General features: G+C 38.8%; 4 protein-coding genes across 4 annotated transcripts; all 4 read left to right on the top strand.

Moving 5' to 3' along the window:
• Positions 1-11,366: 11,366 nt before the first annotated feature.
• LOC140889201 (uncharacterized) lies at positions 11,367-12,771 on the top strand. The gene is made up of 2 exons (XM_073296908.1): positions 11,367-11,441; positions 11,734-12,771. Exons 1-2 carry the CDS (start codon positions 11,367-11,369, stop codon positions 12,769-12,771), a joined length of 1,113 nt encoding a protein of 370 aa, XP_073153009.1.
• A 57-nt stretch (positions 12,772-12,828) lies between these two features.
• On the top strand, positions 12,829-14,486 carry LOC140889200 (uncharacterized). Its single transcript, XM_073296907.1, has 3 exons — positions 12,829-13,853; positions 13,904-14,052; positions 14,191-14,486. Exons 1-3 carry the CDS (start codon positions 12,829-12,831, stop codon positions 14,484-14,486), a joined length of 1,470 nt encoding a protein of 489 aa, XP_073153008.1.
• A 27-nt stretch (positions 14,487-14,513) lies between these two features.
• On the top strand, positions 14,514-16,037 carry LOC140889199 (uncharacterized). Its single transcript, XM_073296905.1, has one exon. The coding sequence runs from the start codon at positions 14,514-14,516 to the stop codon at positions 16,035-16,037; it is 1,524 nt and encodes a 507-aa protein (XP_073153006.1).
• A 384-nt stretch (positions 16,038-16,421) lies between these two features.
• On the top strand, positions 16,422-16,796 carry LOC140889198 (uncharacterized). Its single transcript, XM_073296904.1, has one exon. It carries the CDS (start codon positions 16,422-16,424, stop codon positions 16,794-16,796), a length of 375 nt encoding a protein of 124 aa, XP_073153005.1.
• Positions 16,797-61,368: the final 44,572 nt, after the last annotated feature.

Raw genomic sequence — 61,368 nt, 5'->3', positions numbered from 1 at the left:
ACATCTTTTTGAACCTAGTCCACGCCGCATGTAGAGATTCTCCCTCCTTTTGCTTGAAAGATATAATATCAGAGAATAACTTAGCCATCTTCGTAGGAGGGAAATATTTCTTTAAGAATTCTTGGACAAGTCCCGTCCAAGTAGTAATAGAACCAGTCGGCAGGTCATCAAGCCACTCCAAGGCTTCGCACTGTAATGAGAAGGGGAATAACCGCAGTCTCACTGCATCAGAGGTTACCCCATTGACTTTGAAGGTGTCGCAGATCGACAGGAATCGCTCCAGATGAGCGTAAGGATCTTCAGTAGAAGTGCCTCCAAACCGTGCTTGAAGTTGGATCATCTGAATAGTGGAGGGTTTAAGCTCAAAGCTGTTCGCCTCAACAGCGGGGCAAACAATGCTGGATCCATAACCTTCAACCGGAGGCCTAATAAGATCCCAAACAGTGCGGTTGTCAACTTCGTCAGCCATCTCTTCCTCAGACTCAGAATCAAGCTCCAAATTAAGATATTTCCTAGCTCTCCGAATCCTGCTAAGTGTGCGTTCTATCTCCAAATCGAGTGGTAGAAGATTTTTGAATAGTCTAGATCGACGCATGCACTAGAAGATGAGTACCTGACAACACAAAAAGAAAATAAAAATTCAGAATTTTAAATAAAATAAAAAAAACAGTCTAATCTCAAGCGAAATAAAAATTCTGATATCAAAACAGTCCCCGGCAACGGCGCCAAAAACTTGACCGCGTTAATCGGTGTGAATAAATTCAACTGGCAAGCGTACCAGGTCAAGTAATAATATAGTGGACAAAGGTCCAAGTGTCGAACCCACAGTGACTGTATAAAAATGATTACCAAAATATATTTATTTCTACTTAATCTAGACTAATTAAAAAGGATGATTTCATATTTTATAAAAATTAATAAAATTGCAATAAAGATCAAATTAATTAAAACGCAGCTGGAAACTTTGGATTAACTTAAATTTGGAAAAGTTCGATCAAGGACACACGTAGGTACCAGACAATTCATGCAACAAGCAATCAATCTAAGACATCAGACTTAATCTTAATTCACGGGAATTTTCCTAATTTGTTTGAAGGACTATTTCTAGAACAGTCAAACCTATTCAAATCTTGATGAACTAATCTTTCGTAATTCTAATCAAAATTTAAATACATAATCACTGTGAAAATTCAGTTAAACCCTAAACCGCATAATGAAACCGAATTCTATTTCTAGTCAGTTTTACACTATGTTGAAAATCAAAGTGATAGAATTCGAATCTTCCTCTGTCGATTTGGAATCGATTAACAAGTAAACAAATAACTGGCCAAGAAATTTGTAAGACAAAGATAAATTTGATAATCAATAAAAATCAAATAAGTCTGAAGATCTCAAATAAATAAACCAAGTTTTTTACATAAACTGTCTGACCCAATCACGTGGCCTTGATCGAGAAAAGAAAAACTACTCACAATTCATAATTCAAAACCAAATTTTAATCATGAATTGACAAATAAAATAAAATAAAAGAGAGGAGAAAAATCTCCCAAGCCTGTGCCGTAGCCGCCTCTCGAAATCTCCTCTAAAATTCTGCCACCCTTGTAAAATAATCAAAACTCCTATTTATAGTGTTTGGAAAGCCTTAAAAATTAATTTCCTAGTTGAAATATAATTTTCGGAATTTTCTGGCCTGTCGACACGCGCGCGTGCGCCTTTGAGTCCTCGCGCGCGCGCACCTATAAACAACAGTGATTCCTTAACGCCTCGCGCGCGCGCGAGAAAGAAGCTTGCACGCGCGCGCCTTCCTTGCAACTCTCTGGATAAATATTCTGCGCACGCGCGAGGAGTGGTTCTCGCTCGCGCGCGTGCCTCATTTCTTCATGCGCGATAGCGCAGCTTTCAGCGCTGAATTTCCTTTCCTTGATGCGCGATTGCGCCTCCTTGTGCACTGATTTGATGCGCTATTCATCATTCTTTGCTCTTGCGCGTTAGCACTCTCTCATGCGCCAATCACCTTGTTTTAAGCGCGTTAGCACTCTTTCTAGCGCCAAAATCAAGAGCTAACGCGCTACAACATTCACCGTCAGCGCAACATTCCAACTGCTCCGAGCGACGATTTTGAAAAATTCATATCTTAAGATCTAGCCGTCGGATTGACCTAAAATTTGGAATGCAGCTTCAAAACATCATGAAATTTATTCTGACCGGTGGAGATCAGATTTGGATCTCTCAAAAATTAAATATGATTTTTAGATCAAGGCTGCTCCGTTATTCGCTCTTCAAAAATCTAATTTCCTACAAAATTAACCGGAGAAGTGAAATACACACACATGCACTAAAACACATAAAAATACATAAAAATAATATGAATGCACACAAAATAGACATAAAAATAACATGAAATAATGCATACAAAATGCACTTATCAGATGTCATATGGTATTGTGGAGATTTACAGTCCTGCAACAGGTGCATTAAAAGTTAATGGGCAGAGGATAAAGATTTATCGAGGTGGTAATGTGGATCAAACATAGACCACTGTCGACTTGCAGGACCCGAATAATTGAAAGGAAAGTATAGTCGGGCTATAGACTATAAATTTAGCGCTGGCTGGGAGGCAACCCAGTGTTCTTTTCCTTTTTTTTGCATTTTTAAATTTTGTTTTGAGTTGGTTATTTTTCAATTTTCTTAAATTTAGAATTTTTTTCAAAAATAAAGGATCTCGCTCGAGCGGAAGCTATATGCGCTCGAGCGAGCATCCATCTGTTTTAATTTTTTTTTGGAAAATTTCTCTCGCTCGAGCGGCCACTATGTGCGTTCGAGCGAGAGGCACTCTGACTTTGAGAAACTTTTGGGCTTGCTCGAGCGAGCCTCCAGTTTGCTCGAGCGAGCATATTTTGGATCGCGTTATATCTGATTTCCCCTTTTTCTCCTCCATATTTTGAACCCTAAACCCCCAAATCTCAAAATTTTTCTCACAATTATATTTTCTCACAAATTTGCAAGCTTACATCTCGCCGATTCATTTCCGCCACGACACCACAGCACCATCGTTTCTTCCCCTGTTGCTGCCTCACTCCAGCTGCCATGCATCACCATCTCGAAGTCGCCGCCAAAACCCCCTCTATTTTTTTCACTCTTATCCACCTTCGTACACCACCATACTCCGCCGTGCATCTCAGCCGCACCACCTCAGACAGCCCTCCATCGCCGCTAGCTATTTCCGCACCGTCCCTTCACTTCACCTACTCTATTTCGAGCGAGCCATTTCTGAGTCCAAACCGCCTCCTGCCAATCCCTCCTGCCAGCTTGTACATTCTCATATCAATGGGGTCTAAACGTGCATGCTTGGATGGTGCGTCTTCTTCACAACAAGCTCCGACATCTTCATCGTCATCGGTCCTCACCGGCAAATTCGTCAACGCCGAGACCAAAGAAAGGTATGATCGGGCTAAACTTAATCGTACTCCTATTCCTGAGAGGGGTGTGGAATTAACTCATCGATATAGTGGGGTGGCGATCGATATTGGGAATATAAATTGGAACTATTATTGTCAACAACCTAAGGCGGCCGTTGTGCCTTTAGTGCGAGAATTCTATGCTAATGCCGCCGAGCGAGAGGACGGAAAAGCATATGTACGGGAAAAAATTGTATCTTTTGATGAAAATGCATTGAATGCCTTGCTTCAAACTCCTGCTATTGATGATGTTCTGTATCAGAGTTTGAAGTTTTACCCAGATTATAATGAAATTCTTGAGCAATTGTGTTTTGATGGGGCGACATGGCATGACCCGTACTTATCTACATTTACCGAAAATATTTTTGTTGGTGGAGGCGTCGACTTGGTTTGTGTTTACTGCGAAGAGCTTGATTCCTATACCTCATACGAGCAGTGTGAACACGGTGAGTGCCATTCTTCTGTATGCCTTAAGTTTGGGGTGGCCGATCAATGTCGGTCGGATTATTCACAGTGAGATTTGACTCTCCATCTACACGTCTTCCTTGGGCCTTTTCTTTCCCAGCATCATATCAGAGCTATGTATTCAAGCTGGCATCCAAGTTCGAACAGACGAAGAGTGGCTGCATCCGAGACAACCCGTTGATCCGGCACTAGTGCAGAAGAAGAAGGAGAAGCGGAAGAAAGACTTTCCTCAGGGAGGACTAGCAAGTATGAGTACCGCCGCTGCACCGCCACCACCACCACCACAACCCCGTCATAGGCCATTTCCTGAGGCAATCCATGAGCTTACTGCTTTTGCTCATGTCCAAAATGAGTTTATGACTGCTGCCACCGCCAATTTTCAAGCCATGGATGCTCTAATCCGTGGAATTACCACTCATTTGGGGCTCGACACCTCATCTATTCTTGCTGCTATTCCGTATCTGCCTCCATTCCAATTTCAGTATGCTGCTCCGGCTCCTTCCTTCCAGGTTCCACCTTTCCAGTTTCCATATGCCGAACAAGAAATGCCGCCTTCGGAGCACCAAGAGGAAGATCCTGCCGATCCTGCACCGTATTAGACCAGGAGAGTTCTGTTTCTCTTTTGCGTTTTGTTTTGTTGCATTCGTTACTAATCATTTTTGTTGGTTATGTTGTGTTTTTGTTTGTGTCTCTGAAGCATTGAAGGCAATGCTTTGGATAAGTAGGGGGGGTGATGTTATTTAGTTTTGTGTTGTTTTTTTCATCATTCTGTTCTGCATTCATTTGGTTTCGTTCATTACATATAGTTCGTAATCATGCATGTCATTATGTTGTTGTGTTGTTTAAATAAGTAGAATGATGAATGTTGGCCAATGATGATAGAGTTGAGAGAAAAAAAATTATAGTTTTTGTGAAATGTTGCTTTTGATTGAACATGAGAAACTGTTGGTTGAATCGTGAATCATTTTAAGCACGCATGTTAGACTAGTGTAGTGTAGCAACGTAATTGATGAAGTTCGTGTTTTCTTGACCATTACACGATAATAGGTGTTTGTTGATCATGATAGTGTCTTTGGATTCTCGATGATTGTCTGACATTGCATGTATTATCTTGAGCGTACCTATAAAATTTTCTGAAAACTTTTGGTTGTAATTTAAGTTAACTCCATTCGGGTTATGAGTAAGGGATTGAAATCCTAATCCCTTGTTCTTGACTAATTATGCGGATTTCATGGGGTTAAAATTTTGAAATTTTTAAATAACAATTTCATCCGGGCTTGGAAAATGATTGAAATCCTAATCACTTTGCTATAGCTAATGTTGTGGGTTAAACATGATTGTTGCTCCATCCGTGCTATAGATGAGGGGATTGAAATTCTAATCCTATCTTAGTTATAACTAAGTTTGCAGGTAATTATTGGGGCTTAGGAAAACCGGATGCAAAATCCGAAGGTACGCAATTAATCTCAAAAAAGTGTATGTTTTTATTTTGGATTGTTGGGATGAAGGAGTGCTGGAGTGTGACGCTTGCATTGAATTGTCATAGTTCACTAAGCATGTTTTAGGATAGATTCTTTTGAAGTTGCACGAAACTAAAATAACATGACACACACACACGTTTACGTTAAACCGACAGTGTATTATGAACAATCAGGAGGTTGTTGTGGTTTTTAGTTGTTGAAGTGGACTTATCTGAGGCTATGCTATACATGAATCATTCTTACTTATTCGTTATTGCATTTTGTTTTGTTTGTCTTGCTCGAGGGCGAGCAAAGTTTAAGTATGGGGCAGTTGTTAACTGTGTTTCATATGCATATTTTTGTGATTGTTTTTCATGCATTCATATGTTATTGTTGTTGTTTTATTTAGTTTTATCATATTTCATGCATTTGTCTGCATAATACTTTTCCTGGTTCATTTTGTAGGAAACTTCAGAAAAAGAAAGATTTTGGACAGCTTTATACTCGCTCGAGCGGATGGTTATGCTCGCTCGAGTGAGGCCGAGAAGACAGGAAAGTTTTCAGAGAGTTGCTCGCTTGAGCGCATCTTCTGTTCGCTCGAGCGAGAGAGAAAGAATCATCGAGACGGAGATGTTCTCGCTCGAGCGCATCTTGTGCTCGCTCGAGCGAGAAATACGGCCCAGAAATTTTCGGAGCAGGAAGTTGCTCGCTCGAGCGCACCTTATGCTCGCTCGAGAGAGCTACGCGTATAGAGTTTTTATTTTTGGAAATTCTTGCTCGGGTTGGATGCTATCTTTTGAGGATCTTTGGGCACATAAATACGAACTCAATCATCAGATTAAGGGTTACGCAACACTTTTGAAGGCAAGAGGCGATCAACATCATCCTCTCAATCTACTCTTCTTCCTTTCTTTTATTTTTGATTTTTGGTTGATGTTTTGGATTAAAAAACTTTTGCTATAGAATCATGTTGAACTTTGAGTAGTTTTTTTCTTTTTGATCAAGGCCACATGATTGGGCCAGACAAATTTATGTAGAAACTTGGATGTTTATTTGGGATTTTTCAAACTTGATTTTATTTTATTGATTGTCAAATTTATATTTGTCTTGTGAATGATCTGGCCAATTGTTTGCTTGCATGTTAATCGATTCCAAGTCGACAGAGGAGGAATTGATTTCGATCACTTTGATAATCAACACATGGTAAAACCGACTAGAAATAAAATTCGATTTCAGTGTGCGGTTTAGGTGAAAACTGAATTCTCATAGTTCTTCATGCGTTTGAATTTGATTAGAATTAGGAAAAATTAATCCGTTAATATTTAAATAGGTTTGATTGTTTTAGAAATAGACCTTAGAATAAGTTAGAAGAATATTTGTAATCTAAAATTAAAATATGAGTCTTTAATCGACTACTTGTTACATAATTTGTCTGGTACCTACGTGTGTCCTTGATCGAGATTTTCCCATATTGAATTTAATCTAAAATTTCTGCTGCGTTTTTAATTGAAATTTATTTACAATTTAAATTCTTTTAGTAAAAAATCTGAACTTTCATCGTTCTTATTGATTAGTTTAGTTTAAGTATGAATAATCATATTTTGATACTCATACTGATACAGTCCCTGTGGATTCGACATCTGAACATTTGTCCACTTCACTATTACTTGACCTAGTGCACTTGCTAGTAGACACCGATTTAAGCGGTCAGAATCTAAGTCTATAAATAGAATAAATATCAGTGTAGCAACCCTCTCGCATCTCTGCAATCTATAAGCAAAAATTAAAGCATTCAAAGTACTTGTGAGCTAAACTGAAATCAGTCAAGCACACTTCACCTATAATTTTTTATCTGATCATTGAGGATCAATCGTGCTAAGAGTTTACAGTACAAATTCACTATATTTGTAACAATTTGTATACTCTTTGAGTTGTAAAGAGTGTGCACATACTAGGAGTTTTATTTAGGCACTGTTAAGTCCTAGACTGAAGTGAGATTTTTTAACGTGTTTGTAACTTCCAAACTTTTCTAGTTGAAATCCTTCCCAAAAAGAAGAAGGGAGTGACAATGACGTATGAGTTTTTCAAGTCTCCAAACACCCAGAAATAAATTATATGTTCTTTATATTTCAGTCTGCCCATCATTTTCAGTTATCAGTTAGCATTGCTTATTTGTTCTACATGTCAATTAGGCTTTATTCGGCACAAATTCTTGTCAGCCAACTGACATTGACTCACGAGAATCATAGAATTCCAGTTGGTAACCTTATTGATTTCGATAAGAATTAAAATTATTGAAAGTGTTTATTCAAAACCCTTTTAAAACACTTTCCCCGTTCCTAAGTATTCCTAACAGTATCTATCTTTTAAGCTTAATCAACTGTACAATATCTTATATATACACTATTGGAATCCTTCTCATTTCAATGTGAGATCAGTTCATTTATTTTCACTACGTGCCTTTTTATCAGCCCCGTACATCACAATTTACTAGAAATAACTTTGGATTCCAAAACAGTACTTATGTGCACATTGAGTCGGAGTTGTTGAGACCGGGATGGCCGGTGGTCATAAATATGAATTAATTGCTTTTGGTGGAGGCGACCAGCAACAAAAAAGAAGCATCCATTATAAAGTTTTGTAATTATGGGGTACAAGATCAACTAGCTAGTTGAGCTTGACTTGTCCGTTTTAGTGCAAGACTACAGATCTTCAATAGCAACATATTTTTTTATTTAAGAATAAAAAATAATAATCTAAGTACTTTCTTAAAATTATACAACTTTCAAATATTGTACAACTTTCAAACACAAACGATAAATATTTAAAATTTTTTTATATAAAAGAACATAAAATTCTAATATAATACTACCCCGTCCTAAATATAAATATCACATTTTTTCATCCATCTCAAAATTAATATTCAGTCTGATTTTCATATTTACTATTATTTTATTTAATCTTTTACCAACCTATCATCATTAATATTAATAGAGTAACTACGTACTATGAACAATTTTTTTATCCTCTTAAAACTTTCATTTCTTTCCTGAACTTAATTTCAATTGCTTTATTAATTTGTGTGAAAATACATTATTTACACGCCAAATATATACTAGACAAAGGAATAGTTGCTAATTTATTAGTTTATAAATATTTATGGTGCTCGCATCTTAGGATGATATTGGGCACTAGTTTTTAATATAAGTATAGTAGTCGTTTATAAAGCCTTGATGAATGTATGTAATACTAGTTGATAAATCCTTGTTATATAGTTATATATAAACATAACAAACAATTTTTTTAAAGAATATAATTTTTGTCATAAAATTGTTCATAATGTATGATGAATAATTTTTTAATAAAAATTTCGTCCTAAAATTAATTATTTACTTTATTATTATATGTGTGACTACGTGTATCATAATATATGGTCAATGTCAGAAAGATTTTATATATTTTTATATATTATTGTTTTTTACATGATAATTTATTTATCTAAGCAATAGGGACACATTTAACAATTTTTTATTCCCTGATTATATTTTTTATGCTAATGCGACAAATTAGGGGTTCAAGTCATAATAATTTAGTCATAGTGGTTAGTTTATTTTAACCATGTTTGAGAAATAATTGCTCAATACTGATTAAATAAGGATCTTTCACGTGACTCAAATTAATCAAATCAAATTAATTATAAGATTTATTTGATATGAATATTATATAATATCAACAACATATCATTTGATAGTAACATATAAGAACTAAAAAATATATATTAAGTTAAATTATTGTTGAAACATGTATCTATATATGGAAATTTAGACCCTCAAGTTATAAAGTCATACTGAGCTTAAAATTGTATGAAGTATGATAGGGTACGTTGCTCCTTCATGGGAGAGAAGCTCTCGTAAAGTCTATTTAATTTCTTCCTTCAAAATATTCAAAATCAAAACTTTATTTAGACATTTTTTTGAGGCTATTTAGACATTTTTTTATATATAATTATAATTATGATGGAGGTTGGGATTTTTGCTTTAACGTAAGATCATCGATCGGACTCATTTCTCTATCCTACTATTACGAGAGGTTTAATATATATGTCTTTCGTTGCTGAAACCATTAGTAATAATAAATATTTTTACGGAACGAAGTCGTCACTAAATCATCTTTATAGAAATTTTTTGGTGAAATATCAATGGCGGAAATGGATCTTCTTGGGCCAAGATCTGACGGATTATTCTATGCTACACTTAGAGTACTTCTCCCCCCATGATGTGATCAAATATCAACCATTGGATCATCAAGACATATGTCAATTTCCATAAAAATATATGAGTCTCACGTGATCTAATGGTATTGAAATAGGGGGAGAAACACTCCCGGTGTAGCATAGACTAACCCAGACCTGACATGGGTCTACTTTGTTACCTGTCAGAAAATTTTTAAAATGATATAATTTTACCATAAATTATTTACATTAATTTTGCAATAAAAAATTATAAAATTAACCGCAATATTATATTTTGACCACAAAAATTATCATTTAAGTTTTTGTCCACCAGATATTGATATTAGTTACACAACTAGATATGCTTTTGTGTGTGATTTCTGACAAGTTTGATGTATATAATTTTTAGTGAAAAAATAAAAAAATTATTGATTGAATCAGATTTATTGAATAAGTCTGTTGTGTGATGGTCTCATGGATCTATAGTCATAAGATGAGTCGATCGATCTATACATCATATATGCAAGAAAAGTAATATTTTCATGTGTCGGAATGGCCTCTCGGGTGGTAAATCTATATTACACAATTGACATGTGAGATGATATCACACGAGTTTTAATGTTTTATTTATTGGTTTTTTTTTTTGATCAAAAGTTTATTTATTGGTTTAGTTGTACCAATATACTTATTTCACACAGACAAAATATATTTTTGGATCAAATTGTCAGATCAATGAGATTACGAATCAAATATTGGAATAAAGATCTACGAAGTTAAATTTGCGAAAGTGCCAAGAATTTAGATTTTTAATTAGTCAAATCCACGTTTAAGTTACTTAAGATTTTTTTTTCTTTTTCTTAAGTAAAAATTTTGTCTTAATGTGAGCAAGATTGGTGCTTAATTAACAATTAATACAAATATTCACCGACCACTTTTTTATTATTAGGATTATAAATATAAAAATGAATAAACTATAAAGTATATGTTCATGATATATGTGGGTCCGTAATAATTTTATTTTGATTAAATTGTTCAAGACCTTGTCACCTTTGGATGTATAAGAAGTTATGAATATGTTTCATTATAAAAGTGATAAAACAACCAACAAGTAAAATTAATTCAAAACTATGTTTTTATATTATGGATTTAAGTTAATTTTTTCATTATATAAGAAGTTATAAATATGTTTTGATAACCGGAGGAGAAAATCACCTCAACTCATCGATGACCCTAAGATGAAAGATCGTCCCTAATCAACTAGGACCAGCTCAGGAGCCTCGGGAGCTTGGGAGTTCGGGAGCTCGGCCGAGCTCCCCCGCTATAATTACCAGCTCGGGTCGGGAGCTCGGCCTCGGGAGTTCGGGATATCGCTCGAGCTCCCCCACTATAATTACCAGCTCGGGTCGGGAGCTCGGCCAAGCTCCCCCATTATAATTACCAGCTCGGGTCAGGAGCTCGGCCTCGGGAGTTCGGGAGATCGAAAGCTCGGTCAAGCTCCCCCACTTTAATTACCAGCTCGGGTCGGAAGCTCAGATCGGCCTTGATGGCAGTAAGGAGTTAGCTTGGTAGATTGGTTCGGCAACCTTGGCGAGCTAACTAGGATGTTAGGATCAGTGTTTAAAGTGAGTTTAAAGATTCAGCAATAACTCATTTACCTCTTTCCATATGACTCCAAGGAGAGCAGCAATATAAAGTCTTAGTGATTACAGTTCAGCTCAGATAAGATGTACAGATCAATAGTTCCTTTATCAAATGAGATTCAGACGAGATCTCCGCCTATATATTCGGGATCGTGATCCCGGGATTCTCGGGTTCTTGATTAGGAAGGTAAGCGTAATGTCCGGAGCTCTCTCCTATAAATATCAGGTTTATTTTCATTGTTTGGACTCCAATTTTTTCACTCGTGTGCACACACCACTCTCTATATTTCGCTATCCTAGCATCTGACTTTAGCGTCGAAGGGGATATGGCGGAACACCTTCCGGCCCCCCCTTAACACTCTTGTTCGTGGTTTCAGGCCAGCAGCAGTTCATCTTTTGTTGGAGGAGTTTCTTCAGCTCATCCAAGGAGATCACTTTATTGAGGTATAACAATTGACGCCGTCCGTGTGAAATTTAAGCTAAAGCGTGGATATGGCGGGAAGAGGAAGAGGAAGAGGGAGGGGAGAAGGGAATGTGGCGGACATGACTGTAGATCAGCTCAGCCAGTTCATCACTCAAACGGTGCAAACAGCCATGGGTCAGAATCCACCACCTTCCCCCCTCCACCTGGAGGTCAGCCAAACCAAATGGATGCAGTGTGGGAAGAGATCAAGAGATTGGGTCGGCAAGTCGGAGGTCGGCCTGGGCCTATACAGAGGGAAAGCCCTTTTGCTCGGGCTATTCTAGATGAAGAACTCCCTGCGAATTTTAAGCAGCCCAATTTATGGGAATATGATGGGAGTTCAGATCCAGAGGAACATTTGGGAAGGTTTGAAAATGCAGCCCTGTTGCATAGATATTTGGATGCAATTAAATGCCGGGTCTTTCTCACTACTTTGGTGAGGTCAGCTCAGCAATGGTTCAACATCTTACAGCCTGGTAGCATCCGAAGTTTCAATGACTTCAGCTCAGTCTTTTTACACAAATTTTCGAGTAGCAAAAAGTATTTGAAGACTTCTCTCAATTTGTTTAATCTGAAGCAATCTGAGGTGGAACCCTTGAGGGAGTATGTTCAGCGCTTCAATACAGCAGCTCTGGAAGTACCTGCTGCCACTGCCGATACCTTGGTAAACTCCTTTACTCAAGCGTTGAGGGGAGGAGAGTTTTTCAAGTCCTTAGTGAAGAAGCCTCCTTTGACTTATGATGAGCTCCTTAGTCGAGCTGAGAAGTATGTGAATTTTGAGGATGCACAAAGGCAAAGGAGACAAGAAGGAACATCTGGGAGTAAGCCAAATAGCAAGTTAGGAGCAAAGGTAGAGGGGAAGGAAGAAGTAGGAAGAAAGAGGGTTGCAAAAGAGATGAACAGGGCTAAGGGACCCTACCCTTACGTACCACTCTCGGTAAGCCTGAAAAAGGCAATGCAAGTATGTGAGGATAAGAGAGCACTTGTGAGGCCCCGGAATGCTGAGAAAGGCTCGCGGTTACCGCCATCCGACAAGTTTTGCGACTTTCATTAGGAGTATGAGCATATCACTAATGATTGCCAAAGGCTAGGTGAGGAAGTTCAGAGGATCATGTATGATGATCCTCGGATCAGGGCTGAGCTAACTCGAAGAGCATACCCTCCTCGCCAAGGCCGAGCTCCACAATGGAGAAATCAGAGGAATGAAGGCGGGGAAAATCAAGGCGATCATCAAGTAAGAGCTCCTCAAAATGGTCAAGGAGAGAGGGTTCAACAAATTGAGAATCACCCTCATAGGGGTATGATCCATATGATTTTAGGGGGCACTACGGATGGAGATTCAGGAAGGGCTCGTAAAGCTCACGGGCGTAGGTTGGAAAATTTCGAGGTAAATTCTCAGCTCAGCTGTCCTAATGATCCGAACATCAATTTTGGAAGGGAAGATTTAAAGGATGTGGTGGTACCTCATAATGATCCTTTATTGGTTACTTTGATCATAGCAAATTATGATGTGGCTCGCATCTTTGTGGATACTGGGAGCTCAGTGAACATTATCTTCAAAGAAACCCTTGATCAAATGAGATTGGAAGGATTTGAGTTGGACCCAATCACCACGGAGTTGTATGGGTTCACGGGCCATGCTTTGCAACCCTTGGGACAAATAGTGCTCCCATTATCTCTTGGGAATGGGGAGCAGAGAGTAACCAAAATGGCTTGCTTCACGGTGGTGGATGCACCATCCTCTTACAATGGAATCTTGAGACGCCCTGCCCCGAGTGATTTCCGAGCCGTGACATCCACCTATCATCAGAAGTTGAAGTTCCCAAGTGGAAGAGAAGTGGGGGTCGTTCGGGGTGATCAAAAGGCAGCTCGGTTGTGCTATGTGAATGAAGTAAAGATTGATGCAAAGAGGGGTAGGAGGGAGGTAAGAATGGTTTCAGTAGGCCGGGCACCGAGGATGTTTGGTCAGAAGGTGCTTCTGATGGCTGAAGAAGACCATGAGAAGGTGGAGTTAAGCCCGGGAGCTCAGATTGTTAAATTAGGTGCTGATCTCAGCCCGTCGGTGAAGCAAAGTTTGGTTGGTTGCTTGAAGAAGAACAAGGATTTTTTTGCTTGGTCTGTATCAGAGCTCACAGGGTCAGCGCAGAAATTATGGTTCATCGACTCAATATTCTTGCGGGTGTAAGGCCGATAAAACAGAATAAGAGACACTTTGGACCAGAAAAGGATAAGGTCATTAAGAAAGAGGTAGATGATCTTCTTAAGGCAGGACACATTAGGGAAGTGCAATTCCCTACCTGGTTATCCAATGTGGTCCTCGTTCTTAAGAGTTCAGGCAAGTGGAGGATGTGTGTTGATTTCAGGGACTTGAATAAGGCGTGCCCAAAATATTGTTATCCACTGCCTTGAATTGATCAGTTGGTCGACTCTACAAAAGTTCATCAGTATTTATGCTTCATGGATGCATATCAAGGGTACCACCAAATTCCTTTGGCGGAGGAAGATCAGGACAGAGTAAGTTTCACTACCTCTCATGGAACTTTTTGTTACAAAGTGATGCCTTTTGGGTTGAAGAATGCAGGGGCCACTTATCAGAGGCTCATGGACAAAGTGTTCGACTCTCAAATTGGTAGAAATATGGAAGTTTATGTGGATGATATCCTGGTAAAATCTCAGGATGATGTGGGATTGTTGACCGACCTTGAGGAGACCTTCTCAACTTTGAGGACTTACTGTGTGAAACTCAATCCAGAGAAGTGTGTATTTTGAGTTAGGGGAGGTAAGTTTTTGGGGTACATGGTTACTGAGAGGGGCATAGAGGCCAATCTTGTGAAGGTGCAGGCTATCCGATCAATGTCTGCTCCTCGTAATCTGCAAGAAGTTCAAAGGTTGGCAGGAAGGATAGCTGCCTTATCTCGATTTATATCAAGATCAGCTCATAGAAGTTTACCTTTCTTTAAGGTGTTGCGCAAAGCCAAGAAGTTCGAGTGGGATGATGAATGTGGGAAGGCATTTGATGACTTAAAAAATTATTTAGCTGAAATTCCTGTGTTGGCTAAAGCAGTTCCGGGTGAACCATTATACATCTACTTATCAGCTTTGGAAGGGGCAGTCAGTTCAGTACTTCTTAGGCAGGAGGGAACAACTCAACACCCTATCTATTTCTTCTCGCATGCCCTTAAGGGTGCTGAACTCCGGTATTCAGAGGTGGAAAAGCTAGCATTGGCTTTAGTTATGATAGCCAGGAAGCTCAGACCTTACTTTCTATCACATCTTGTGGTAGTACTGACCAATAGTCCTATTGGGATGATACTGACTCGAGCTGATATTTCTGAAAGATTGGTGAAATGGACTACAGAGCTCAGTGAGTATGATATTCAGTATGAGCCAAGGTCAACTATTAAAGCTCAGGCATTGGCCGACTTCCTAGCCGAAACCAAACATATGGAAGGGGATGACTTGTGGAAGATATATGTAGATGGTGCTTCTAGCAATGAAGGATGTGGAGCGGGGGTGCTTTTGGTTTCCCCCTGCGGAGATGAGATCAGATTGGCAGTTCGGTTGGATTTTCGAGCTTCTAACAATGAGACAGAATATGAGGCTATGTTAATCGGCCTCCGGGCAGCTAAGCAAGTTGGGGAAGCTCGAGTAAATCTTTATTCCGACTCCCAGTTGGTAGCTCAGAAAGTGAATGGATCATATGAGGTTAAAAGTGAAAAGTTGAAAGAATATATGAAGGTGATAGAGGAAGCTCGGGACCTTTTTGACAAAATGATATTTGAGCAAATCCCTATGGAAAGCAATGAGAAGGCAGATTCTCTTGCCAAGATGGCTAGCTCACTTCATAACTGGAAAAATAGGGAGGTAGTTGTGCAAGTGGAATTGACACCCTCTACTGAGCTCACACCATTAGTTCAGGAGGAGAGTGACTGGAGAAAAGAACTCTTGGAATACATGGAGAAGGGCGAGTTACCAAGGGATCCGAAGAAGGCATATCGGTTGAAGCAGAGGAGTCTCCGCTTTGTGATGGTGGAGGGAGTTCTTTATAAGAGATCATTTTTTGGACCTCTCCTTAAATGTTTAGGCCCCAAGGAAGCTCATTATGTCCTAAAGGAAATACACGAGGGGTGTTGCGGCAATCACTTGGGTTCTTATTCTCTAGCCCGTAAGGTCCTCCTAGCGGGATATTTCTGTCCTACTATTCTGAAAGATTCCATAGCTTTGGTGACTTCCTGTGATAGTTGTCAGCGACATAGCAGACTTCAGCACCAGCCAGCAGCGTTAATGAAAGGAATAGTGGCAGCATGTCCTTTCGATTAATGGGGAATTGATATTGTGGGTCCCTTCCCTCCAGCCCCTGCTCAGAAAAAATTCTTATTGGTCGCTATTGATTACTTTTATAAGTGGGTGGAGGCGGAAGCCCTGGCTCAAATTACTGAAGGGAAAGTTCTGAAATTTCTATGGAAGAATATAGTGTGCAGATTTGGAGTACCTCGGAATCATTTCTGATAATGGGAGACAATTTCAAGGAGCTCGGGTGCAAGCATGGTATAAAGAGATGAAGATCCAGCAGCACTTTACTTCTGTCCATTATCCCCAAAGCGATGGTCAGGTGAAAGTGACTAACAGATCTTTAGTGCAAAGCTTGAAGACACGCTTGGGAAAAGCCCAAGGGAATTGGGTGGAAGAGCTCCCTAGTGTATTATGGTCATATCGTACCCAAAAATTGGGACCGGAGAGACTCCATTTAGCCTGGTGTATGAAAACGAGGCAGTCCTGCCAGCAGAAATTGAAGAAGAGTCAGCTCGGATCATTTTCTATGATGAGAAAAATAAAGAAAGGAGAATGGAAGACTTATACTTTTTGGATGAAAAGAGAGAAGCTGCTGCCATCAGAATGGAGGCATACAAGAACATGATAGCTCGATCTTATAATCATCGGGTGTGCAGGAAGGGCTTTCAGGTGGGAGATTTGGTGCTCAGAAGAGTTCAAGAGGTGGCTGTAGGGAAGCTCGACCCTAAATGGGAAGGACCATACAAGGTGGTGATGAGGCTTGATAAGTGTATTTTGTTCACTTAATTTATATATGATTTTAATTGTTAATTATTTGTTTCGAGCAGATTTATGTGGGTATTTTGTTATATTTGTGTTTACAGTGAATTATGGAATTTTGTGGAGAAAAGAAGAATTATTGAATTTATTTGGAAAATGGAAGAAAATAATAAAAGGAAGGAAAAGAAAAAAAGAGGAAAGAAACGTACAGAGTTAAAGAGAAGAAAAGAAGTAAGGAATAGTGACGGGCTTTAAAATTGGGCCAAATTTTAGCGCTTCTTTTTAGCGCTCAATTAAGCGCTATCGCGCTGCTGCTGTGTGTGAAGAATTGGAATTGCGAATTGAAGGCGCGCCCGCCCCGTTGCTGTTTGGAATGTTTTTATTATTTCGGGAAATTATTCTAATGGGCTTTTGAGTGGGCTTTTTCATGCGATATAAAAGGATTTCTAGATCTTAGGAAGAGCCGCCACAATCACACATACATATCAGAGAAGAGAGTTTGATCGTGAACTTTGGAAGATTTCTAGATCTTAATTGAAGAACGAAGACGGAGATCGATAGACCGAACACGGCGTCGACGACGGATTTGATTTCTTACTTTTATTTTATTCTGAATATGTTTGGATTTATGAATTATTGTTTTATTCAAAATTTTATTATGAACTAATTTTTAGAGTCTAGAGGTCGGATGGAACCTGTTGTAGACACTTTCATGAATTTTGATTTTATTGAATTGAGTTTCTTCTAGATTAATTGTTTTTTCTAGAATTGATTGTCTTTTCAATTATATGATCAATAATTGATTTGTTATATTTATTTGAAATCATTGCTCGGGAGAGGGGATTTTGAATAGGACCATTGAAAAATACACAGTTAATTATTTATACAGCTCGAGAGAGTGTATAATTTTAACAGAGCTTTTAAAAAGAACATTGTTTTGTGATAGATCACTGCGATAAATTCTTAATAGGGATATTGGAATTGAATTATAGTTAATAAACATTATTTGTTGCTCGGGAGAGGGAAATAATACAAGTAAGTGTTCTTGGCTATTAATTGATTGGAATTCATGAAGATTAATTAATTAGGATTGATTGTTGATTGAAACCAGGTGAAATCTATACCTCTAGATCATTTTTCTCTGATTGATATTATCTGAAAGTTGTGTGCGTGCTTATCAAAAATATCTTGATTATTTTATTTTTCTGCAAAATTCTGAGATTTTGATTTTCTAGATAAAGTTTGGACTATTTTAATTACAAGCACTAAATATTTTCATTTTACTCCCTGTGGGATCGATATCTGATTTAAATCACTATATTAAAACTTGACACTCGTACGCTTGCGAGAATTTTCACAACAAGTTTTTGGCGCCGTTGCCGGGGAGTAAATTTTGATTATTTTTTAGTCTTGTTACCAATTAGTCTAGATTTTAATTTAGAGTTTTTATTTTATTTTATTTTATTTTAAGTTACTAATTAATTTCTTCTTATTTTTTATTTGAAGTCTATGCGGCAATCTCAAAGTGTGAATTCTCTACTCTTTGATCCGGAGATCGAGCGCACTGTGTGAGACCTCGATTCTAATTGGCTAATAATGAATAAACAATAATTAAACATCAATAAACAAAAGCCAAAAGAAAAGAAAGAAAGAAAAAAAAATTTCGGATGAATAGTGCTGCGCTCGATCCTATAAAATTCCAGGATCGAGCGCACCATTTCCCTGAACTCTTTGCCGAGAAATAATAAGTGCCGCGCTCGATCCTATAAAATACCAAGATCGAGCGCACCATCTGATCAAAGTTACTGCCTCCAAATAAACATGGGCCGCGCTCGATCTCAGAAAAACGTAGGATCGAGCGCACCCTGGGATCAGAAAAAAATCAGAAACAAGATGCTTTCCAACTTCCAACAACAATTCAATCTTCAATCTAAAACATGCATCAACACATCCAAACATGCATAATACATTACAAGGTAGTTCTAGAGTTATACAATCTCAAACTAATAGAACATGCATCAATCTAAGTTCCATAACTGATACAAAATGAGTTCGAATAAAATCTACGTTCGATTACATATTCGACTTCTAAAACAACAAGGACTCACGTCTATTATCTCAACTACCTAGTCATGCTGCCTCTGACTCGGTCCTGCCCCACCTGTTGCCAAGTACACATACAAACAAAGACAACAGCCGGATAATCCGGTGAGAATACAATTCCCAGTAAAAGAGACAAACATACATATCAATTAATATATCAACACATGATATATATACAAGACAATCAATTCCAAATTCATATCTAAACTCAATTCAAATGCATACAATGCAATGCATGTCTTTAAAATCTGGGATTATCAAGTCGGATAATCAAAAGAGTTGCTGCTTTTGCTTTTGGGATCCCGAGGATGAGATCACGTAAACAACTCACCGACTCTCCCGATCGAGGTGGTGCTACGTATCTCCATCCTCTAGACTTTGGTGCGACTATAAGCAGTATGCTAGCACTAGGTGAAACGGCTACACCCAGGCCACTCACAATATAATCCCCAAAACGTCTATCATAAAAGGGCCGTCCTGCCCGCTGCTCAAATCAAGGATTCTTAGCTCAATATGAATGCAATGCAAAACATAACTCAAATAACTCAAATAATCAAATAACATGCAAGTGTGTGATTTTTCTGGAACACTCGAATCAAGTCGGATTCGAGTCACACGTTCCATTCCAGTCAAAGTCATCTTATACCTCTTTTTCAAAACGTCGATGCTCCAAACCTAGAAACAACAACGATTCCTCAATCAGGATTCAATCAAACTTTCTCAATCGATAAAAAGAAACCGATACTATACCGACTACAATCTTCAAGGCTACACAAAGCTGAAATCTTGCAACTCCAATGGCTTCAAATCAATCTATCAAAAGAAGCCATCAAGATCAAAATTGGCATTCAATCTCTCAATCAAACATAACTCAATCAACACTACGAAACGATATCCAAACTTCAAACTGACGGCATAAAGGCTATATTCTGATAAACCGGAAACGCAGAAAGCATAATATCAATCCAAACAACTCATATCAATCATCATTCAAACATTCAAACTCAAATCCAACACATCTCCAAACTCACATTTTCGAATAATCCTTTCAAAAATCATAACAAATCCGAACGTCGCTCTATTTCAAAACCGACAGATAATAAAAGACCAGAACTCCGCCAAGAACAACATACTCAAATCTCAATCGATTCTAACAACATCCAAAAACTAGAATGTATCTGATCGTAGAAAAACTTATGATAGAACGAAGCTCTCGCGGCAGCGATCGCTAATCTGCCTTTAGAATTAAATTCCAACGGACGGATCGACAAAATCGGAGAATTCCAAAGCTTGAAGAAACGTTTCTTGCTTCAATGGAGGAGAGAAAACGTTTGGGGAAGATGATGGAGTGAAAAGGATGAGTCAAATCCCTATAAATATCTAATAAAATCGATATTTGCGTTCTTGTCCCTGAAAAATCCAAATTCTGCAAAAAGGACCCTGATCAAAATCAAGTCGGCTCTTGAACTCTGCAATCTCCGATTATCTCAAATAAAGACAATTAAGATAAAATCGGGGCGTTACACACTGCACGTGCGTTAAGAAGAATTGGAAGAGAAGAAATTTAGAGAATGGCTGAACAAGAAGCACAACAAGCTCCCCTAGTGCCAATTAGAGATCACTTTAGGCCGACGATCTAGGCTCACTATTCTGGAATTGCTCGAGGAACTATCAACGCCAACAATTTTGAGCTGAAACCTACTTTGATCAACATGGTTCAACAAAACCAATTTAATGGGGGCGCCACTGCTGATCCTCACCTACAGCTACGCACCTTCTTGGAGATAACTGATACGGTAAAAATTAATGGTGTGTTTGAGGATAATATTTGCTTACGCTTGTTTCCTTTTTCTCTCAGGGATCAAGCCAGAATTTGGTTGCAGTCACTGCCTTTAGGGAGCATCACTACTTGGGAGGGGATGGCAGAAAAATTTCTTGCGAAATATTTTCCACCTACCAAAACCACCCAACTGAATATCGAGATCAGCACATTCAGGCAGATGGATTCTGAACTGCTCTACGAGGCGTGGGAAAGGTATAAAGAATTATTAAGACGTTGTCCTAACCACAATTTTGCAGATTGGGAACAGATCGTGTGGTTTCACAATGGACTGAATGCGCCTACGAGAATGAATGTGGACTCTGCGGCTGGAGGTACCATTTTTGCTAAGGACCATGTGCAGGCCTATGATATGCTGGAGCAGATGATGGTCAATAGTTTCCAATGGCCATCTGAGCGTATGGGGGTAAAGAAGCCAGCTGGAGTGTATGCAGTGGATCCTCTGACATCCATCACTGCTCAATTATCTGCACTGACTACACAGGTAGCTACGTTGAATAAAGTGAGTGTTGCAGAACCAGCAGGTGTGTTGGGTGCTATGGATGAATCTCACTATCATGAACAAGTCCAGTACATCAATCAAAGAGGTTATGGAGGCTATCGAGGTAACCCTGTCCCTAATACTTACCATCCTAGCTTGCGAAATCATGAAAATTTTTCTTATGCTAACAATCATAATGTGTTGAATCCTTCGGGGTTCATGACAAATAAGAGTGAGGGTAAGCCATCTTTGGAGGATGTGGTTAGTACTTTTGTGCAGGAATCAGGTTAGAGGATGGCCAGAACTGAGTCTCGCCTTGACAGCTTGGAGACGCACATGGCCAACATGGGCGCGGTATTGCAATCCATGGAGACTAGCATTGGGCAGTTGGAAAACTCACTGAAAGACAACAACCGCGGGCAGTTTCTTAGCAATACTGAGGTGAATCCTAAGGAACAGTGCAATTCCATAGAGTTGAGAAGTGGAAAAGAAGTTGGAGTCCAAGAAACTGCTGTTGAAGAGGAGAAATCTGAGGAAAAAGTCAAAGAGAAGGAGTCTAAACCTGAGCCAAAACCGATGTACAAGCCTCCACTTTCCTACTCGCAGAGGTTCAAGAAGAAAGCATTGGATGAGCAGTTCTCCAAATTTTTGGAGATTTTCAAGAAAATTCACATCAACATCCCCTTTGCTGATGCTTTGGAGCAAATGCCAAATTATGCAAAATTCATCAAGGAGATGATGTCCAAGAAAAGGAGACTGCTAGAGAACGAGGTGGTGAATCTAACTGAAGAGTGCAGTGCGGTGTTACAAAAGAAAATGCCACAAAAGCTGAAAGATCCAGGGAGTTTTATTATTCCTTGTTCTATTGGTGGTTCTCATTTTACTACTGCACTATGTGATTTAGGGGCTAGTATTAATGTAATGCCGTTGTCTATTTACAGGGCCTTGAAGTTGGGAGAGATGAAATCGACTATGATTTCAATGCAATTAGCGGATAGAAGCATCATATATCCATTGGGTATTGTTGAAGATGTTCTAGTCAAAGTGGATAAATTCATATTCCCAGCAGATTTTGTAATTTTGGACATTGACGCGGATCATGGCGCTCCACTTATCTTTGGGAGACCATTCTTGGCCACAGCGGATGCAAAAATTGAAGTGAAGAAGGGGGAATTGTCGATGGGTGTGGAGTGCGAACGAGTTATTTTTAAATTCTTCACGAAGACACCTAGCCCACCAATTGAATAATTGTGCTTAATTGAACTTGTTGTGAAGTTGGAGAGCTGTCCAAGAGCCGATATTGAGGTTGAATCTAAGAGTAAAGCGCCAAATTTATCGACAAAGAAAACCGCAAAGAAGAAGAAAGCAAAATTTAAAAGGCGGTTCTTGGAATTGATTTGGAGAGTTAAAGAGAAAGGGAAGATCTAACACCGGTGAAAGTCGGGCTGACGACTCTAAACCAAGCGCTACTTGGGAGGCAACCCGAGCATTTTATTTTCTTTGATTTTATTTGCTTTTATTTTTAGTTTAATTTATTTTTTTAGACGTTTTTAAGTATTTTTATTTTCAATTTTTTGAGCTTAATTTGTCTTAATTTTAAAAAATTTGCAGGCTCCAGAAATATCAAATTCGAGCAAGCGGCACGCCCGCCCCATTATCGGAGCGCCCGCGCCTTACCTGGACGAAATTGGAGTTCTTTTGTGACTTAAAGGCGCGCCCGCGCCACTCCATTTGAGCGCCCGCGCCTCCAATTCGTTGCACTGATTTACGAAGAGCGCAACAACAAGCGCTATCACGCATCACATCCGCGCAACAAACAGCACTATCGCGCAAGCCCAAGAGCTGCTCACCCTAGCGCGATAGTGCCTCCATCTCACCATCTGCGCCTCCATCTGCGCTAATGCGCGTCTGTGCTCCTCCATCAGCGCTCCTCAAAGCGCTAACGCGCGTCTCTAGCCCTCTCCATTAGCACCTCCTCCATGCGCAGCATATAGCTCTATCGCGCCACCCCACATCACCATCAGCGTAGCTTCTCCTCAGCCCCTTCAATTTGCGCACACAGCTCACCATCAGCGCAGCAGTCAGTGCAAACGTTCAGCCAGCTGCTTAACCATGCGCAGATTTCAAGCGCAAACAATCCTAATCTGAAGTTTTCCATGCGCTAACAACCATCCAAGCTGCACTCTACATTATGCGCGATCGAGTCATCAGCAGTCTTCTCTACACCATGTGCCAACTTATTCGTCAATGGAACCATTTCTATGCACCATCAAAGCTCCGGAACAGCGCATGATGCCTCGCACTCTTCCTTATTTTCCCATACATTAATCGATATATATTGTATTGCATGGTTTGGGTTCCAATTTTTGTGTTTTAATCGAGTGCATGTAGTTTTTTCAGGTTAAATTGGATGCTAAATCGCTCTCTAATGGTCTTGCATTTGCGAATTATTTTGATGTAGTTGATATTAGTAACATCGAGTACTGATGCTCGATGCTAAGGTACGAGTCCCTTGCTATTTTTATTTATTTTTAATCATTAGGTACAATGATTTTATTAAGTTTGGGGGGTGAATTAGTGTATGATATTGTTGATTGGCTGAGTGTTGTTTGGTTGAATATTATGTGTGCTTCATAGATAAAATTTTTTGTTGAGTTTAGTAGTGTTAGTTGAGTTGAGTTGAAAAGAAGTCAAAAAAAATATGGATGCATGGCTGATGAAAAATTTTTGTGCTATAACTGAAATCCATGATTGTCTACCTATCTGACAAATATTTTTGAAAAAAAATGGAACCAAGTGAATGAATAATTTTCTATATACTCTGTGATTAATACTTGAATCTGAGTTTTGAGACATACAGACATAGAGATGATTGAGGCATTCTTTGAGATTTTGGGCCTGATTTTCATTGAATTAATTTATCCTTAGTTGCCATTTGAGCTTACACGTATATATTGGTACATTGAGGTACGAAAATCTGAATTTGTTGAAAAATCATCGTTTACTGCTGATGATTAATCTTTTCTGCACTGATTAAATTTGTATGATTTGATTGTGGATTGAGACTTGTCTAGAACTAGTTCAGACACTCTTCGAGGCGAAATACGGGCAATACTGTGATTAGGAATGATTTATGCGATTTTTCTGAATTCGTTTGAGCCTTTCAAGCTACCTAATTATTTGTTATCCCTAGTACCTTATTTGAGCTTATTGAAAATCGAATGGCATGCGTGTAAACATGTGATTAAACCCCCATTCTTCATTTTTTCAAGGTCCTACATTGACTACCTAATTAGCCTAAACACTAATTCCTACCTTTAAGGGAGTAATTTGAGTGCTAAAATGTTATATTCTTCTGATGTTATTTGTGAAAAATGGAATTGTGTAGTGGATGATTTGAAAAAATGAAAAGAGATAGTAGAAAAAAGAGTTGAAAAATGTGGTTGAAAAAGTTGTGAAAGAAAGAAAAAAAAATTGTGAAAGAAGTTGTGAAGAAGTTGAAAAATCATTGAAGTGAAGAAATAAGTGTGAAATTGTCAAAGAAAAGGAGTCGTAATTAGAGTTTAAGAAATAAATTACTTCTTATTTTGAAATCTTAATCCTTCATTTGTAGCCGTGAGCCAGGCCTTACATTATAAACTGATTAAGTCCTATTGACTGAGTCTCAGTTGCCCAATATACTAGTGGAGAAGAGTTGCGAGAATTTAGCCTATGGATTGTTGATTGATGCTTTTAATGATTATGAATTTTGATCGAAACACGCACACACGCTTATTCTTTGCATTTACCTATTTGTGAGTGTTTTTGATTAATATCCTATATTTGATCCTATGCTACCTTGAAAAGTCCTCATGATCTATGAATGTTTGAATTGAACTTGGATAAGGGTGTTTTGAACTTGAGTTGCGGAGATTGTAAGTTTATGCGGTTATTTTGTTATGACTGAAATTTTCAAGTGTTAGTTGGGTGTGATATGAATGGATTTGAAAATTCTTTGAAATCATTGCTGAGGTCATTGCTCCATAATATTTCTTGGCTATTCGTATGGGTTTGTTGATTTGAGTTTTTAGAATTTATTGTTTTGAATAGTTTTGCTCGGGACTAGCAAAAGTCTATGTTTGGGGGTATTTGATAAGTGTATTTTGTACACTTAATTTATATATGATTTTAATTTTTAATTATTTGTTTCGAGCAGATTTATGTGGGTATTTTGTTGTATTTGTGTTTACAGTAAATTATGTAATTTTGTGGAGAAAAGAAGAATTATTGAATTTATTTGGAAAATGGAAGAAAATAATAAAAGGAAGGAAAAGAAGAAAAGAGGAAAGAAACGTACAGAGTTAAAGAGAACAAAAGAAGTAAGGAATAGTGATGGGCTTTCAAATTGGGCCAAATTTTAGCGCTTCTTTTTAGCTCTCAATTAAGCGCTATCGCGCTGCTGCTGTGTGTGAAGAATTGGAATTGCGAATTGAAGGCACGCCCGCGCCACTTCTAGCACGCCCGCCCCGTTGCTGTTTGGAATGTTTTATTATTTCGGGCAATTATTCTATTGGGCTTTTGAGTGGGCTTTTTCATGCGATATAAAAGGATTTCTTATCAGACCAATTTAGGAAGAGCCGCCACAATCACACACACATATCATAGAAGAGAGTTTGATCGTGAACTTTGGAAGATTTCTAGAGCTTAATTGAAGAACGAAGACGCAGTTCGATAGACCGGACATGGCGTCGACGACGGATTTGATTTCTTACTTTTATTTTATTCTGAATATGTTTGGATTTATGAATTATTGTTTTATTCATAATTTTATTATGAACTAATTTTTAGAGTCTAGAGGTTGGATGGAACCTGGTGTAGAAACTTTCATGAATTTTTGATTTTATTGAATTGAGTTTCTTCTAGATTAATTGTTTTTTTCTAGAATTGATTGTCTTTTCAATTATATGATCAATAATTGATTTGTTATATTTATTTGAAATCATTGCTCGGGAGAGGGGATTTTGATAGGACCATTGGAAAATACACTGTTAATTATTTATATAGCTCGGGAGAGTGTATAATTTTAACAGAGTTTTTAAAAAGAACATTGTTTTGTGATAGATCACTGCGATAAATTTTTAATAGGGATATTGGAATTGAATTGTAGTTGATAAAAATTATTTGTTGCTCAGGAGAGGGAAATAATACAAGTAAGTGTTCTTGGCTATTAATTGATTGGAATTCATGAAGATTAATTAATTAGGATTGATTGTTAATTGAAACCAGGTGAAATCTATACCTCTAGACCATTTTTCTCTGATTGATATTATCTGAAATTTGTGTGCGTGCTTATCAAAAATATCTTGATTATTTTATTTTTCTGCAAAATTCTGAGATTTTGATTTTTTAGATAAAGTTTTGACTATTTTAATTACAAGCACTAAATATTTTCATTTTACTCCTTGTGGGATCGATATCTGATTTAAATCACTATATTAAAACTTGACACTCGTACGCTTGCGAGAATTTTCACAACAAGGCTCAGTTCCGATGCTTACTACCTAGAAGAGGAAAGATGCTGAAGAGACATTGGAGCGCTTACAATTTACTCAAATATTATTCTTAATATTGCAAGTACAATTTTCCTTTAAGTTGTAATTCATGCAAGCTACATTTTACTTTTATCTATAAGCAGTTACTTTTTTAAGAAATACTGATGTAAACGTGCCTCAGCTCATCACCTTAGTCACGCCTCTTAGGCCCCTAACTTTGGTTCAGCTCATCACCTTAGTCATGCGTCTTAGGCCCCTGACTTTGGTTTAGCTCATCACCTTAGTCACGCCTTTTAGGCCCCCTGACTTAGGTTCAGCTCATCACCTTAGTCACGCCTCTTAGGCCCGTGACTTTGGTTCAGCTCATCACCTTAGTCACGGCTCTTTGGCCCCTGACTTTGGTTCAGCTCATCACCTTAGTCACGCCTCTTAGGCCCCTGACTTTGGTTCAGCTCATTACCTTAGTCAAGACTCTTAGGCCCCTGGCTTTGGTTCAGCTCATCACCTTAGTCACATCTTTTAGGCCCCTGACTTTGGTTTAGCTCATCAGCTTAGTCACGCCTCTAAGGCCCCTGACTTTGGTTCAGCTCATCCACTTAGTCACGCCTCTTAGGCCCCTGACTTTGGTTCAGCTCATCACCTTAGTCACGCCTCTTAGGCCCCTGACTTTGGTTCAGCTCATCACCTTAGTCAAGCCTCTTAGGCCCCTGACTTTGGTTCAGCTCATCACCTTAGTCACGCCTCTTAGGCCCCTGACTTTGGTTCAGCTCATCACCTTAGTCAAGCCTCTTAGGCCCCTGAATTTGGTTCAGCTCATCACCTTAGTCACGCCTCTTAAGCCCCTGACTTTGGTTCAGCTCATCACCTTAGTCACGCCTCTTAGGCCCCTGACTTTGGTTCAGCTCAACACCTTAGTCACGCCTCTTAGGCCCCTGACTTTGGTTCAGCTCATCACCTTAGTCACGCCTCTTAGGACCCTGACTTGGGTTCAGCTCATCACCTTAATCACACCTCTTAGGCCCCTTACTTTGGTTCAGCTCATCACCTTAGTCAAGCCTCTTAGGCCCCTGACTTTGGTTCATCTCATCACCTTAGTCACGCCTCTTAGGCCCCTGACTTTGGTTCAACTCATCACCTTAGTCAAGCCTCTTAGGCCCCTGACTTTGGTTCAGCTCATCACCTTAGTCAAGCCTCTTAGGCCCATGACTTTGGTTCAACTCATCACCTTAGTCACGTCTCTTAGGCTCCTGACTTTGGTTCAGCTCATCATCTTAGTCACGCCTCTTAGGCCCCTGACTTTGGTTCAGCTCATCACCTTAGTCCAGCCTCTTAGGCCCCTGACTTTGGTTCAGCTCATCACCTTAGTCACGCCTCTTAGGCCCGTGACTTTGGTTCAGCTCATCACTTTAGTCACGCCTCTTAGGCCCCTGACTTTGGTTCAGCTCATCACCTTAGTCACACCTCTTAGGCCCCTGACTTTGGTTCAGCTCATCACCTTAGTCACGCCTCTTAGGCCCCTGAATTTGGTTCAGCTAGGCCCCTGACTTTGGTTCAACTCATCACCTTAGTCAAGCCTCTTAGGCCCCTTACTTTGGTTCACCTCATCACCTTAGTCACGCCTCTTAGGCCCCTGACTTTGGTTCAGCTCATCACCTTAGTCATGCCTCTTAGGCCCCTGATTTTGGTTCAGCTCATCACCTTAGTCACGCCTCTTAGGCCCCTTACTTTGGTTCAGCTCATCACCTTAGTCACGCCTCTTAGGCCCCTGACTTGGGTTCAGCTCATCACCTTAGTCACGCCTCTTAGGCCCCTGACTTTGGTTCAGCTCATCACCTTAGTCAAGCCTCTTAGGCCCTGACTTTGGTTCAGCTCATCACCTTAGTCACGCTTCTTAGGCCCCTGACGTTGGTTCAGCTCATCACCTTAGTCAAGCCTCTTAGGCCCCTGACTTTGGTTCAGCTCATCACCTTAGTCAAGCCTCTTAGGCCCCTGAATTTGGTTTAACTCACCACATTAGTCACGCCCCTTAACTTGAGCACATCTAGTACTGGCAACTCAATTCATTATATACTTAAACAAGAATCGTAAACTTCATAGTGATCCCATTGAGCACACTTAACAAATAAGAGAGACTATTTCACGCCAGGCTCATCAAGGTAAACTTGGATCAGGGGAAAGCCAGGTCAGGTCGAGTACTCATTCAAGCTCTTGGGTGACATAATCCAGGTCAGGTCGAGAACTCATTCAAGCTCTCGGGTGACATAAGCCAGGTCAGGTCGAAACTCATTCAAGCCCTCGGGTGACATAATCCAGGTCAGTTCGGGAACTCATTCAAGCTCTCGGGTGACATAAGCCAGGTCAGGTTGGGAACTCATTCAAGTTCTCGGGTGACATAATCCAGTTCTGGTTGGGAACTCATTCAAGCTCTCGGGTGACATAATCCAGGTCACGTCGGGAACCCATTAAAGCTCTCGGGTCACATAAACCAGGTCAGGTCGGGAGCTCGGACGTGGGAGCTCGGGAGCTCGGCTAAGGTTCCCTGGAATATTTGACAGCTCGGCTCTGGAGCTCAGCTCGAGAGTTTGGGAGCTCTGCTCGGCCATCTAAAGCTCAGCTCAGTTCACCTTTGGGTGTTGGTTTATTTTTAAGAGTTAATTTTGCCTCCCTTCGGGGAGCTCAGCTCAGCTCACCTTTGAGTGTTAGTTTATTTTTAAGTGTAAATTTTGCCTCCCTTCAGGGAACTCAGCTCAGCTCACCTTTGAGTGTTAGTTTATTTTGAAGTGTTAATTTTAGTTCCCTTTAGGGAGCTCAGCTCACCTTTGGGTGAGTTTATTTTTAAGTGTTAATTTTGCCTCCCTTCAGGGAGCTCGGCTCAGCTCATTTAAGGGTGTTAGTAATCGCAACTCAAATTATGATAACATAAAAAAAATAATAATAATAACTGAACTGAGCTTGCATAATATGACATAAATCTAAGTGTTTACACCAGCAATTACAAAAATTAATTTTCATTCTCCCCTTCACCCTCGGCCTCGCCCTCGCCCTCCTTGGCTGCCTCTCCTGAGGTGAGGGAGAGGGCAAACCCGTCAAAGTCTAGAAAATCTACGAGGATCCCTTTAGGAGGATAACTTGCTGCCCTGAACTGCTGGGTGCAGCCCTCGAACCCTTTGGATAGATAGCCATAGGCTTGGACAGCAACCTCATCCATAAACTCGTCCAACTTTAGGAAGCCTCTTAAAAACCCTCAGTTCCCTTAGCCAGCTCGGTTCGGGACAACTCCAGCTCTTGGAGGGCTTGAGCAAGCTGATCCTGGGAGCCTTTAAGTTCACCCTGCAGGGTTTCCTTCTGCACCTCGGAAACTCGAAGGTCGTTCTGCTGCTTCAGCCGATCAGCTTGGAAGCCCATCCGCATCTCCTCCATCTGAGCTCGGAGGTTTGCCAACTCCTTGCTATGAGCCAGCTTTAGAGCCTCAAGCTCTTGGTTGAGCTCAACAAGATGAGTATTAAAACTCTGGTATCCTTGATGAGTTGCTTCGGAGCAATGGAAGCTCGGAGGGACACCTCGGCGTTCAATGCGGCGGCCTGGCATAGGAAAGAGATCGTTGAGCTGAGTATAAAGTGCTGAGCATAAATTAAATAGAGTAGAAAGGAGGTCAGTAAAAAAAAAAAGGGGGAAAGCAAGGGCGAGGAAGGGCCATACCTAAGTTTCCTCGGACCGAGACATCGGTCGAGCTGAGCCCATGGTGGCAGAGCAGATCTTCTGCCAGAAGGGCAGAAGTATCGAAGCACCTTCCCCCTATAGCCCTTATGGCTCCGGTAAACAACTCCCCCTGTCGAAAGCCCGGGGCAGGAACAGGCAGGAGGGGGAGAGTTTCCCTCCAAGCTGAGCATATGTCCCAGTCATCGGAAGGATGAACAAAAAAGAAAGAGTTTTTCCAGTTTTTGTTTGAACTGGGGGAGCCCTTAAAACATTTACAATTAGGTCGGCAAGAGAAGTAAAAAAGGCCCTTCTCAGAGCGTTTGGGGAGCAAAAAATTACAGATAGTAAAACAAGTTACTTCAAAGCCTAATGTTCTAAAGAGAACTATAAAGATGCACAAGGTTTGGAAGGAGTTAGGGGTGAACTGCCCTAAGTGAAGCTCATAGTAACGGCTGAGCTGCTGAAAGATGAGGGGCAGGGGAAACCTAAGACCAACTTCTAACTGATCTACATAAAAGGTGTAGTATCCCTCTGGAGGGTTATCAGCTCGGTCATCGAGATCAGGGATAATGAACTCGTAATCTGCAGGAGCTTAAGATAGAGCCCTTATTTTACCCTTGTCTGAGGCATCTAGCTCGGAAGGGTATAGCTCAAACCACAGCACCACAGGGACATCAGGTTCATTGCCCAAGTCATCATCCTGAGCTGGCGTCGAGGGGTGGGCAGGGTCCTGGCCTATAGGCTCTCCTGCGGGAGTAAGAGCGAGGGAATCAAATTGATCCACTTCACAAAACACTTCGTCTGAGCTTCCAGAGTGAGCTCGTGAAGAAGTGGCCATGAAAGGTATTTACTTACTTAGGAAGCTCAGAAACTTAGGAGAAAGGGAAGAAAGCAAAGAAGCTCAGAAAAGGAATTCAAGAGAGAATTCACAAAAGCAAGAAATGGAGAAAGTGAAAATGAATTTTTTTTACAACAAGGGGCTATTTATAGAAAGCTCGGGTCGAATCGGACCGTTGAATGTATACAGGTGTACGGCTCAAATTCTCTGGAGTTCGAAAAGTTACCGTTACATAGTACTTGTCAGAATGACAGCTGGGCTCGGCGGGGCACATCAGCTCGACATTCTCTTGGGGTGTAAGGCCCGAGATTATTTAATTTTTATCCGAGTATATTTAATTTGGAAATATTTAGAGTTTGATTTAAATTCTAATATTCTTAAATTATTTAGGATTGAAATTGAATTAAAATAAGGGACGAGGACTGAATTGTAATTTCTGAAGACTTGAGGGACTAAAATGCAATATTGCTTGAAAGTTATCAGATTATTATTGAAGTGTCAGCATGTATACGTGTATCTCATATGAATATTCAGAAATAAGAACAGAGGAGCCGAGATCCTTTCTTTTCTTTTGATTTCATAAATTTCAAATCGCCGCATCTTTTGATCCGATCGTCCGATTTCGATTCCGTAAAGTGTTCTGGAATCCTTACGACGAGGGCTTCGATCTAGTGTAAGTTTTTACTTCTTTCGGCATGGTTTGAAGTTCGAAAGTTGGTAAATATCAGATATTGATGATATGTATATGTTCTTCGACATTTATGTATTCCGATATCGAAACCGGGTTGACGAATTCATGTTGCTTGTACTTAATCTTGATTTTCAGCTTGTGTCTCAGGGTTAGAGCTGCTGTTATCTTGCTCTTTGAGTTATTATGGCTGATATGATATACGCATGAATTGTGTTCGAAGTCGGAAATGGTTTCGATATTTCGTCGGTTACCAATTTTCAATCGCTACGCCGTCGATTTGTGTTTTACGATCGTTTTGATAGCCGATGATTGAGCTGAGAAGTTAAGTGATATGTTATTGATGTTGTAGCAATTTTATTTTCAGTTTCAGAGTTTATTCGGAGACTATTGACTCAAGAACCTCAACTTCAAGTTGAAGGAAGAAGTGACAAAGGTTTGAAGTGGTTTTGATTGATGATTCTTGATGGTTTTGGATTGATTCGGAAATGGTAGACTTGAACGAAGTTTGATATGTGTCTTTTGATATTGTGTTTCAGATTTGAAGCATTCCGAACTGAGAAATACGAAGGTATAAGACGGCATCGCGAGTCAGGGATTTGAAACTCGCGAATGACGTTTCTTGAGTTTTCCCGCAAAAATCACATACTTGATTATCTTTTGATTTGTTTTTGATGTTGTCGATCCATCTCAGGTAGTGGATCTTTGAGTTTGAGTTGATATGATATGTTATTGAATTGATTCTATGCCAAGGTCTGAGGCGGCCTTATTTTCGAGTCAAGAATGACTACGATAGATGGATATCCATGTCAAGATCGTTTACGAATCTTGATGGAAAACGACGTTATATGAATCAATTCTTAATCGATATAAGCGTTAATTACTCTATTGTTGAGTCGATATGATTTATTTACGCTTTATATATGTTTATTATACTGGGAATGATTTCTCATCGGAGTTTATCCGGCTGTTGCTTTGTTTTGTATGTGTGCATGGCAACAGAGGGGGCAGGAGCTAGTCAACGACGTCATTGATAGCTTGGGAACGAGATCTAGCAAGTGAGGACTTGGGTTTTAGAGGATATAGATAGTTGAACTAGCATCAAACTTGTGAAAGAATTATGTCTTGAAGTACACATTGTGTAGTCTATGGTTTATTGCCTTTGATATTATTAGTTTGATGTAATAAAGGCATGGATTTATGCTTCATGTTTAGTACTATCATTATATGCATGTTCCTTAATATATTCAACCATGTTCTATATTGTTTTGAGGTGATTTAGATTGAATGCTCAAGTTTTGACAGCACAAATCTTTTCTGCAGATTTTCTGGGCAGAGTGGCCGCTCGATCGGTAGGATTTCACCGATCGAGCGAGGCCAGTTTTTCTTGAACAGAAACTTCAATTTTCTTGCTCGCTCGATCGGTAAGATTTGACCGATCGAGCGAGGCCATGAATTGCTCAGACCCAAGGGATGAGATCCCTTGCTCGCTCGATCGGTAGGATTTTACCGATCGAGCGAGATGCAAGATTTAAAAAAAAAAAAAATTTGTTTGAGTATTCTTTTAAATACATGATTAATTGTTTATTAATCGATAATTGTCCTAAGACGAGATTAGCAACCCGAGGTCCCCACAATAGGTGATATCAAAGCGTTAAGTTTCTCGGACTGAGAATAGATGAGCGGGTAGATCGAGTCTTCTATTCTGATTTATTTATGTCTATATTCTTGAAGCATGTTTAATTGATTTACAACTTTAAAAATTGCATGCTATCTATTTATCTTATGTGATTGAAAGCATGTTAGACGGCAAATGAATCAGAACTCGATCTCTTGAGAAGGCATTGTGTGCTTATCAGAGGAGGGACTGAAACAGAATTGTGTTATGATGTGATGATGAATTGTACACTAATCTGTTTGATTAGCAGATATGCCTCCCCGACCAGCACCGAGAGTTAGACACACTTTGGCAGTGAATGAACCAGAACAGACAAATGCTGCATAGGTCCCAGTGACAGCAACTGAACATGGACAGAGTAGTACTTCTGTTGATCTGTTTGGTGATGCCAATCCGATGGAGAAGCTTTTGAAGTGATTTCAGTCATTTAAACCACCGACACTGCAAGGGACTGAGAACTCTGTTGATTGTGAGAATTGGCCAGAGGATATCGAACAGTTATTTGAATCCCTCGACTATAATGATGATCGTCGTGTGAGATTGGTGATTCATCAATACATGGCCTTGCAAAGAGTTGGTGGATAGCATCAAAGCGAGCGTTTGAACAACAAGGTACTGTTATTACCTGGTTAGTATTTCGAACTGCTTTCTATCAACGGTTCTTTCCTGTTTCTTATCGAAAGGACAAAGGAGCAGAGTTTGCAAGTTTGCAATAGGGACAGTTAAATATCGAAGAATATGTTGCAAATTTCACTAGCTTGTTGAAGTTTTCTCCACATATTGCTGTTAGTGATGAAGCTCAAGCCGATCAATTCATCAATGGCTTGAATCCCGATGTGCTCACTTTTGTTAATTCGGGAAGACCGAATACCTTTGCCGATGCTCTGAATCGTGCAAAGGGAGCTGAAGCTGGTATACTGAGGCAACGAGGAACACAGTTTGTACCACAACCGATGAGACAACCGCAAGAACAGCCACAAATTCCACCACCACCTCAATTTGATGCTGGAGGTAGTAGCAGTGGTAAGAAAAATTTCTTTAAGGGCAAAAGCAAACAGTTTAAGCGTTTAGGTGGTAGCTCTTCTAGTTCCAGTGGATCCAGACAGTTCAGAGGTGGACAGAAATCTGGTACTTCTGATGTTTACTGTTGCAAGTGTGGGGGACGTCATACCAATGAGCAATGCAAAAGAATGTTTGGCAGTTGTTACATTTGCCAACAACCGGGTCATTTTGCGAAAGTATGCCCACAACGAGGTTCTGGAGGTGCACAGGGTGCAAGTGGATCTCGAACAGTGACACATCCAGAGAGGCAAGCATCTTCAGTGCATTCATTCCAACCTCAGCCATCAGAACAGATCCGTACTGGAGGAAATCAAGCTGGGAACCAACAACAGAGGAAACAAGCTCGGGTGTTTGCACTGACTGAAGAGCAAGCACAAGCTGCACCAGATGATGTGATTGCAGGTAACTGTTTCCTCTATGGTTATCCTGCCTATGTCTTATTTGATACTGGTGCATCACACACATTTATTTCTTAGCAATTTGTTGCATTACACGAGTTGCCTGTTGAACCTTTAGCTACTGTAGTATCTATTTCATCTCCATTGGGAAGAGGTATCATATCAGTGAAGTCTGTACGAAATTGTATATTACAGTCTGAGGGTCATGAGATTGAGGTTGATTGTGTTGTACTCGGTTTGTCTGAGTTTGACTGTATAATCGGTATTGATATGCTAACCAAGTACAGAGCCACAGTTGATTGCTTTCAGAAGATTGTGAGGTTCAGACCGGAGATGGCTGACGAGTGGAAATTCTATGGTAAGGGATCACGAGCCAGAATTCCTTTGATATCTGTTCTTTCTATGACTGAATTATTACAAAAAGGGGCAGAATGATTCCTTATTTATGCAGTTGATATACTGAAGACTAGCCCAAAATTGGCTGACTTGCCAGTGGTTAGTGAATTCGCTGATGTTTTCCCTAACGAGATTCCGGGATTGCCTCCATATCGAGAGGTAGACTTCAGTATTGAGTTGATGCCAGATACACAGCCGATATCGAAAGCACCTTATCGTATGACACCGATAGAGTTGAAAGAGTTGAAGGACCAACTTGAAGAATTATTGGCCAAGGGATATATCAGACCGAGTGTTTTGCCCTGGGGAGCTTCGATTTTGTTTGTTAGAAAGAAAGACGGATCGATGAGATTATGTATTGACTACCGGCAATTGAACAAAGCAACGGTAAAGAATCGCTATCCTTTATCTCGTATCGATGATTTATTTGATCAATTGCAGGGTTCGTCAGTATATTCAATGATTGATTTGCGATCCGGCTATCATCAACTGAGGGTAAGAGATGAAGATATCCTTAAGACTGCATTTAGAACCAGGTATGGCCATTAAGAATTTATAGTCATGCCTTTTGGTTTAACGAATGCACCAGTAGTATTTATGGGACTGATGAATAAGGTATTTCAAAAGTATCTAGATGATTTCGTGATCATATTTATCGATGATATTTTGATTTACTCGAAGAATTTATGTGATCATGCTGACCACTTGAGAACAGTTTTGAAGTCGTTGAGAGAAGAGAAACTGTATGCGAAATTATCCAAATGTGAGTTTTGGTTGAAACAGGGGGTATTTTTGGGTCATATTACATCAGGAGATGGTATTTCAGTTGATCCAAGTAAATTTGAAGCTGTTATTAGTTGGCAGAGACCGACATCTGTGCCAGAAATTCAAAGTTTTATGGGCTTAGCGGGTTATTATCGTCGATTCATTCGAGATTTTTCATCGATAGCGAAGCCTATTACACAGCTTACGCAAAAGAATGCACCGTTTGTGTGGTCTGAAGCATGTGAAATCAGTTTTCTTGAGCTGAAGAAAAGATTGACTACAACACCAGTATTGACAATCCCTTCATGTACTGGTGATTTTGTTGTTTATTGTGATGCTTCTCACCGAGGTTTGGGATGTATTTTGATGCAGAAAGGACATGTGGTTGCTTATGCCTCATGACAATTGAAACCACATGAAGTCAGATATCCAATTCATGATCTTGAATTGGCAGCTATTGTTTTTGCATTGAAGATCTGGCGATATTATTTGTATGGGGAGAAAGTTGAAATCTTTTCTGATCACAAAAGTCTGAAGTATCTGTTTTCACAATCTCAACTGAATATGAGACAACGAAGATGGCTCGATTTATTGAAAGATTTCGACTGTGAAATAAAATATTATCCAGGAAAGTCAAATGCAGCTGCTGATGCCCTAAGTAGGAAGGTATGTGTCTTATCCTTATCTACTATAGGTGTATCTAATTTGGTTGAAGATCGCTGTATTTCTGGATATATATTTGAGACAGATAGAAGACTGATGAGAATTTATGCTATCAGTGTTGAGCCTGAGTTGTTGATTCGAGTCAAAGAAGCACAGAAATCTGATTTGAGTGTACAAAAGTTGATTGAAATGAACAGATCAGGACATCAGTCTGAGTACAAGGTTAGTAATGATGATATTCTGTATGTGAATAACCGAGTCATTGTTCCCGATATTTCAGATTTGAGACAGAATATTTTGAAGGAAGCACATTTTAGTCGATTCAGTATTCATCCTGGAGGTAGAAAAATGTACAATGATTTGAAGAATCAGTACTGATGGAAACAAATGAAGTCTGATGTGACTGAATTTGTATCAAAATGCTTGAACTGCCAACAGGTGAAGGCTGAGAGGAAGAAAACAGGTGGCTTATTACAGAGTTTATCTATTCCTGAATGGAAATGGGATAACATTTCCATGGATTTTGTAACAAAGTTACCGCGATCATCCCAAGGTTGTGATGCTATTTGGGTGATCATAGACAGATTGACGAAATCTGCGTGCTTTATTCCTTATCGAATGACTTATCGTCATGATCAAATGACAAATCTCTATATTCGAGAAGTGGTAAGATTGCACGGTGTGCCAAAGTCGATTGTATCTGATCGAGATCCTAGATTTACTTCGCACTTTTGGCATAGCCTACAGGAAGCTCTAGGTACGCGTTTACATTTGAGTACCGCTTACCATCCTCAAATTGACGGTCAATCTGAACGAACTATTCAGACGCTCGAGGATATGCTGAGAGCTGTGGTGCTTGATTTTGGTACTATATGGCAAGATTCTATATCACTCATGAAATTTTCTTATAACAATAGTTATCAGACGAGTATAGAGATGGCACCATTTGAAGCGTTGTATGGGAAGAAGTGTCAATCACCATTATATTGGGATGATGTATTAGAGGTGCCTGAGTTAGGACCGGATATGATCAGACAGATGACTGAGAAGGTGAAGTTGATTCAGCGGAGAATGAGAACAGCGCAGCACAGACAGACTAGATATGCGAATGTGCGACGATGGCCGTTATCTTTTGAACAGGGAGATAGAGTATTCTTGAAGATTTCACCGTTCAGGGGCCCAATCCGATTTGGCAAGCGAGGAAAATTGTCTCCACGATTTATTGGGCCATATGAGATTCTCGAGAAGATAGACAATCTTGCTTATCGAATCGCATTACCTATGTCTTTATCTGGAATACATGATGTTTTTCATGTCTCAATGCTTCGAAAGTATATATCTGATGACGCTCATATCTTGCAACCTGATGAAGCTGAGTTAGATGAAACTCTTAGCTATTTTGAACAGCCGATTCAGGTACTCGATAGAAAGGAAAAGCAACTCCGAACAAAGACCATTCCATTGGTGAAGATTCAATGGAGTCGGCACGGAGTTGAAGAAGCGACGTGGGAAGTTGAAGAAGACATGAGGCAGAGATTTGCTTATCTGTTCCACTGATGTGAGTTCTTATTCAGTTTTCTGTTATTCTTTCTTCTTAAGAGTATACAGACTGCATATTTATACTGCTTATGAATTCGAGGACGAACTCATGTCTTAGTGGGGGAGAAATATAAGGCCCGAAATTATTTTTATCCGAGTATATTTAATTTGGGAATATTTAGAGTTTCGATTTAAATTATAATATTCTTAAATTATTTAGGATTGAAATTGAATTAAAATAAGGGCCGAGGACTGAATTGTAATTTCTGAAGACTTGAGGGACTAAAATGCAATATTGCTTGAAAGTTATCAGATTATTATTGAAGTGTCAGCATGTATACGTGTATCTCATATGAATATTCAGAAATAAGAACAGAGGAGCCGAGATCCTTTCTTTTCTTTTGATTTCATAAATTTCAAATCGCCGTATCTTTTGATCCGATCATCCGATTTTGATTCCGTAAAGTGTTCTGGAATCCTTACGACAAAGGCTTCGATCTAGTGTAAGTTTTTACTTCTTTCAGCATGGTTTGAAGTTCAAAAGTTGGTAGATATCAGATATTGATGATGTGTATATGTTCTTCGACGTTTATGTATTCCGATATCGAAACCGGGTTGACGAATTCATGTTGCTTGTACTTAATCTTGATTTTCAGCTTGTTTCTGAGGGTTAGAGCTGTTGTTATCTTGCTCTTTGAGTTATTATGGCTGATATGATATACGTATGAATTGTGTTCGAAGTCAAAAATGGTTTCGATATTTCGTCGGTTACCAATTTTCAATCGCTACGCCGTCGATTTGTGTTTTACGATCGTTTTGATAGCCGATGATTGAGCTGAGATGTTAAGTGATATGTTATTGATGTTGTAGCAATGTTATTTTCAGTTTCAGAGTTTATTCGGAGACTATTGACTCAAGAACCTCAACTTCAAGTTGAAGGAAGAAGTGACGAAGGTTTGAAGTGGTTTTGATTGACGATTCTTGATGATTTTGGATTGATTCGGAAATGGTAGACTTGAAAGAAGTTTGATATGTGTCTTTTGATATTGTGTTTTAGATTTGAAGAATTCCGAACTAAGAAATACGAAGGTATAAGACGACATCGCGAGTCAGAGATTTGAAACTCGGGAATGACGTTTCTTGAGTTGTCCCGCAAAAATCGCATACTTGATTATCTTTTGATTTGTTTTTGATGTTGTCGATCCATCTCAGGTAGTGGATCTTTGAGTTTGAGTTGATATGATATGTTATTGAATTGATTCTATGCCAAGGTCTGAGGCGGCCTTATTTTCGAGTCAAGAATGACTACGATAGATGGATATCCATGTCAAGATCGTTTACGAATCTTGATGGCAAACGACGTTATATGAATCAATTCTTAATCGATATAAGCTTTAATTACTCTATTGTTGAGTCGATTATGAATAGAGTCGATATGATTTATTTACGCTTTATATATGTCGATTATACTGGGAATGATTTCTCACCGGAGTTTATCCGGTTGTTGCTTTGTTTTGTATGAGTGCATGGCAACATAGGGGGCATGAGCTAGTCAACGACATCATTGATAGCTTGGGAACGAGATCTAGCAAGTGAGGACTCGGGTTTTAGAGATTATATGATAGTTGAACTAGCATCAAACTTGTGAAAGAATTATGTCTTGAAGTACACATTGTGTAGTCTATGGTTTATTGCCTTTGATATTATTATTTTGATGTAATAAAGGCATGGATTTATGCTTCATGTTTAGTACTATCATTATATGCATGTTCCTTAATATATTCAACCATGTTCTGTATTGTTTTTAGGTGATTTAGATTGAATGCTCAAGTTTTGACAGCACAAAACTTTTCTACAGATTTTCTGGGCAGAGTGGCCGCTCGATCGGTAGGATTTCACCGATCGAGCGAGACCTGTTTTTCTTGAACAAAAACTTCAATTTTCTTGCTCACTCGATCGGTAAGATTTGACCGATCGAGCGAGGCCATGAATTGCTCAGACCCGAGGGATGAGATCCCTTGCCCGCTCGATCGGTAGGATTTTACCGATCGAGCGAGGTGCAAGATTTTTTTTTAAAAAAAAAAATTGGTTTTGATTATTCTTTTAAATACATGATTAATTGTTTATTAATCGATAATTGCCCTAAGACGAGATTAGCAATCCGAGGTCCCCACATGGGGTCATCTCAGAATAAGAATAACGAACTTCGAGTCTTTGACCTCAGTTCGACTTTTGAGGGCGGGACTTGTGATACCCGGAGGAGAAAATCACCTCAGCTTATCGATGACCCTAAGATGAAAGCTCGTCCCTAATCAACTAGGACCAGCTCAGGAGCTCGGGAGCCTCGGGAGCTGGAGAGCTCGGCCGAGCTCCCCCACTATAATTACCAGCTCGGGAGCTCGGCCAAGCTCCCCCATTATAATTACCAGCTTGGGTCGGGAGCTCGGCCTCAGGAGTTCGGGAGTTCGGGAGCTCGGTCGAGCTCCCCCACTATAATTACCAGCTTGGGTTGGGATCTCGGCCAAGCTCCCCCATTATAATTACCAGCTCGGGTCGGGAGCTCGGCCTCGGGAGTTCGAGAGTTCTGGAGCTCGGTCAAGCTCCCCAACTATAATTACCAGCTCGGGTCGGGAGCTCAGCTCGGGAGTTTGGGAGCTCAGCTTGGCCCTTATGGCAGTAAGGAGTTTGAAAGAGTGGGTGCCCGCTGAGCCAACTTGTGGCTAAGGGCTTTGATGACTCTTTGTATAAACAATCTTTTGTTTAAATATAATTTACACTTTTATTAATGGCAATGACTTTATCTTTCTTCATATTGTTATATTGTGATATACTATTGTTTTTTTGATAAAGACCTTGAATATACTATAGTGTATGTAAGATGTGGTAGAACATGGGGATGTCTATCATGAAACACATCTTATAGTCACTGTATATTCTAAACTGTTCCTAGTCGATTGAGCCGTCCGATAATAAGGATAAGGATCGCTCGAGATTGAGACTAGCATTTGCGATGCAGAGTACCACGTTTCATTGGTAAGGAACATAGAGATGTTCGAAGCATGCAAATGGATATTCATACGATGAATGATCGAACTACCCTATCCGGACTTTCCAAGTGGTTATCACTTATCGAGTGGATAAAGTACGCGGTTTTGGTTGTACACCATTAGTCCTTACTACTTGAAACATCATTGAGACTCTATATGCTAGTACTGTGCTTTGACTCGTTTACCGACTCTATTAGGGTCATCAGGTGTCGGGATTGGGTACAGTTACAACACATATAGGAGTCGATGCTTTGTTGTCAAGGATTCACCACATACTTGCGAGTGTGGATATCCTATGCGATCTGAGGAGATATTAGTGTGACGAATCTCTGGCCAGAGTACTTGATGTGTTTTAAGAAATGGTTTCTTAGTAGCACATGCGATGTCACTATTTGATCTTCAAGATGTATTGCATAGTTATCGAATCTCGAACGACTCTCGATTTACCAATGGTTGTTGATTCGATCGGGATATTTGGATGAAGGGACCGTACTGTACGCTAACCAAAATCTATTGGTTCTTGCAGGCACTATCAGTGATACCTAGGGAATCATGGGGCGATGTTGCTAGGCGCCCTTACCATGATTCGATGGGCAAGACGGAAATTGTTGTTCCGAGTCACAAGGAGTTGTGAGCCCACGGCTAGATGTATCCCTGAACCATTGAGGGTCACACAGAGTAATGGATTTTTAATCCCCGTTGAGATAGTTAAATTTAAAGAGTTAAATTTAATAAACAAAGAATTTGGACTTCTTATTTAAGAGTAAAGGAGTAAGATTTCCTAAAATGACATAGGGATGGGCATTTTTGGAAATCACTGAATTCGGATTCAGAAAAATTTATCTTGACTTTAAAAGGTGCAGAAATGGTTTCTGTGCACATTGGTGAAATCGGTTTATCAATCGGAGTCATGATGAATTTTATATTAATTTCTGAACATGCGGGCTTTGCTTGTCGGGCTTGAACTTATGACTAATGGGCCCTAAGCTGTTAGCGGCCTACATTATAAATAAGTTATTACAATACAGAAATTAAACACAAGAGGTCACAATTTTCGAAAACCTAGTTATTTTCTGAACATGCCTGTGAATTTTGAATTACAGTCTGGTTTAACGGATCAAATTCGTTAATTCTCTTCGTAGAAACTTCTGATAGATTTTCTAGTGCAATCTATCAGAGGGATTAAATATCCGTTCGTGGACCTGATTGAAGAACAGTTCGTCCATCAGTTCCAGGGATATACAACAAGAGCAGAGCAATCTGTTGGTGTCCATAATCTCGATTCGAGATTGGAGGTAAAAATTTATAATTGTTATTTAATTTTTACACACACAATTTAATCGTTAAGTTTTGATACCCATTATGGAATCGTTCCATATAAAAAATTTTAAACTTCCGCTGCACCGGGTATCAATTCTGATTGATCTGATCGCCGCGTTCTCCAACAGTGGTATCAGAGCCAGGTTGCTCAGATCAAGCGATTAAATTAATCGATTGTACAAAAATTTTTAAGCCTCGATTTTTGAAACAAAATAAATATTTTAAAATAAAAATTTTTTTTCGGGCAAAACCCGGGCAGCGATTGGATCGCTGCCCGGGGGGGGGGGCAGCGATGGTCGCCTGCGCACGGCGCTGCCCAGGGCAGCGATCGTCGCTGCCCGGCCCGAGCCCTTTTGGGCGCGGGCAGCCCGGGAGTGTCCCGGGCGGCCCGCGAAAAATTAATTTTTTAATTTTAAAATTAAATTTTAATATGTTAAAATTCTATTTTTGGTGTGATCGAAAATTGTTTTTGATTGGTCCACGAGGCATCGGATCGAATTGTTCGAGTCCGAAAATTTTAAAATTGATTTTTGGATAAATTTGAATTTTTGGAAAATTTAAATATTTTATCCGTTAAATCAGATTTTATAAAATTAATTATTTTTGGTACAATTGATGATAAGATATGATCTTATGGATATATTGAGTAAAATATGATTTTATGTATAAAATTGGATTTTATAGATAAAATATGATTTCATTTGATAAAAAGATAAAATATGATTTTGTATGTAAAATAAGATTTTATATATGGAATATGATTTTATCCTTTTAATTTAAATTGCCATTGCATGTTATCCAATAAATTAATTTTGAATTAAATGTTATTGGATAAGGATGATCGATTGCCATGACCAATTTTGTAGGTGTATGTTAGGAATTTACATTTGTTTTTATTGTTGTTGGATTTATTAATGGGCCTGGTTTATGGCCCAATATGAATTGTCATATGTAATAAAAGTGGGTCTGGTTTATGGCCCGTTCCCACCCCTTGAAATGTATCCCCTACTTGTCATGGTTATTTATTGTAAATACATTAGACTTAGTGGGAGATGAAGATTTGAAGATGGAGGTGGGCCCAGCAGACAATAAATACAGAAGAAATGTAAATTGGAAGCTCAATGTAATAGGATTGCATTGCATACTGCATATTACCTAGGATTGGACTAAGACTCGTGATTGGCAACCACGGGTCGATTAGAAATGGAATCGATCATCCTATATAATATATGATATTATCGTTGTATGCATGTTTTAGACAAAATTGTGTGAATCCGGCAAGCATACAAATTTTAAAATGATGAGACAAATTTTCAAAATTAAAATTCCTCATTTTAAATATGATTTAAAATTGATATCAAGATAAATAAAGGAAATTTAAAATTGTTTAAATGTTCCTACCTTCCATCAACGATCAATGTATGAGATGCTACCCGCGGATATGGTCCGGCTCATATTATTGGGGGGGCCCGTTCGTCGGAAAGCTGTACATTAGATCGACACATGTTGTAAGTTGGGTGGAACTCCCATGGGATCGGCTCATTTTATTGGGGGATCCACATGGCGACCGTCCATCACAACTTAATATTGATGGGTCATCTTGACATGTCACAATAAACGGCGTCATATTATTGGGCCCTTATTGGACATGAGGTAAAAACGTGGAGGTTGCTTTGGAAGCAATTGGGCTCTACCTTTTGAAAATTATGGTTGGCTGATATTATTCGGGACCATAGTTTGTCAATTGGACTCCATGTTCTCACTAAGGAAAACAGTTTCCCGTTTTCACTAGAGGGTAGTGAAATCGTTAAAATAGTGGGAGTGAGATTCATAAAATAAATTTCGCCTATTTTATGTCTTAGTAAATTAATTAAACAATCACTGATATTTGTCTGTTTTTTTCAGTATTTCATAAAGATGAATTCGCGTAATCCACTTTTCTCGATCCTCGAACAAAATAAACTGACTGGCGCAAACTATACGGAATAGTTCCGTAAGTTGAAGATTGTCTTGACTTCGGAGAAGATGCTCTACGTGTTAGAAAAATCTCCTCCGAAGAAAGCACCAGCTGACATAAGTCCGGAAGAGTTAGCCAAACTTGATACATGGTGGGACCATGATATCAAGGCCAAATTCTATATGCAAGCCTCGATGTCTGATGAACTCCAGAGGCGATTTGAGGACACCGTGAATGCTGCTGACATTCACGTACAACTCAAGGAACTTTTTGGGGCTCAATCGAGAGCTGAAAGGTTCGCTACTGTAAAGGAGCTAATGACGTGTCGCATGCGTGAAGGGACTTCGGTCCGTGATCATGGGGTACGAGTGATTTGGCTCATACAGAAGTTGGTAACGCTTGATTTGGTGTTGGAGCATGAACTCAACGTGGACTTACTACTTCTATCTCTTCCTTCTTCGTTTGACGGATTTGTGGTGAATTTCAATATGAACAAGATAGAGGCCTCCCTTGAAGAGATGGTCAATATGCTTGTAACATATGAATCCACATTAAAGAAGGATAAACCGGCTTTCTTGGTGGGATCCTCTTCTTCTGCTAAGAAGGGGCCAAGTACAAAGGGTAAGAAACGTTCTGCCCCACCCAAGAAAATCGAACCCGAGAAGAAGTACAAAACAAAGGCTTCAAACATGGAAAAGTCCAAGGATGTTTGCCATTACTGCAAGAAGCCCGGTCACTAGAAGCGTAACTGCAAGGAATATCTAGAGCAGTTGCGAACTGCGAAGGGTATGTTCTATATTGAAATAAATGTTTCACTTAATACTACTTCTTGGGTATTGGATACCGGATTTGGATCTCACATTTGCAATGATTTGCAGGTGATGACAAGAAGTCGCAGGCTTAGAATGGGTGAGACCCAGCTGAGGCTCGGAAATGGTTCCAGAGTTGAAGCTAAAGCTGTGGGAGATGTTTATTTAAATTTGCAGAACGGTTTTAAGTTACTTTTGAGAGATGTTTATTTGTTCCAGATTTGATTAAAAACATTATTTCTGTTTCTATGCTAGATAGAGATGGTTATTCTTGCAATTTTGTGAATGAGATTTGCAATATTTACAAGAATGAATGTTTGATTGGAAATGGACAACTTAAAAATGATCTATATAACTTAAAACTAAAAGATGTTCCAATAAATTATGTTGATAAACCGGCAACAACAAACAAAAGGAAAATTGATAGTCAAAACCCGGCAAACCTTTGGCATGCTAGGCTAGGTCATATTTCCTCAAGGAGGATGAACAAGCTAGTGGGAGAGGGCATGTTTGATATGTCTGATATTAACTCTCTACCTACTTGTGAATCCTGCCTGAAAGGAAAAATGACTAAATCTCCTTTTAAGGGGAAACCTGAGCGTAGTCAAAATCTGTTGGATTTGATCCATATAGATGTTTGTGGTCCATTTAGAGTTGGTACTCAATATGGCCACACCTACTTCATTACCTTTACTGATAATTATTCTAGGTATGGGTATTTATATTTAATGAAATATAAGTCTGAAGCATTTGAAAAGTTCAAAGAATTCAAGGCTGAAGTAGAAAACAAGCTGGGTAAAAGTATTAAAGCACTTCGATCGGATCGAGGTGGAGAATACTTAAGTACCGAGTTTTTGGACTATCTAAAAGAGAATGAGATTCTCTCTCAGTGGACTCCTCCTATGACACCTCAGCTGAATGGTGTATCGGAGCGTCGTAATCGAACTTTGTTGGACATGGTTCGATCCATGATGAGCTTCACTGAGCTTCCACCTTCGTTTTGGGGCTACGCGCTTGAAACGGCGGTATTGTTGTTGAACAACGTCCACACTAAAGCAGTGGACAAAACACCATACGAGTTATGGAATGGCAAAGCTCCTAAGTATTCGTACTTAAGGATTTGGGGATGTCCTGCTTACGTGAAGCAGACAGTGGGAGATAAATTGGATAGTCGATCCACCTTAAGTTATTTTGTAGGGTATCCGAAGAATTCAATCGGATATTATTTCTATCATCCTGCTGAAACAAAGGTGTTTGTTTCAAGGAATGCCACCTTCTTGGAGAAGGAGTTCTTATTGGATAAGAAAGGCAAGATGATGGAACTCGAAGAAATTCGAGAAGAACCCGAAATACAAAATAACGATCCTACACCTCAGGAACCATTGATAGACACGCCTATACTTAGAAGATCCGAGAGGACTTCTAGACCTCCTATTCGATATGGTCTTCTTCTTGAAGGGGATCAAGATGAACCCGATGTTGGATGTGATCCAAGAAACTTCAAGGAAGCAATTTCTGATGCGGATTCAAATTTATGGCTTGAAGCTATGCAGTCGGAAATAGATTCGATGCATACAAACCAAGTTTGGTCTTTAGTAGATCCTCCCGATGGAATTGTTCCAATAGGGTGTAAATGGATCTACAAGAGAAAGCTTGGGCCTGATGGTAAGGTGTTGACCTACAAGGCGCGATTGGTGGCGAAAGGTTATACTCAAAGACAAGGAGTTGACTATGACGAAACCTTTTCACCAGTTGCAATGTTCAAGTCCATAAGAATCCTTATTGCCATAGCTGCTTGGTATGACTATGAGATATGGCAGATGGATGTGAAGACTGCATTTCTTAATGGAAACATTAAGGAAGAGATCTATATGACGCAGCCTGAGGGATACACATCCATGGGAAGCGAGCATAAGGTATGCAAGCTTCAGAGATCAATCTATGGTCTAAAACAAGCATCAAGAAGTTGGAACCAGAAATTTGATGAAACAATAAAGGATTTTGGTTTCATCAAGAACCCGGAGGAACCATGCGTGTACAAGAAAGTAGTTAAGGATGTTGTGACATTCTTAGTACTTTATGTTGATGACATCCTACTCATTGGGAATGACGTAGGGATGTTGCAGTCAACAAAGATATGGTTATCAGGTAGATTCTCGATGAAGGATTTGGGTGAGGCATCCTATATTCTAGGGATACAGATCTATAGAGATAGATCTAAGAGAATGATAGGACTCACTCAATTAACCTACATCGACACCATATTGAAACGGTTTTCAATGGATGGGTCCAAGAGAGGACATCTACCCATGTGCCATGGAGTTTCTCTATCCAAGTCTATGTGTCCCAAGACTGATGAAGAGATAGAGAAAATGACACATGCACCATATGCGTCAGCCATAGGTAGTATCATGTATGGGATGATATCTACCAGACCGGATGTAGCATTTGCTCTGAGTGTCACGAGCAGATATCAAGCTAATCCCGGTCAAATGCATTGGAAAGCCGTGAAGGACATTCTTAAGTACTTAAGAAGGACTAAGAATATGTTCATGGTATATGGAGGAAGAGAACTAAAATTGGAAGGCTATACCGACTCTAGCTTCCAAAGTGACGTGGATGACTCGAAGTCAACCTCTGTATTTGTGTTCATGCTCAATGGTGGTGCTGTATCTTGGAAAAGTTCCAAGCAGGACACCACAGCGGATTCCACCACTGAGGCAGAATACATTGCAGCATCAGCTGCTGCTAAAGAGGCCGTTTGGATGAGGAATTTCGTCCAAGAGTTGGGCGTCATTCCTGAAGTTGTTGGTCCAGTCCCGGTGTACTGTGACAACACGGGTGCCGTTGCTCAGGCAAAGGAACCAAGGTCTCATCAAAGATCCAAACACGTACTGAGGAAATACCACATCATCCGGGAGATTGTGGAAAGAGGAGACATCACTGTCGAAAGAGTGGCCTCTGCAGACAATATCGCTGATCCACTTACTAAGCCCTTGCCAGGACCATTATTTGACAAACATCGCGAAGCAATGGGTCTACGTAGTATGACTAGTTGGCTTTAGGGCAAGTGGGAGATTGAAAGAGTGGGTGCCCGCTGAGCCAACTTGTGGCTAAGGGCTTTGATGACTCTTTGTATAAACAATCTTTTGTTTAAATATAATTTACACTTTTATTAATGGCAATGACTTTATCTTTCTTCATATTGTTATATTGTGATATACTATTGTTGTTTTGATAAAGACCTTGAATATACTATAGTGTATGTAAGATGTGGTAGAACATGGGGATGTCTATCATGAAACACATCTTATAGTCACTGTATATTCTAAACTGTTCCTAGTCGATTGAGCCGTCCGATAATAAGGATAAGGATCGCTCGAGATTGAGACTAGCATTTGCGATGCAGAGTACCACGTTTCATTGGTAAGGAACATAGAGATGTTCGAAGCATGCAAATGGATATTCATACGATGAATGATCGAACTACCCTATCCGGACTTTCCAAGTGGTTATCACTTATCGAGTGGATAAAGTCCGCGGTTTTGGTTGTACACCATTAGTCCTTACTACTTGAAACATCATTGAGACTCTATATGCTAGTACTGTGCTTTGACTCGTTTACCGACTCTATTGGGGTCATCAGGTGTCGGGATTGGGTACAGTTACAACACATATAGAAGTCGATGCTTTGTTGTCAAGGATTCACCACATACTTGCGAGTGTGGATATCCTATGCGATTTGAGGAGATATTAATGTGACGAATCTCTGGCCAGAGTACTTGATGTGTTTTAAGAAATGGTTTCTTAGTAGCACATGCGATGTCACTATTTGATCTTCAAGATGTATTGCATAGTTATCGAATCTCGAACGACTCTCGATTTACCAATGGTTGTTGATTCGATCGGGATATTTGGATGAAGGGACCGTACTGTACGCTAACCAAAATCTATTGGTTCTTGCAGGCACTATCAGTGATACCTAGGGAATCATGGGGCGATGTTGCTAGGCGCTCTTACCATGATTCGATGGGCAAGTCGGAACTTGTTGTTCCGAGTCACAAGGAGTTGTGAGCCCACGGCTAGCTGTATCCCTGAACCATTGAGGGTCGCACAGAGTAATGGATTTTTAATCCCCGTTGAGATAGTTAAATTTAAAGAGTTAAATTTAATAAACAAAGAAGTTGGACTTCTTATTTAAGAGTAGAGGAGTAAGATTTCCTAAAATGACATAGGGATGGGCATTTTTGGAAATCACTGAATTCGGATTCAGAAAAATTTATCTTGACTTTAAAAGGTGCAGAAATGGTTTCTGTGCACATTGGTGAAATCGGTTTATCAATCGGAGTCATGATGAATTTTATATTAATTTCTGAACATGCGGGCTTTGCTTGTCGGGCTTGAACTTATGACTAATGGGCCCTAAGCTGTTAGCGGCCTACATTATAAATAAGTTATTGCAGTACAGAAATTAAACACAAGAGGTCACAATTTTTGAAAACCTAGTTATTTTCTAAACATGCCTGTGAATTTTGAATTACAGTCTGGTTTAACGGATCAAATTCGTTAATTCTCTTCGTAGAAACTTCTGATAGATTTTCTAGTGCAATCTATCAAAGGGATTAAATATCCGTTCGTGGACCTGATTGAAGAACAGTTCGTCCATCAGTTCCAGGGATATACAACAAGAGTAGAGCAATCTGTTGGTGTCCATAATCTCGATTCTAGATTGGAAGTAAAAATTTATAATTGTTATTTAATTTTTACACACACAATTTAATCGTTAAGTTTTGATACCCATTATAGAATCGTTCCATATAAAAAATTTTAAACTTTCGCTGCACCGGGTATCAATTTTGATTGATCTGATCGCCGCGTTCTCCAACAGAGTTAGCTTGGTAGATTGGTTCAGCAACCTTGGTGAGCTAGATAGGATGTTAGGATCAGTGTTTAAAGTGAGTTCAAGGATTCAGCAATAACTCATTTACCTCTTTCCATATGACTCCAAGGAGAGAAGCAATATAAATTCCTAGTGATTACAGTTTAGCTCAGTAAGATATACAGATCAATAGTTCCTTTATCAAATGAGATTCAGACAAGATCTCCGCATATATATTCGGGATCGTGATCCCGAGATTCTCGGGTTCTTGATTAGGAAGGTAAGCGTAATGTCCGAAGCCCTCTCCTATAAATACCAGGTTTATTTTCATTGTTTGGACTCCAATTTTTTCACTCGTGTGCACACACCACTCTCTATATTTCGCAATCCTAGCATCTGACTTGAGCGTCGGAGGGGATATGCCGGAACACCTTCCAGCCCCCCCTTAACACTCTTGTTCATGGTTCAGGCCAACAGCAGTTCATCTTTTGTTGGAGGAGTTTCTTCAGCTCATCCAAGGAGATCACTTTATTGAGGTATATCATGTTTCATTATAAAAGTGATCAAGCAACCAACAGGTAAAAATAATTTAAAACTATGTTTTTATAGTATGAATTTATGTTAATTTTTTCATTGTATAATAATTAATAAAAATATATAATATAATGATAGAAAATAAGTATTAATATAAAGTATTATGCTACATGTAAATATAAAAAGAATGTATAGTAGTTTTAGAAAACATTGTAATGTAACCAAAAATTGATATTACTCGATTGGAAAAAATATGGGTCATGCGTGAAGATCTGTACTCGAATAAGTCCAGAGAATTAACTTTACGGGTTGTCGAAGTGAGTGGCTCTGGGGGTTAGCCGATAAAGACACTCCTACGCACAAGTCAGTATTTGTCCAATAAAATTTCTAGAGAATCAGAGCATGTGACTATAGAGAGTTGTTTGGCTCGGATTTTTGCGTGCGGGTTTGTCAAACACAAATCATGCCAAAATGTGATAAAAGAATGTGAAAATCTAACTTCTAGTTTGATTTTGTGAGTCCAAATTCGGCCGTCGTTATAACATACTTGGACTTTTATGCGACTAACCACAATTTAACAAATGTAATTAAAGAACATGAAAAATAAATGATATGAATACATGATTATATCACCTAAAATTTAAAATAATATTTTTACAATGAAGAAGAAATGAAAAATGAAATCTGAAAGCTAAAGAACTAGATTATATAGAACTAGAAAGATAGAACTAAGACTAAAAACTCGAAATACACACATTGAAACTAAATATGCAGACTAAATTTGGAGATATTAATTTATTTGTTTGTTGATAATGAGTTGTTGGAGAGAATGATGTTGCATTGCTTATGTTCTTTTAAACTTTGGTTCCCCGAGTGAGTTCCTACAATAATTGCTTGCATCCACTAACCTACTAACTGCAGCACTAAAAGCCCTACTAACAACCCCACCAACTTGTAACTTCTTTGACTTGTTCTTCTTATCTCTCATTCTACTTTCTTTCCCGAGTTGGTTCTTCGAGATGGTTCCTCGACTATCCAGTTTGTTGACCAATTTCTTTGCAGTTGCTATAGCTTTCTTGAGCTTTAATCCAACATGGTCCATCATTAAAATGCTAAATGGATTAAGTGATGAATTAATGGGCCAAATTAATTTATAGGCCAAAAATGCCCTCTACAGACATATTGGTCCGTGCCGCAGGCTTTTGGCCCAACAGACTAATATGCCTGGATATAATACCATAAATTGACTTGATTTTTCCACGAGATTTTTGCTCAGAAGGCCAATAGGCCCAATATGCTAGTGAAAATATGTTCCTTGATCCTGAAGTGTTGCTCCTTTGCTGGTAAGTATCGCTTGAAGACTCTGTTGAGCAGTTCAATTTGTTCAAAGACTTTTTTAAGCAGTTCAAGAAGTTCGAAGACTCTTTTAAGCAGTTCAAGAAGTTCAAAGACTCTTTTGAGAATCTTACGATCTTGTATTTGTTTTACAAAACTTGACAGTTCAATTTGTAATCATCAAAACTAAGAGTCCAACATTTTGTACAAGACTCTCGACAAGAACACTTTTATCAGAATTAAGATGTTCAAAATCTCCAAGGAAATTTGGGAAAAACTGATACAACTCTATGAAGGAAATGAGCAGATGAAAGAGAACAAATTGTCTTTTACAACTAAAAAATTTAACAACATCAAATTGAAGAATGGAGAGTCAATGATAGAGTTTGATGAACGAGTCAGTAGAATTGTTATTGAATCGGCTGTTCTTGGAAAGACATATCAAAACAAAGAGGTTATTTTAAAGGTCATGAGAGGACTACCTAAGGAATGATACGTGAAGACAATGGCCATGAGAGAATCTAAATATTTGAACAAATTAGAGCTACATGATCTTTTTGTTGACCTAAAGGCTTATGAGTTCGAATTACTAAACCGAGAAGGTGATCAGTCGAACACCCCAGCTACCAAAGCCTTAACAGTTGTGAAACTGGATTCACCTTGTCCAGTTGATAAGACAGTAGAAAAACTGAGCAGTGATGCTATGTAACTATTCGTGAATACATTTGGGAAATTCTTGAGAAAGAACCAAGGAAGCTTTTCAAACAACAACTACTCGAAGAAGTGTTTCCAGAAGAAAGAATAAGTTGAGGATGCAGGTGCTTTCTAAAACTATGGCATGAGTGGACACTTAATTGCCGACTTCTCTAAGCCCAAGAGATATGACGAAATATCAGTTGACAAAATCAAGAATCCAGTTGAAATAAGAAGGTCCAAATACAATAGAAAGCATGACAAGAAGAAGCATGAAGTACTTTTAGCAAAAGAGAGCAAGGCAAAGTGGGAAGAGACAGATAGTAACTCATCCGAGTCAGACTGTTCAACAAGTTCCACTGATGATGAAGCAAGTACTTGCTTAATGGCCAACGATCAAGAACTTGAGACTACGAGTGAACATGTATTTGAATTCAGTTCCAAAAAATTTATACGAGAAGACTTGATCAATGCAATTCATGACATGATAAATGAGTACCAAAGACTATTCTTGTCAATCGAGGAAGTCAAAGAAAAGAAATATGACCTATAAGACGCCTCAACTAAGGTTAGTTGGGAATAGTCATTTGAGAGAATCAATCTAGAAGAAGAGATTTCTAAGCAAAAGACCGAGAATGCAAAGGTACAGACTGAGTACTAAAGGCTAAGTTATGAGAATCAAAAGCTAAGTTACTTGATAAAAATATGAAATAAGTCTTCAGTCACTCTAACTAAGTTGCATGAGTTGGAAAGGCCAATGGGAGACAAGACTGTTCTGGATTTTAGCAACAACGAATGGACTGCTGAAACGATACTCGCCCAAAGTTGGACATGTTCAAAGGGAAATACATTCATTTTGTAAAATCCAGCTTGCGATATGAACATCGTGATGATGCCCCAAATATTGAGAAGCCTGTGAAACTTCAAGTTCCTGGAAGGAGATGTGGAATTGGCTATGTGCAAGAGAGCTCGACTGCTAAGCACGACTGGATGCCTCTGCAGACCAGTCGATCTAGGCATCGCTCAATGAATGGTCCACATAGACAATATTACACCTCCATACCAGTTCAAAAAATATATAGGAAAATTAAGGACCTGGGAATGGTAAAAAAAAAAAATGGTTTCAAGCACACACAAAACACCACACTCAACTGCACCTGCACAAGCACGCACCCTGTGGGATTCACACAGGGGTCGTTCAGTAAGGGTGATTCAAGTGTGGGTACCCAAAGGCTTAATACCTTATGGACCCAAATATATAGGGACCATATTATTCAACTTTATTTTGGCAGGTAATAGGAGGAGCAGGAGACCTAAAATAATCAATTCGGTATCTTGGTAGTGATTGCTCCATACACATGACTGGAGAAGCATGACTGTTCACTCAACTGAATTTTTGCACAAGACCAAAGATCACTTATGGTGATAATTCAACACGTAGAACCATGGGTAAGAGCAAGATTATCCATGGTTTATTATTGATGATGTGTTACTTGTTGAAAATCTGAAATACAATCTGATAAGCATTAGCCAACTATGTGATATAGGTTATTTAGTCGAGTTCATGAAACCCAGTTTCCTGGTGATACTATCTTAAGAAGAAATAGTTGTGGAAATACCTACAAAGTCATTTGGACAGACCAACCAGTCGAGCCAATATTCCTTGTAGCTGCAAATCATACCAAAAACTAGTTGTGGCATAATAATCTAAAGCACCTAAATTTAAAGGCTATTGCTAGTCTGAGCAAGCATGTCTTAGTCATTGGACTGCCAAAAATTGATTTTAATAAAGACAAATTATGCTCAGCTTCTCAACTTGGGAAGAAATTAAGGTCATAATTTAAAAACAAATTCTGTAATTCATCAACCCGAAGCTTGGAACAGCTGCACATGGACTTTTTTGGTTCTATTCTAGTGACTAGCTTAGGGGAAATGAAGTATATTCTAGTTGTGGTAGATGAATACTCACGTTTCACCTGGGTTATTTTTCTAAAATCAAAATTCAAGACTGCTTCTCAACTGATAAAGCTTTTTAAACGACTTTTAAAAGAAATTTTTTCTGGGATTGGAAAAATCAGGAATTACAGGAGGACTGAATTTTTCAATCGAATTTTGTCTTCATTTTTAGAGCATCATGGAATAAGACACGAGTTCTCAGCAGCTAGAACAACTTAGAAAAATGGTGTTGAAGAAAGGAGGAATAGAACTCTAAAAGAAGCTGCGAGAACTATGTCGGCTGATTCTGGGGTGTCCCTACGTTTTTGGGCAGAGGCATGAACACGACATGTTACACACCAAACATGTCGATGATTAATAAAAAACTTGGAAAGAAACCATATGAGAACTAGAATGACAAGCAGCCAATGGTATCCTACTTCAAGGTGTTTGGTTGCAAGTGCTACATCCACAATAACAGTAAAAGTCATCTGACTACATTTGATGCAAAGTCAGATGAAGTTATCTTTCTGGGTTATTGATAAATACATTTTGTATGCATTAGTTCGTGATATTTTTGTTTCTATTTTGTGTGCATTCATATTGTTTTGTGTGTTTTTATGTTTTTTATTGCGTGCATGTGTATTTCACTCTACGGGTTAATTTTGTAAGAAAATGAATTTTAGAAGAATGAATTACGGAGCAGCCTTGGTCAAAAATTCAATTTTAATTTTATAGAGATTCAAATCCAATCTCCACCATTCAAAATGAATTCAAGATGTTTTGAAGCTGCTGCCCAAATTTCAGCTATCTCGAGATATGAATTTTTCCAAAACGCACGCATCAGAGACAGAAGGAGGCGGCTCGGAGCTTGGGAGAAGATTTCTACACTTTTTCTTCTCCTATTCTTCTTTATTTTTGTTTATTAAAGTATTGTTTTTAATTATTGGGTAGATTTTCTTCAACCAAGACGGCGTGATTGGGCCGAACAAATCTTTGTAGAAAACTTGGATGTTTGTTTGGGATTTCTCAGACTTGATTTTATTTTATTGATTTTTAGATTCATATTTGTCTTGTGGATTGTCTGATCAACTGTTTGCTTGCATGTTAATTGATTTCAAGTCGACAGATGAGGTATTGATTTCGATCACTCTGATAATCAACACATGGTAAAACTGACTAGAAATAGAATTCGATTTCAGTGTGCGACTTTATGTGTAAAATGAATTTTTACAAATAGTTAATGCATTCAAATTTGATTAGAATTACAAAAGATTAATCCGTCAATATTAGAGTAGGTTTGATTATTCTAGAAATAGACCTTTGAACAAGTTAGGAGAATTCCCGTGATCTAAGATTAAATCTGAGTCCTGAACCGGCTACATGTTACATGATTTGTTCGGTACCTGCGTGTGTCTTGGTTGTCTCAATTTAATTATATTTATCTTTCAGTTATTTTATTTCTTATTATTTTTAGTAATTAAATTTTTATTTAATTCGTTGCATCCTTCTTTATTATTTTTGTCTAGATTAAGTAAAATAATTTATTCTTGAGAATTGACAACAGTTCCTGTGGGATCGATACATGGACTCTTTGTTCACTTTACTATACTTGACCTAGTGCACTTTCTAGTAAATACCGAATTAAGCGGTCAAGTTTTTGGCGCCGTTGCCGGGGACTATTTAGTTAATATTAGGATAGATTATTTGCTTGAGACTAGACATTTTTTTTTCTTTCTTGAATTTGTTTTATTTTTAATTATTAATCATATTTTTTTCCTACTTGTGACTTACTTGAAGATGGATCATCGACAAGTGTTCACAAGATTTGGCCAACAATATTCGGAACCATTTTATGCTGTTTGGGGAAGATTCAATGATTTGGCAGACAGATGTCGATATCATGATTTTTCGAACTACACGCTAATTCAAATTTTTTATGGTGGTTTGGATGCGCCAACAAGAAGTTGGGTGGATTATGGATCTTTAGCAACTGGGAGTCACTTGTACAGCAGAGATTACGATAGTGTGATGCATTTGTTAAATGATATGACAGATTTTGACTACCATTGGCATTGTGATCCTTCACTGCAGGGTTGGAGTCACCAACATCCTCCAAAATTCAACTCCACAAATTTTGTGAACCAACCACCTGAGCATCAAGAAGAGTATATAGGGCATTTTTCGGATCAGGTGGCTCAGTTGGAGAACATTGTGTTACAACAGACAGAGATAAATAAGTCTTTAGAAAGCCGCATCAACTCTTTGAGTCTTTTGGATGAACATATTGAGAGTTTTATAGAACCAATTTATGATATCTGTCAAGAGAATGAAGTAATTGCGCTAGAGGCCCAGTCCATTACATAAAAGGGCTCCCTTTTATGTAATTGACTGGGCCTCTGCGCTCTGCTAACCCACTCTGGGCCGGCCCAGCCATACTCATGGCCTCTTCCCCTCCTGGTGGGGAATTTCATGCCCTCCCCAAGACTTGAACCTTGCACTCCAAGATAAGTACAAAGTCCACTCAATCTTGGTACCAAGACTAGCTCAATGGTACCAAGACTGAGTGGACTTTGTACTTATCCTGGAGTGCAAGGTTCAAGTCTTAGGGAGGGCATGAAATTCCCCACCAGGAGGGGAAGAGGCCATGAGTATGGCTGGGCCGGCCCAGAGTGGGTTAGCAGAGCGCAGAGGCCCAGTCCATTACAGAACTCATCAATGGACTTTACAAGCACATCAGTAGAAGATCCATTCTTGTCATTGACGCCACATCCAAAATATTACATCCTCCATGAGTTTCAGCCTAGAGTCGGAATATCTTTCCAAAATTTTCAGTTCATGACAAGTATTGCTGGACCGACGAGCTTACAAAGTCAATATCACTCCAAGCTTGAGGGCAAAGAAAATCAAGACCCATACGTAGAGACGTATGATTCTTACTATGGGTGGCAGCCGCTCTTTGATTTGTGGCTTCTACATAGTCGGGATATAGACTATATCTTTAGTGCTGGCTGGGAGGCATCCCAGTGTTTCATTACTTTTTATTGTTTTTTTTCTTTTTATTATTTTTTGTTGCTCCTACGCCTTACCCGTTGCCTTTATTTGTGCAGTTTGTGGCCCTGCTATGAAGAGTTAATGTTGGAGTTCTACAGATGGAGGAAGAGAACAAAGCATAAACCAGGGAAGTGTTATTTTTGTTTTCATTGTATTTTTGTTCGTCTTGCATTTGTGTGTTTGTTTATGCATCCTGTTCATTGTATCTAAAGCATTGAGGGCAATGCTTTGGATAAGTATGGGGGGGGGGTGGTGGATCAGTTTTCTTTGTTTTGTTGTTTTGCATTCATTCGATTTAGTTCATTGCATATAGTTTGTATTCATGCATATCATTATATTTTGTGTTTGTATTGTGTGAATAAGGAGAATGATGAATGTTGGCCGATGATGATAGAGTTGTAAAAAAAAAAATTTGTTTTTGAAATTTTTTTTCTTTTGATTGAACACGAGAAGTTGTTGGTTGAATCGTGAATCATTTTAAGCACGCATGTTAGACTGGTGTAGTGCAGCGAAGTAATTGATGAAGTTCGTGTTTGCTTGACCATTTCACGTCAATAAATGTTTGTTGATCATGATAGTGTCTTTGGATTCCTGATGATTTTATGATATTGCATGTATGATCTTGGGCGACCTAGAAATTTTTACCAAAATTCTTTGAAAAAAAAATTATGTAACTCCATCCGGGTTACGAGTAAGGGATTAAAATCATAATCCCTTGTTCTTGACTAAGTATTCAGATTCCATGGGGTTAAAAATTTTGAAATTTTACAATAGCAATTCCATCCGGGCTTGGAAAATGTTTGAAATCCTAATCATTTTTCCATAGCTAAGTTTTTGGGCTAAATGAGATTGTTGCTCCATCCGGGCTATAGACGAGGGGATTGAAATTCTAATCCTATTTTAGTTATAGCTAAATTTGCGGGTAATTATTGGGGCATAATAAAATCCGGTGCAAAATCCGGAGGTACGTAATTAATCTCAAGAAAGTGCATGTTTTTGTTTGGGATTGTTAAGATGACGGAGTGATGGATTGTGATACTTGCATTGAATTGTCATAGGTCTCTAAGCATTTTTAGTACGGATTTTTTTGAAGTTGCATGAAACTGGAATAACATGACACACACACACGTTTACGTTAAACTGACAGTGTATTGTGGAAAATCAAAAGTATTTGTTATTTTTATTTGTTGGAGTTGGAACTTATCTGAGGCTATTTTATTCATGATTAATTCTTCCTAATGTTGTTTGCATTTTGTTTTTGCATATCTTGCTCGAGGGCGAGCAAGGTTTAAGTATGGGGGTGTTGATAAGTACATTTTGTATGCATTAGTTCGTGATATTTTTTTTATTGCGTGCATGTGTATTTCACTCTCAGGGTTAATTTTGTAGGAAAATGGATTTTTGAAGAATGAATTACGGAGCAGCCTTGGTCAAAAATTCAATTTTAATTTTATATTGATTTAAATCCGATCTTCACCGTTCACAATGAATTTTAAGATGTTTTGAAACTTCTGTCAAAATTTCAGCTCAATCCGACGCTAGATATTGAGATATTAATTTTTCCATAAAGCACACATCAGAGACAGAAGGCGGCGGCTTGGAGCTTGGGAGAAGATTTCAACACTTTTTCTTCTCTTGTTCTTCTTTATTTTTGTTTACTAAATTATTTTTTTCAATTATTGGGTAGATTTTCTTCAACTAGGACGGCGTGATTGGGCCGAACAAATCTTTGTAGAAAACTTGGATGTTTGTTTGGGATTTTTCAGACTTGATTTTATTTTATTGATTGTTAGATTCATATTTGTCTTTTGGATTGTCTGATCAACTGTTTTCTTGCATGTTAATCGATTCCAAGTCGATAGAGGAGGTATTGATTTCGATCACTCTGATAATCAACACATGGTAAAACTGACTAGAAATAGAATAAGGTTTCAGTGTGCGGTTTTAGATGTAAACTGAATTTTCACAAATAGTTAATGCATTCAAATTTTATTAGAATTATGAAATATTAATCTGTCAATATTAGAGTAGGTTTGATTGTTCTAGAAATAGACCTTTGAACAATTTAGGAGAATTCTCGTGATCTAAGATTAAATCTGAGTCCTAAACCGGCTACATGTTACATGATTTGTTTGGTACCTGTGTGTGTCTTGGTTTTCTCAATTTAATTATATTTATCTTTCAATTATTTTATTTCTTATTATTTTTAGTAATTAAATTTTTATTTAATTCGTTGCATCCTTTTTTATTATTGTCTAGATTAAGTAAAATAATTTATTCTTGAGAATTGACAACAGTTCCTGTGGGATCGATACTTGGACTCTTTGTTCACTTTACTATTATTTGACCTTGTGCACTTGCTAGTAAATACCGAATTAAGCGGTCAGTTATTCTTCCATTAGTGATGCTTATCGAGTATTTAATAAAATAACTCTAAATGTGATGTGCATGTTGTTTTTGATCAAACAACCTCGATTGATGTAAAGTCCAAAAATCTACAGAACTTACTCACGAGGAAATTTTTATTAGCATGGAAAATTATGTGTTTAACTGTCTAGAATATGAGATTTATGCAAAAATGTCAGTTTTAATGTTTTTTTAGGTATGGATTAATTCCGGTAACGAAAGGATTCGAAATTAGCCTACTAACCTGGTGTAATTAATTTTAAGTTAAAATTTGTTGGTGTTGCAGATTCTATGTTAAAAGTTGTGTGTAGCTTTTTATTTTAAAATTTAGATGGAATTTTTTTTAAGAGAGTATTTTTAAGTCTAGAGGACCCATTTTCGGCCCATTAGTTATCCCATAGCTTGCGTCAAAATCTTTTCTCTCTTCCTCCTCACACTCACACCGCCTTCTCCCATACGCCCTACCTTTCTTCGATTCACCATCACAAGCAAAGAGACTCTCATTCGTCGTCCGTTTGTACGTATAACTCGCACTTGAGGTCAGGAATATTCCATACCGGTAAGAAGGGAAAGTTTTTAATTTTTTTGAAACCACAATTCAAGAATATATGTATTTTGATATGAAAATTCTGCGTTTTGATGTGTATGTAGCGTATAGTGCATTGATTTTATGAGATTGTTTTAGAGCATGATGTAAGATTGTGATACGTGAATCGTTCTTAGCATTTTGTGTAAAACAATTTTGGAGATTTGATGAGAAAAATGTGTGAAACTCGGATTTTTGGTGTATGTGTTTTGAACGTAAAGTTTTTGTTGCAAATCTTTTTAAAATGGTTGTCTTGATTGAATCATTTTCCAGTTTTTGAAGTTTTTCATGTGTACGATCAAAAGTTTCAATGTGAGAGTGAGTTTGATTGAATTGGAATAAAAAGATAGAAAAACGTACCAA

Source organism: Henckelia pumila, chromosome 3 (assembly GCF_033568475.1).
Source record: "Henckelia pumila isolate YLH828 chromosome 3, ASM3356847v2, whole genome shotgun sequence".
NCBI lineage: Eukaryota > Viridiplantae > Streptophyta > Magnoliopsida > Lamiales > Gesneriaceae > Henckelia > Henckelia pumila.
This window is presented reverse-complemented; position numbering and strand designations above follow the sequence as displayed.

Coding starts and splice junctions, on each gene's coding strand:
- LOC140889201 (XM_073296908.1), top strand. CDS start 11,367: ATGAGATTCAGACGAGATCTCCGCCTATATATTCGGGATCGTGATCCC. Junction 11,442..11,733: donor TCGGGTTCTTGATTAGGAAG/GTAAGCGTAATG, acceptor GTGAAATTTAAG/CTAAAGCGTGGATATGGCGG.
- LOC140889200 (XM_073296907.1), top strand. CDS start 12,829: ATGTATGATGATCCTCGGATCAGGGCTGAGCTAACTCGAAGAGCATAC. Junction 13,854..13,903: donor TCTGTATCAGAGCTCACAGG/GTCAGCGCAGAA, acceptor TGCGGGTGTAAG/GCCGATAAAACAGAATAAGA. Junction 14,053..14,190: donor CCTCGTTCTTAAGAGTTCAG/GCAAGTGGAGGA, acceptor ATGCATATCAAG/GGTACCACCAAATTCCTTTG.
- LOC140889199 (XM_073296905.1), top strand. CDS start 14,514: ATGGTTACTGAGAGGGGCATAGAGGCCAATCTTGTGAAGGTGCAGGCT.
- LOC140889198 (XM_073296904.1), top strand. CDS start 16,422: ATGGTCATATCGTACCCAAAAATTGGGACCGGAGAGACTCCATTTAGC.